Source organism: Dreissena polymorpha, unplaced genomic scaffold (assembly GCF_020536995.1).
Source record: "Dreissena polymorpha isolate Duluth1 unplaced genomic scaffold, UMN_Dpol_1.0 chrUn090, whole genome shotgun sequence".
NCBI lineage: Eukaryota > Metazoa > Mollusca > Bivalvia > Myida > Dreissenidae > Dreissena > Dreissena polymorpha.
The window spans coordinates 1-50,848 of record NW_026273404.1 but is presented as its reverse complement, the minus strand read 5'-3'; the positions used below and the strand labels follow the sequence as shown (position 1 = coordinate 50,848).

General features: G+C 35.4%; 1 long non-coding RNA gene across 6 annotated transcripts; it reads right to left on the bottom strand.

The window, feature by feature from the left end:
* Positions 1-22,343: 22,343 nt before the first annotated feature.
* On the bottom strand, positions 22,344-49,969 carry LOC127864049 (uncharacterized). Of its 6 annotated transcripts, none has more exons than XR_008041401.1 (8): positions 49,944-49,969; positions 43,036-43,129; positions 40,513-40,606; positions 37,990-38,083; positions 35,467-35,560; positions 32,944-33,037; positions 28,583-28,676; positions 22,344-22,445 (listed from the first exon to the last, which is right to left on the bottom strand). It is a non-coding gene; the product is annotated as an uncharacterized LOC127864049 (long non-coding RNA). The 6 variants fall into 6 exon arrangements; XR_008041400.1 differs by lacking the exon at positions 49,944-49,969 and adding an exon at positions 47,410-47,505; XR_008041402.1 differs by lacking the exons at positions 28,583-28,676; positions 49,944-49,969 and adding an exon at positions 47,410-47,505.
* Between the last annotated feature and the right edge of the window lie 879 nt (positions 49,970-50,848).

The following is a 50,848-nucleotide window of genomic DNA, read 5'->3' as shown; positions in this document are numbered from 1 at the left end:
TTAAAACCACACTTATTCTGCCTTTCAAGCTTACATGATTCGTAACAAATTAACAATCATAATACCAAGTAGTTTAATAGAAACATTTTGGAGTTAATACATATTTAGGGACAAATTCCAAAATATATAATATGGTGCAAGACATATATGGCGCAGTACTTTAGACATGCAAGGTAAACATCCAATTAGATCATAGTACGTATGTAAAGGCGTTTTGCGGTCAGCAAATATCGCGATAGACCTGTTTTCCCATTAATCGCGACAACCCAACTTTCCTGATTTTAAATTAGGTTATATACAACACAACAGATATATCTGCTGCTCAAACGCACCATATACTTCTGTGTTTTATTTAAAATTGAAAGATATATGTATAATGACAAATTCAAATTTAAATAAAATTATCATACGTTTATAAGTTAAATACAATCATAATGTTTCAATTCTGATGTTTTCTTTTTGCTGACCAACATTTTACCCAGTGTTTATTCAAAAATGGGGTCAGATAAGGCACCCTCAAGTGCAAGCCTTGAGATATATGCTACTGGTATAAGTGAACACTTAATGATGGGGATCATGAAGGTATTTTAGAAAGGGAAATGACAAATATTTGGTCCACAAATGACCAGATTTGTTGTACATGTATATACCATTACCACATGTTAAAATCAAAGCGCACAAGGCACATCAGTTGTTCGCTCTTTGAACGTATTTAATAGTACTTACAGTCACAGGACATGAAGTTCGACATTTGAACACCAATGAAATTTACTTTTAATTGTCTACAGTGGTGAGATTTTTTTAAAGACGAAAATGTCATTGATTTACAATCTGTCATAATTGTATACAGGATTTACACGAACTCCACTAATGATTACACATATGAAAAAAGAAATTCAACGTATATCTAAGTTTGCGCTAAGGAAAAGTATGTCAGTCTAACAAAGAATAAACCGCACCACAATGCTAATAATAAATGAATTGGTATCAACGAGCATTGAATTAATTAAATTCTCGATCGTACCACATTAAAAATATTAACTATTTTAGCATGAAATTAAATGCTTCATTTAATGTATTTCCATTTCATTTTTATTCATTTTCATGTACTGACATTAACGCGTAACTCCTCTACTCCACCGTACACCAATATTGTTATGAACGTACCATCTACTGTAATGTTTAATTCGTAAATTAACGATTTTTTTTCTATAGTTTCAATGGGTCAATACTTTCTTATCGTGTGCATTTATTCCGATTTAGATTTTTCATCCTACAATACGTAATGTACTGAATTGCACGTCTATATTAAGTTACAGCACCTGGTCTGTGTCAACACTTGCTTTTCATGGAACTTGACAGACGACAGCAACTATTCCGAACGTTTTTTAGATGCGTACGAGGGGACTTAAATCAGCAAATATTAACAAATGGCTCTAAAAAAAGCGAAATATACATGTACTGAAATTAAATTGCTACCGCGTAGATTCTTTACAGGTTGTTGTTTTCACAACTTTCTCGCCATAAGGATTCAGCTGCTCACCGTTTGCTTTTAACTTTTCACAAGTAACTATTTTTTTACAGTTATAATGTGTGAGGATGATGACCGACATTGTCTTTAATGTACTGTATTAATTACCGTTTAATATTACGTAAATGGTAAAACTGTAATTATGTGTTAAACAATCTGCGGTAAACGCTTACTTCATTGACCGACGTCAATCAAAAATAATGGTCGCCAGTTAACCCCGTCTTCATAGGCATTTTCGGAACCGATTGGACGGCGAAAAATTACAGTTTCACGCTGGTAATGCGGATACTTCGATAACAGATGGAACTTCGATTACAGAGAATTACAAAAGCCACGCGCAAGAGATAAGTTCCTCAGTTTTTTCAAAAGTTATGTCCTAAAGATTAGTATTTGGAACAAGGCACATGGTCGAGTTGATAAATGGTGTATCCCTTTATATTGGGAAGAACAACATCACGAAAAATAGTAGATCTGTGCCCCAAAAATAGAAAAGTCGGTCGAAAAACAGCATAAACGGGGTGAACAGTAAACATTTCAACACAATGAAACTACTCAGAAATATTGCACGACATTGTTTGCTATTCCAGCATGTGGAGTAATCAATGTGCTTCAAATACTGAATTTTTGTATAGTATTCAATGGAATATAAACGACGATAGAGCATTTTTTAATAGGTGGCATTCATGAAGTTTCGGATACTTTGATTCCCGTTATAGGACACTTCGGATAACAGAGACTTTCAACAAATCGGGCACTCTGATAACCGAGTTTTATTTTCTACCTGAAATGCATTTATGTATATTATGGCTATTCTTACTAAACATTTTCAAGTACGAATCAATTTGAATTGTCAAGCGCGACACATTGGGAATCTATGCATAACGTAATTACATACACATGTGAAAAATAACCAATGGCGTTGTTTGTTTTCAAAAATCTTATTACTATTAATTTATACAATTAATATTATAAGTGCAATTTTTTAATAAGATTTAAGTGCTTATTTCTGAAGAAATATATTTCAAGTGACAACCGGAAATAATTGTCTGCATAATGAACTTGAATTTGGTGGTAACTTGAGGTTCAGATATATGAAAATACACCGGATCATATGGATAAACACGATTGTGTTTAATCTTAATTTTAGCAGGCCTCTAGATAACGGGAGCAAAGGGATCCTATAGCGGCAAATACACATTTGTTCTTCATAAAATCATATGTAAAGTAACACTATACTAAGTGAATACGATGCCAATACAAAACTGCAACTTGCATAAAAACTGCGCATTAATTAATAAAGTAGACTAACAAGCATATACTGGTAAATACTGATGAGAAAAGCGATTGAGAATTAATAATGCGGTATTCATGTGTCTTTATGATTGTCACATCTTGTTTTGAAAATAAAACAAAAACATGAATAAAAGCAGAAACAATAAGAACAATCAAGCGTAATTACATTTAAACCTTATCTCAGTAAAATCATATTGAGCTGACTAAGTGAAACATCAAAACACACAGTTATTAAAAGTGCCTTTTAACGTTTTGGTAAATTGACAACATTTAAAAAGAAATGTTTCAGATTCGCATATTTTCGTTGTTGTTATGATAGTTTTTAGGAAACAGTAATACTGAACAGTTACACCACTCTAAAATATCCATTATATGCATCTTTTGACGATTAATAAACTCTTAAAATTATAAAACGTTTCAACGCGAAACGATTGAATAATTTGGAGAGATCTGTTGTTGTCGTTATATTTTGTGATACTACGAGGATTGCTTATATAAAGTTTACATTACATCACTTATTGTATAGGCACGGATCGCCGAGTGGTCTAAGCGATAGACTTTTGCTTCAGGGGTCAGTGGTTCGAGCCAAGTCGAGGGTTACTTTTTTCTTGCTTAAATTTTATTTTAGTTTTATTTTTTACTGGAGTTTTTAAAATCTAATGTTTACATTTATCAATATAAAGAAGTTAATGACAACTTCAATACATGGCAAAATCTGTTTAAAGGCCCCTTAAACGAAAATATCAGTTGTTGTTATTTAAGTGTCGCATACTAATGCTTTAAATTTAGATATTTAATTTAGATATGTTATGCAATCTTGTATGCGCCAATTGTGGAAAGAAACGAATAAAAGGTAACATTCATTAACTCCGATTCGCTCATCCTGTAATATATAATTATGTCATGTATATATGTTCATATACAGAATGTGTTTATGTTAATAACAACGACGGGTATACACAACTTTGACACCACTATCATGTGATTCAATCGACCGCCTCTTCCATTATTGCTTATGATTTAATTTACTGACATTGAGCCAAAAAGTTACACTAGAATTTCGGATCTGCATCGCTGCTGATATTTATCTCTAAGAAGCAGTTTAAGCAGAGTGATGTTTCATGACATGCTATCTAGTATATTATAAGTAAATGGCCTTAGTACCTTCATTAGAACTTTTTTATACATGCTTTAGATGCTACATGATACATGCTACAAAGAACGTAATTTAAAATTGTTTAAGCTCGTGTACTACGCGTAAATCCATCTGTTGGGTGACTCGAAAACTGGAAAATGTATGGTCATATAGACTGTACTCATCAGACATATCGCATTATTTTCACATTTATCTTTCACATTTATACAAAATCATAATCATATTCCAAAGGGATAAAAATATTTCGGTAATTCGTTTTTAATTTACGCCAGTACATACATTTTTATTTATCGCCTGCTTACTATAACAGTATTCCACAGCGATTTTGACGTGGTGGTTTTAACAGTATTTCTTTTAAATATTTTAAAGCATGGAACGAATCATAAACTTATTTTGGATTGTGTGTTTGTGTTTCATAAGTGTTAACTTCGATAGGAATAAAATAATTCGCTACGGCAGGATTACGATTTCGTAAATCGGGATTTGGGTCAGAAATGGTTAGCATTCGATACAAACGCTATCAAAAAATAGTGTGGTTTAAAATACATTTCGATAATAGAAATGGAAAAACAGAAATGGAGTTCAACAAACTTTGAAAGGGGTGGAAAAACAGAAAATGGATGTGTATATCGTTGTAAATTTATTGTTATAAGCAATGGATTAAAGTTGTCATTAAGGTAAATAAAATTTAGTTTTTGTTTTGCTGCTGCATTTTGTCTTCATTTTTTACCAAGAAAAATGTCACATTCTCGATTCGTTTTTTATTTGTTCTCATATTTTTAATAGGAAAGTATTAAAAGGAACAGTTTAATTTGGTATTATTTTTTACGTGACACAATCGGTAGTTATTCGGTCGTCAGGAATGTAGGAGGCCCGACAAGAATAATTGTATTGTTATGTCAATTAATCATTTGTATTTGATAAAATGTGTCAACGGCATGAAGCAGGATAAATCGAATTCATACATGGTTGGTGCCGAGATGGAGAAAGTTTATCCGGTTCGGCCCGAAAAAGAAAATTAGAACTCGCTAACGCTCGACCTATTTTCTTTTTCTAAGCCTCACCGGATAAACTTTCTCCATTTCGGCACCAACCATGTATTCTCTATACATCTGGTAAAAAGTGTCGAGTAATCTGGAATACAAGTGCCATTGTCATTGAGATGATCGGTAAAAGAAGTGTCCATGAAAATTGGGCATCCGACTCTTTAAACATTTGAATTTTCTTAAATACGTCAGTAAACTAAAATGTAACATGTTGTAACATTAATGGACATATTGATCTTTTATTTGGAATAGTTGACACGTTCTTGATTTATTTCCATGTATTTTTATTTTGTTGAAATTTGTACTGATCATCTAAACCATGATGATTATCGATGGAATTTTATCATTTTTTGTATAAAGTCCACCGTTTTTCCACGAATGCCTTTCTTCGCAATTTGAAGAACTATACCATTAATCGACCAAACAATGTTTCTTGTCTGAAAACCAAATGAACAGAACATAAATGCAAAAAATTTGAAGAACTCGACGCTCGCGCGTGGCTTTTGTTGTTCTCTGTTATCGAAGTGCCATCTGTTATCAAAGTATCCGCATACCCGGCGTGAGTTTGACGACTAGAAAGTAACCTGTGAATTTCTCGTGACGCATCTTTGTCAGCACAAATGACTGTAATGTGGCTTGTCAAATTTACCTCAGCTGCCCGGGTATTCGCCAACGAAATAATTTTGATACAAACAGGCCAGTCCACGGAGGAAAATGGCACCTTAATTAATACCGGTAGACAATTTAACGACAATTCATGTCCGGTTGCCCGTAAAGGACAAGGTTACTCTGCAAAGGGGGTGCTGAAAATTAAAGAAGATCTTCTTCCCGCTCCTCGCGCGCTGCTGTGCTTGTATGGCCTTTCTAGACAAGCTGCCGACCCGAACCCCAGAAAGGGTTCTAAGCACGTTGAGCGTACTGGCTACCGCCGTCAATCGACACTTCCATTATCTTCATAGGGCCACCCAATCTTATTCCTGGCCTGTATCTATGCCCAATGTCCACCACGCCCGTCCTCTACGCTGCCACCTCCGCTGTCCCCGTCCCTCTATCGGCGATGTAGTGAACCCACTATCTACCTACGGACAATTACCATTCCGCTTAGTTCTATGAGTTATCGAAGTCAGCAGGAGAAGATGTCTGGGTGGAGGAATGACGGTACCCGCTTGATTAACCCGAGGAAGTTCTCATATCTGACACTCCTCATGCGATGTAGTGAAACCACTATCCTTCTACGAACAATTCCCATTCCATTTGGCGATTCTTCGTTGTCTTCAAGACAATCTTCTGCGAGTGACTCTCCCACCAATCGTGAAGTGCATGCTCCAGCTGCTGGCCGAGCTCTTTTAAACTAATGAATACTATATCATTTATAGAGTTGCCTTGATTTTTTGGACAATCGCCGTTTTGTTCAACACTTTTCAACGTCAATCGCGAGCGGACAGATTCAATTGCCATTGGCGGTTTGCCGATCGGAAACGCTAAAACATAATATCGTGACTTTGAAATAAAGTTAGAAAAATACGCTGTAAATAATTTAATTAAACAAAAAGATTGAATTTGTTGGTGTGCTTTTTGTCACTTGTTTGTCGCATATTCACCGCTGAAATTTGTGTTATTAATTGCACGTGTATTCAAACCACACGTACAGGTTTTTGTCTTTAATTTGTTTATTATGAGTTTATTTTTTTTACCATCGAAATATATAGTGTTCAAATATTTTAGTAGCACGCAGTTTTCCTTCGACATACAGTTTTATTTCGACGCATTCAAATCATACTTTTCTTGCCGCGTCATGCGAAAATAGGTCTTATGGCGCGTTGGCTAGCGTAGCTAAAGCCTGCCTACGTAGTTGCGCAATGTTTCGCGGTCTCGTTATGTATCTCCTGACCTTCTGCGAGTTGCGCATGCTGGACCATAGCTACTCTAGCAGCATATGGCATAAGACCATTTTTCGCATGACGCGGATCTATTAAAAATATCATTGTTTCTTATAAATGAAGCATCTTAGCACAATACCTTTCGATCGAAAAATGAAGTCAAACTGTTTTATTTATAGCGAACTGGTAAATTTCGGTAGTATTTCAGTCTGTCTGAACGACTTCCATACCGACTGTAGAGTACGGCAACATTTGTGGAACATTTGAGATTAAGACACGATTTCCGTCTTATCATGACACTATATTTGGTAGAATTTGTTTTTCATCTTGAAAGCAATACTGTGTTATCAACGTTTATCGATAGTCCATTGTGTCTTCCTCGGACGATTAAGTACCAAGTGAAAATGCAAAGTATTATTTAAACATTAATCACACACACAATAATATCGAAAATGATCAACCCAAACAGTTATTTTGTGTTCTGTAGAGTTTTAGCAAAAGTTGATAAATTATTTCCGATTGTCACGAACTTTCCCAATGAACTGCGTTTTACTTATCATTATAAAACAATAATGAAATGGAATTCATATGAATATTAAAAAAAACGTTTTTCTTTAAATTTGTTTTTGCTTGATTGTTCCGTTTTTCTTCCATTCATCTGATGAAGAATCGGCCGTTATTAACGTTGGTAACTTATAGCCTCATCCGCGCACGTGCATGTGTGAATTTCAAAGTTCATTTTGAAGTCATGCTGAAGATTTCCCAGCCATATCAGATCCCCCTATCCTCGTTGTACTACCAGAAATCAGTAAACGAGGTTACGCCAAAGACGCATGATAGTGTATTGCAATCACGACAGCAGTCGTTTTATTTTTCCTGATCCATTAACAGCCTCATATTTGGAATGAACTGTGCTGCACAAAAATACCACTTGACTGACGTAGCACGTAGTGGACTATTTTAATCATTCATAAACTTACTCTTCCGCGACACGTATAGCTAAACATATTTTTTTAGACTTTTTATACATACGATCCTTTCAAAATTATTTCATTTAAAACGATATTCATATTATGCGTTAATTTGTAAATGATTGTAATTAAAGAACTGAAACAGCACCGTGAATTATTTCTCCGCGCAAGATGCGGAAGTTATCAGGTCTTGGGTCAGTAGAAAAACTGGCTTGCAAAACAACAAATAAATGTACACACCATAACCAATTTTTAAAGATTATTAACGGTATGCTTAACTTTAATATAGCAAACAATAAAACTCCAGACAAGCTATAAAGAGAGAAAAGCGTGTTTATCTACTCCTTAAATAACAGAACACTAAGTTTAAAAATAAAATCATTATAACTGGGATCGCCGCCTTGGAAAGGTCAATTAAAATTTAAAGCGAGTATATACGATCGTATTACTTTGTTTTAAAACATAAAACGTTGATGAATACAAATATAGAATACAGCTTTAAAAGAAGTACCACCAGAAAATAATCAAAAGTCCAGTTTTATTTATTTGCGAATAATGTGTTGCTGCAGAGCAGAGAACTCCTTCATGTACACAAGACACGAACACTGTTGGAAAATCTCCATTAGTCCGTGCTAATTCTTTCATACGACCCATAGACACAAGTTTCGTTAAGCAACAAATTCGAGTAAATGTATTGGTAACGGCGTAAACGTTCAAGTTAATTTTTTTTTCAACGAAGTTAACAATATTTGATTTCTAGTGCCATATAAAGATTGTTATTTGATTTTTATAAACATTTATTTTTCATACTGATATGTGAGTTTATGACTGTGAGATAAAAATATTGACATTGAAATCGCATTTACTCAATTTAAGGTGTGGATTTTATTTGCAAGTAACTCAGTTAATGTCAAATTGGTCTTGTTTTGTCTTGAGCTAGAGCTTTATTTATCCATCCTTATTTCTAATAAAATTAAAGCCTTTGAAAATACTACTACAAAAGTTGGAAGGATGCCAACGAAGTTTTCGCAAATATTAAATGATACAAATGTCTCCTTACTTAAAAAAGTATATTTACTGTGGTTCTGTTGGGATTTATATTACACAGATTTCAACTTTTATGGAAACTTTAAGTATTCAATTATAACATTAAATTACTTTTTCAAATATTTTTCATTTATTATGCATCCAGTATGTTCATAAAGAAATTGCAATAGTTATATGTCTCTAGTTTGAATGATATTTACATGGACTTGTTGAAATATGTTGCTTTTTGGATAATGTTATAAAATATATTGACTAACAATAATAAAATGTGTGCACGAATTTTATTTAATAATAATAATAATAATAATAATAAATAATAAAAAAAAAAATAAAAAAAATAATGATAATAATAATAATAATAATAATGTCAAGGAAACCTTTAACCAAACTAGCACTGGGCAACTTGGCCTTTATAATATCAGAGCGTATTTCAAATAATATGTATTGATCAGAAACTAATTTAATATGTATAGGAACTGTGACTTTTCCTTAAATGTTAATAAAAAGGTCTGGACTATCGAATACAATATAGAAATAGCATGCCATAAAAAGCTTTTATAAAATAACTGACTTGTTTTGAAATCCATTAAAAAATATGGTTCACACCATATTTAATTTAATTTAATCAAGTTTGAGTTGTGTGAATATTATTGCATCTCCATTGTTTAAAATAGATACGTTTGTGGCATGTTTTCAGTATAAACCAATTGACACTGCAAACATCTTTTAATCACGTTGTATTTATATATGAAAATACATGAAGTTGATAATTAAAAAAGCGGAAGTGTCAAATTGAGCAATATCCTGATGATTTTCTTTGTAAGTTACTTGCCTTATTGTCCTGGAAGACATTCACACACTGCGGCAAGTCAGGATTTTATTTATAATGATTTGTATCCGAAATCGAGTCCAAAAATCTCTGCTTTGTAATAATTTTAAACAATTTTCTGAACGATCTTCTTACACAGGAAGTTTAAAACATAATTCAATATAGCTAAAGAAACTTCAGCGTACAGTTTACATAGTATTGACAGACCTGTACGCCGAAGCGAACCCCGTATCGAAAGTCAATCATATATTTATGTCACGCTATAAATCAAAGAAAGCTCATTTTCTTGTATACATTTCTACATATATTGGTGAATGAATATAAATTACTGCATCGGGTAATAGTTTAAGGTTCAGATGTTTCAAATGCATCTTACAATAGATGAAAATAACTCTCATCAGTCTGAAATTCACAATTTTGACGCCATTGTCACGTGACGAGTTTTCATTTGGATACTTTCGGATCGAACTTGACATTTTTTGCTGAAATTGTAAACATTACTTTCGTTTTCTGAAATCTAGTATTTGTGATTAACAACTTACGTCTGGTGGATTATAAGACTGATTTCAGTGTGAATCAGGAAGTTTTAAATAATTTTTACTTTGAGTTTGTATTAACACTACACTTTGTTTACAAAACAAGCCAGAATAATTTAAAATACCGGGAAATGTCATTCTGAATTTGAAAACTCTTGAGCACATGGTATGTTACTAAAAATAGAAATAACGTCATATGACCGTGAAATCTCGGGAGATTTTCATTTCAAGAATGTCTGTCGCATCGCTGTTTTTCTCGATATGTTAAAAGATAAATTTCAAATGTTTAAGATAGTATTTTGTGAAAGAATATATCAGTTAAATGTGAGAGATGTCAATCTTTCCCATCAAGTGGTTAATTTGGGCCAATAACTGCATTTAAAAGCTGTTTTGGACCGGTCTTTGCTAACTGTCAACTTTTCGGGAATTTCTTGTTGACTAACCTAATGGGGTTGGCCCATAACTTTAAAGTCGCGCCAGTCAAAAATCTTAAAAAGCGACATTTAAAGTTATGGTAGTCAGAAATATATTCAATATAATAGATAGGTGTTTGCGTCTGTTATGTAGGAGCGGTTTATGTTTTATTACAGGCGTATAAGAGGCAAACTTTCTTAATCGTTACCAAAATCCTATGTTGTGAATGCTGATTAGAATCGTCTGGATATAACCATTCTAATGAGCAATAAAACATAAGATTTAAGTAACAATGTTCTTGTAGAGACACTTGTACTCCCCTTATCTAGACCCCTGGTTTACGAGGTACCCAACAAACATGCCCATATCGGCCCGATATTGGCTAAATGATGGCATATCGGCAGAGATTTGCCATGTTGGGCCGACATCGGACCGACGTTAATGTTAAACAAAAATTATTTTGTAATGTTCAATGTTAGTGAATCCATCTGGTTTAATAACGTTTGAATAGGTAGCATATTATAAAATTGATATTTATAGGACAATGTCGGCCCGATGTCGGCCCGTTGTTATAAACATACTTATAACTCGACAGTTTCAAGTATGATATCGGCCCAACATAGGCCCGATATCATAATTAACACTCAAGAGAAAAGGTTACTTTAATTATTTTCGTTTTAATTACTTGTTGCATTAAATTTAATTGTAAATATCTGTTTTAAAAAGCATGAATGATACTTTGTATAAAATAAAAATGCAATGTGTGTCCAGGAAGAGTAACAGTTGTCAAAATAAATTACCGCGGTTGTTTCCCTTGACAATTTAAATGTGCAGTGAAGATCTTTCAAAGCTCTTAATTTTTGACACGTAAAATATAGTGACTCTTAAGATTAAAAATAGTGAAACATATTAATAGGAACTCCTTTTGATAAATAACTTGTTTCTACGTGGCTGGCAACTGTAATTGTTATGCTAATCCTCTTTTGATAACAGATTTTTTGCAAGTTTCCAGCACCACCATATCATGTAAAACTAAACAACGAGTACCTGCTTTTGAACCATTCAGTGTACACCATTAAAAATTAATGCGCCCCATGATTTGACCATGGTCACGTGACTTATTACTGCAGCCGATTTGCGTAAGTTGCAAAGTTGAGAACAAAAATAAGACCATGTTTTTATAAGTTTTTGAATGAAAATCATAACATTTGTAAAAGCATTAAGGAATACTATTATTTTTACATGTTTTATTATTAATATACTTATTCTACAGTTTTTTTACGCATTTTCGTTGATCTGCCGCTACGTGCGAGTCGGAGTTAACAAATTACTTATACACAAAAAACGGTGACGAAGTGCGTGTGCCCGCATGGGTATGCAATGTAAACAAATGAAGGGTTCGAAAAGAGGTGAGGTTCGAAAAGAGGTATTTTAACGATAAAAACATTCTGTCGTGAACTTTGTTAGCTATTCAGGTTAGAAATCAATTTTAATTGTTTATCCACAAGATTTGACAATGTTTGTTAAAGCTGTTTTTCCGATATTGTTATCTGTCAATAAATGTCACATGTTTTCGCGACTTTCTAATGTTTGTTTTATTTCATTGCATGTCAAATGTAGTCGACAAGCAGTATATTAAACAGGCATGGAGAGACACGAAAGGAAGCTTTTGGAGAACCTCGATTGTCTGTTGCCGGCACAGTAAGTTGTCATAGTATGTGTACAAAGACTTGGTCACAGTTCAAAATATTTATATATACAAAATTACATACGGCAATAGTCTTCATTGTAATGTAAAAAGTGTTAAGAAATGTCACTGGTTAAACTGCCCAGTATGGTTAATTTTTGCAACTCTGTTTGAACATAGAATGAATATCCTAATAATATAAGCCTACATTGCATGACCATTTTCAGAAGCTGTCATAGGTTCCTTTAAGTGCTGCATTTGTTGAAATGGAGTGCAGAGAATGGTTTCAAACAGCCTCTGATCGTGACGGTGGCAGAAAAGCAAGGGCGGACAAGAAACGTGATGAAGCGTCGCAATTTATTATAACTCGAATGTTAAAACTGTGAATTAAGTCTTCTACTGGAATCATTTATTATGTAAAGGTCTCTTTGAACGTGTAATTGCTTATTTTACACAATCTTTATGCATACTGATGGAAGCAGTGTGTTTTTTTAATATTATGTTTAGCCTTTATTACCTAAATAGCTTAAATTGTGTGTTTGTTACTTTTCAATATCTTCGTGTTATAATCATTTTAATTTGGCTTTTTTTTTTAAAGAAAACTTAGTCGATTTGCCATTAAACAGTTTGTTTAAAAATGTTAATTTTTTAGTTGCTGCACCAGTAGAATTATATAGACTGTTTACATCATTTGTTTTACATTTGTTGGTTTTGGTATATATAAAATTTAATATGTTTTACACCATTAGAATAAAAATGTTGGAATGAGTAATACATAAGTATATTGTTTTACATTTTCAGTTATGTTAGTAGTATTAATAACAAATACTTTAACTGTTCCAGTTTGGTTGAATAGAATGTTAAAATAAAACTTTGTTTAAAGGAATTTTTTCTTTCATTTATTTTAGAAACTGGTTACTTGTTACTATTTTGTGTGTATCGTATGACTACTATGTTTTATTTTGCTGACTAGTCTTACTTGTTACTATTTTGTGTGTATCGTATGACTACTATGTTGTTTTTTGATGACTAGTCTTACTTGTTACTATTTTTTGTGTATTGCATGACTACTATGTTGTATTTCGCTGACTAGTCGTACTTGTTACTTTTTTTGTGTATCGTTATTCGTATGACTACGATGTTGAATTTTGCTGACTAGTCTTACTTGTTACTATTTTTTGTGTAACGTATGCCTATATAATATGTTGTATTTTGCTGACTAGTCTTAATTGTTACTATTTTATGTGTATCGAACGCCATCCAGTTTAAAGAAATGGTTATTTTATTAATTGCCAGGGTATATAGACCAGTTTTGATGATATGGGTGATATGAGCCTTTTATACATGTATGTTTGGTAATTTTCCATGTATACATTATGCATGTTGGATACGTTCGTTTTTTCATAATTCTCTATTTTATTAACATTTGCTGAATATTCTATAACCAAAATACATTACCTAAGACATTTTGTCATTTAACATTTTGTTTCAATATGTTTCTTTTTCAGTTTTTGTACCAGTACAATTATAGAGTCTGTTTTAATAATTTCTTTTACATTTGTTGTTAGTCAACGTATATATTAATTAATTTTACTCCATTAGAATCAAAATGTTGGAATTAGTAATAAATCAGATTGTTATTTTCAGTTTCAAGACAGTAGTATAATTAGCAAATACTGTGTTCAAGTTTGGTTAAAAATAATGTAAAAATAAAATGTTGTTTTGAGAAAACGTTCTTTCATTTATTTAAGAAAATGGTTTTAATGGTAGGCCCTTAACACTACAACAACAATTAAAAACAATTGAGGCTAGACAGGGACTGAGGAATGGCTAAATGTATGTCGGCACCATGCTGGCTCAAGAAGGTATCGCCGATATACATACCAATGTCGGGCCAACATCGAGCCGTGTTGCACTCCCGATCTCGGGCCGATGTAATTACCGATGTCGGGCCGATATACATACCGATGTCGGGCCAACATTGCGCCGTGTTGCACTCCCGGTCTCGGGCCGATGTAATAACCGATGTCGGGCCGATATTGAAATATATATCGGGCCGATATCGGACCGATTTGAAATGTTTGTTGGGAAATATAAGCAATAATATATATCTATAAACATTAAAAGGGCCTTTTCACAGATTTTGGCATGTTTTGAAGTTTGTCATTAAATGCATTATATTGATAAATGTAAACATTGGATCTAAAAAGCTCCAGTAAAAAATCAAGAATAAAATTTAAAAAAGAAAAAAAAAGTAGCCCGCAGCAGGGCTCGAACCAGCGACCCCGGAGTCCTGGAGTAAAAACCATTAGACCGCTCGACCATTCTGCCAAATATGTATTATAGACGTATTTTATACTTTATATAAGCAATCTTCGTAGTTACACAAAAATAATCGACAACAACAGAACTCTCCAAATTATGCAATCGTTTCGCGTTGCAACTCTTTATAATTTTCAGGTTTTTAAATCGTCAAAAGATGCATATAATGGCTTTATCAGACCATGGTAAATGTTCAGTATTACTGTTTCCCATCCACTGCAATATCAGCGATGCATGTACCAGCGGTATCTAGTGGTAAATTGATATGGAAGGGAATATCCGCCAGTCCATTCATGTTGCCAAATGACAGTTACATATTGCTAACTGACAATTGCATACTGCTAAATGACAATTTGCTTTATTTTATTTGTTACAAAATAACTGCGTCTTCCTTGCGTCTTTATGCTTGTTTCTATCAGTTAGTGAAATATTGCTTGCATACTTCTTTTTAATGTGTACTCGATGTATGTTAATCATGTATTCTTGCGAGTAAATGACAAATGCATTATTTCTGCAAAAATGTTCATGTGGCTATCTTCTTGTCGCTGAACTAATATCATTTCAATACTAAGTAATGCTAGAAAATGGCATATTGATTGTAAGTTCTACTAAGCGAAATGAATACGCACAGGGCAGCTGCTCACATGAAGTAAGCCGAATGCCGAATGCATTAAGCCGAATGCATTAGTAATTCTGAATTCATACACGACGGAGAACCAGAGTTTTCAGTAGTTTTCGGTAGTTTTCGTAAAAGGTTAATATTTATAACGGTGTTGTATTATATATCTACCAGATGAATTACTCTACCGCGTCGTTTCGAACGTATTTTCCACTGTTCTTATTCAAATAAAGTTTACTTGTTTATTGTACTGTTTTATTAGGTAAATTGCATACGATTAGAAGTAATCCCCATTTCGAAAGTTGAGTTGTCATTTGGTTTGTGATTACGGTCTATTTGAAGTTAATGGACGTAATATTGTTTTCAATTACTCGTCAAACGTCCCATATAGTATCATTGTAACGAAGGTGGGTTACGATGATCAAAACGTCTAACTGTTGGCTTGTTTGAATTTAACTATTTATTTCATCCTATTTTCATCGCATATCTTCGTAACACTGTCTTTATCTAATCAAATCGTACCTAGGTTGGTAAAATTGTATCTAATTCAAATTATTCATTTTAAATGTTTTTTTTACTAGTTTATCCCCAATACGGCATGGAAATTCATATATAGAGCTAATTAAAATGGAAAGCAACGTGAGAAAATAAGTATGCACAGTTACCTCATTAACGAACAAAAATAATTACGTATTTTTGAATTAAATGGTTTCTCTTTTTCATTTCAAATGATTATATTTCTCATACTGTTTTATACTATTATCAATATATGTTGACCATCTTACACCTATTTCTGTATATTGGGTAAGCGATGACTTTGGATAGGTACCAGTTGACCAAAAAACGGGTATAAGTTGACCAAAATGGGTTTGAGTTGACCACAGTACGGGTTGAACAGTTACCTAACATGTGGTTCAAACAGACACATTTAATAAAAAAAATTCTTTTATACACTTAAATGGCTGATCGATCTTGTTTTTCTTTGTGTAGCTCAGTGACTCAGTTAATGTTTACGGTTTGTAACTCAGGGGTCCTGGGTTAGATTCTCATATGCGGTGCTGATTTTTTTCATAGGAGTTTCCTCTGGCGAGACTGCAGAGCCCTAGCCTAGTACTGGTGAAACCCAGGAAGCATAATGAGATGAATCTTTGCATTAATGTAAGTTAAATACACGGGCATTAACACCATACAAACAAACACATAACGATGTTAGTACATGTGGGTAATAGTGAAGATTTCCCATAAAGATGGTACTTAGATGATCAAAGCAGATAAGATCATATTTCTGTGAAAACAGTGTAGAAACTTAGATCAGCAAGTGTAATATCTGACTACGTAACAGTTATTATCTCTCGATTATATCATTATTCTACATAATGGTTACTTGTTTTTATAAATAAAAAATGATGCACATGAATACATTTTCAGATATGAGCTAACAGCAAAGAGCAGCTGCTCTTTTAAGGCAGGCAGCAGAATTGTTGAATGTCAACACAAGTGACAGGAGTACACAATACCAGCACCTGCATCCGTAACCTCTGTCATTAGCACTTGTGTTGCATGGGCAATTTTGCACCCGACAGTAAAAGAAGGAGGCATGGACAAGCAAATACAGGAACTGTGGCAGTGCCAGCACTGAACTATTATACCCAGGTGTTATAAGGTAGGCATCACTAAAGAGGCCCTGGCCTGTGCTAGATATTTTGGAACTACAGTTTATACCACACTAATTCTATTTTAATGTAAAGATGTCTATTGTTTCATAATATTCATGCATATACATCTTATTTTACTGTGTAAACTTAAAGAAGACATTTATTATTGAATACTTCCTAATTATTGTTTACAAGACCTTCCTGTACTTTCAATTTTTTCTGGAAACCCCCTACATAAATAATGATGAGGAAAAATGCTTTTAGCAGTTGACTCTAAAAAGGTTTATGGTTTGAGTTCCATAGTTTAGGATATTTCAAACAATTTCGAATTAAAAAATAATAATTCCCAAGCGTACCCGTCCATTGCTGCAATATAGAAAATCAGATTCACCAACACGGCACTTACAAGTACTGTATACAAATAAACATGTGTATCGAGTTGAGTCAGATTCAAACTGCAAAGATTATACCGGTAACTCTGATGGTATCAGTCATAGAATTAAAATGTTTTTTTGCCCTTAAATCCAAGGCCAATAACTATAATAAGTTATCAGTTATAGAAATGCATATACTTAATGTTTCTTAATAAGGCCTAACCTCTTGCATAAGTCAAGCTAAATATTAAATGATTTCAACCTTAACAAGACAAATGTTTTGCATTCACTTCCCTACTGTAAATGCAGGTCCCTGGTTACAACTAATGACCACCTGTTGAAGGAGCTAGATGAGACCCGGGAGAGACACCAGCACAGAGGTGAATCAGATTAACTGGAGCTACAAGCAGCTCAAGAAAAACCTTCAGAGACCAGTCTAAATGTTCTGATAAGGATAATAGAGTGTGCTTTGTGTTTTATTGCTAAGAATTTGGCTGCTCTGTATCCAATATCTGAAGTGGTATTTTATTAAGATTTAGAAAAAAATAAGGCTTTATGCATGTGTGTGAAGTGTCGTCCCAGATTAGCTTATGTTGTCCTCACATGATTATCTGGGACAACACTTTCTGCCTAGACTGGATTTTTTTTTTCAAAATACTTTCTTTAAACGAAAAATCTCATAAAACCAGAAAGTGTCTTCCCTGATTAGCCTGTGCGAACCGTACAAGTTAATCTGCGACGACACTTTAGGAACATGCATTAAACCCCATTTTCCCAGAGCAAGATCACTTGTATTTATTTCCTTTCACATACCCTTTATTTTAGTATCATACAGATTCTAAATGCCTATTTATTGTAAGCTGAATATTCAGTCATAACCAAAAAGTGTCATAAGATCGTTGTTAAGACAGGACCCTGAATTCTAGCATTTAATGAGGTTATGTGATTTTCCGCACTTATTCAATGTCTTTTATAAGTAAAAGGTGAACACTAGCAACAATATAATTTGCTACCAAAAATGTTTTCCATATATTATTTTTTTATATGAAAGAAGTTAACATGTGTAAAAAAAGTTTGGCAAACAAACTGACAGGTTTATTCATTGTGCATCCAGGTATTTACATATAACCAGACAGTAGTGCAATCTCGCATGTATATGTAGGTTTTTAACTTCTATTGCACCAGTTTATAGATGGTTTTGAAAACAATTGTATGATCATGGTAAAGTTACATACGTCTAGTCATAAGCAGTATGTGTGGGATACACTAGCAACAGGACCGGAGGGATCATTTTGTTTTCAGATGATGTTTATGTATTGTGCGTTTCATCCTAATATTTATATAACCAGTATGCCATGTAATACATATATTTTCTAATAAAATTGTAAAAAAAAGGTAATTTAGTATTTAGATTATTTTGACACGCTATTTCATGATGGATGGTTTCATCCACAGTCATTACACGACGCACAACAACAACATAATTGAGCATCGGTCTGGGAAAATGGGTCTTAATGCATGTGTGTCAAGTAATACTCAGGGCAAATCAGTGATGAATTTTTTGCTAAATGGAATTTTTCGATAAATAAAGTCTCTGCCGGAAAGTGTTGTCCCTGGTAAGCCTGTGCTGACGGTACAGGCTAATCTGAGACAAAATTTTGAGCACATGCATTGGGTCCAATTCTCCCAGAGCCAGACTCAAATGTAAAAGCAATGCCCGTTAAATTAAGAAATATAGCCAATGACAAAATAGTTGTTTGCTATTTATTGAAAATCTCATAATTGTTCAAATAAAAAAGATTTATTCATTATTTACAACAAGATGCAATTATCTTTCAAAAAAACACAACAACAACAACACAATTGGCATTTCATGTAAAAGCTATTCACACTAGATGATAAATTAAACTGGTATTTATGATAAACAATACCATACTAAAGAAGCACAGTTCTCACTATTCCATTCATAGCAATTCATATTGAATTCAACAACAACTAGAAATTGCGCGGCAGAGGCCGACGCGTATCCCCACGCCGCATGTTTGACCCAGGGGGCACCCCAACGTTGGTAATGGGGGTCATACATAGTTGAGATTGACCGTATTGTCATAAGAGATATTCAGTATCAATTGGAAGTGAATCGGTGTAGAAATGAAGAAGTTAATGTCTTCGTTTGAACATGGCATATCTTTTTTATTGCATAAATCGATTCCGCTTAGAATGGCCTTTAAGAAAAGGTATGGTTATGGGGGTCTCTATGTGCAAAATGCTGCATTTATTTTCGCTTAAAGTTGTTATTATAAAGGGAAACTATTTAGTATATTATGACCTCCAAGCAAAACAATACACATTATGTAGACGGGTATGTGTTTTACCTTATCACCGCTTTTTACGGAGGTTTCCAGAGATAGTCGATGTATCACGGTTGATACCGGAGATTTTGATTTTGATGCTTAGAGTGTTCTCCCGGCAATAGTAATTTACGCTGCAATTTGCGCTGGAATTAGGTTTTATAGTACTGGTTTCCATTTTCGCATTGTGAACTATTTATAATGGCGGTGTATGCAAAACCGAAGACTAATTCTAAATCAGAGACGCACTAGCAATCGACTTAAGAAGTAATATAGATCCACAAAGATATTATCAGCTTGTTAAATTCAGTAGCAACATAGCCAAATGCACACAGTTAAACAAAGAACGCCGTTAGAATAAGCATTTATACAAATTCCAAAAGTTTAACTGCAGTTGTCAATAACACACACGAAGTAAAGATATATATGAAGTAATTATAAACTTATCAACATGTGACAATGAGATGAAGTGTTTGCATCGCAAATGTAACTAGGCAAAATGCAACTGTCGTGTATAAGAAAGCATATGCTAGTAGGTAAAATGAGAATGTCATTTAACATTATGCATGGACTGGCGGATATTCCCTTCCATAAATTGACAGATTCTCGAATACCCTGTATGCAGTCACGCGTTCACTATAGATGGATGAACGGGATTAAATATGCGGGTGCGGGTGTCCAATTACATGATAACAAAGAGGAAGTTAATATGGAGTAATCTGATTGGCTGAAAGTCGGGTACCTGCATGTAGGTACATTTTTGACGATGCTACTTTAGCGATGCAGCTCTTCTTAGTTATCATACCATTAAAAATTCTTCACAATGGCGACCTATGTAAAAGACCGAGCCAGTCCGATTGAGTTAGCTAAATTTTCTCAATCGGCATACCTCGCTGATTAACATTGATAAATGTAAAGGCAGCTTGGTTCCCGTCCTCTTTCAAATTTATCGAGAGGTTCGGGACAGGAACCAGACACGAAACAGCCAGGTGCCACTTCAAACGCTGTGACGCTGGAAAAACCCAAAATATAGTTTAATTTAGATTTGATCGAGAATGCAAACCGATTCCCAGTTTCACTGGGCCAAGTTTCCCACGGGTACTACTTCCCCGTACCTCAAATTTTTTTCGTACCCACATTTTTTTACGTAACCAATTTTTTTTGGCATAATGTTTTCGTACCCAAAATTTTCGTACCCATTTTTTTTCGTACCCAAATTTTCGTACCCACATACACAAATGTCGTGATGTAGATAAACTTAAATTGATGCTTTTATATCCATCCTCTTCAAAAGCATCGTCACCAGTACTGTCATCTCTTCGATTTGTCACCGCCAGTGGATGACTTTGATCTTTTTCCGATATTACTTTTCAAACCGATAGAAGGCAAACAAAGTTTTGGTATTAAGTTTTTTAGGGAAAGACCACCATTTATTTTTTCAACGCTAACCCGTAATAGTCAAATACTTTCTCACGCGGATTACAACGTAGAGGATATGAACTATACGAATTGTGTTTCAACAGTTACATCTACTTGTGTGTTTCAAATTGTCTATAAATAGTATACGCTCGATTGCATAGATTTCGTGTTTATTGTGCATGGGTTAATTTTATGTTGAACTACTTTGCTGTCTTCTTTAAACCTGTTTGGTAATTTATGGTCGGTGATCGATTTTTTGACAGTTTCTTTCGGAACACAAACATGCCTATTTAAGAAAAATGAGCACTTAAATAGCTTCTTATTTAGTCATTTTTTTTGCATCAAATTAACACAATGAAAACAGACATACAATATTCGGTAAAAAGTACTGGAAATTGTACTATTTGAACATGTTTCATTTTATCATAAATTGAATTCAATGTAGCGTGATTTTATGCCACTTCTATCAGAGTTCCTATTCTTCGTGCTGAAAGAGATATGTTCACAGATTTGAGTGTGTTGTTTTAATACTATTAACTTGATTTATCTACAAACTTGTAATATTTGGATGAGTTAGCATCAGAAGAAAATGTTCCTATCCTGGGTTTCGAACTCTGAAGCTTCATGAAGCAAAGTTGCACTCTTCCTCTAGACCCCGAAGTCTTTGGCATATGGACGCTAGCTAAAAAAGCTATCTAGGTTATACACGTTTATTCTATTCCAATTCCGATGGATGATAGCACAAGTTTTGTCAGGAGAGTTATTGTGCTTGCGTGCTTTCAAGATCACCGCTTCTCTAGATGAACGCACAGCCATAACATTTCATCCGAGATACTGTGTGTATCTACCATAAACTAAAAACTAGAAACGGTAAAAGTTACAAGTATTTAAATACCAAAACGTTCATCAATAGGCATGCCACACACTCATTCTTATACGAGAGATTTGACATTTGAGAATGGGTTAGTTATCTTCATCTACCGGTAGTTATGACTCGAAGTCCTAATCAAGTAGGATATTCATAGTCATCCGCATTGCATACACATTAAATATCTGGGGTTTAAAAAACAAAATGGATTTAGCTATTGAGTGATAGTAAAAATGTTAAGTGTCTGAAAAATATTTAGAAATAGCTGTACCGATGTTAGTCTGGGTTCCTTCCCCTTTCACTACGTATCCGCAGTAAAAGAGGAAGGGGACCAGACTATACCAATGTATTCATCATTTAGGTAGCAGACCACGGTAGACACACACTCTCTCGGAGCCGCGGGCGCCTTCTTGATCTCCACCACGCTCAATTCAGAAAACAATGAACCTGCAATCATAAAAACACATTCACTGCACACAAGTAGTCTGAAACTTTCATTTAAGATAAAAAAAGAGCATATGGAACCTGTACAGGTGATACTATTGACAAAAGTGAAAGAATGACAAGGCCGCAAAAAGGGGCTTCAAAATCAACTTTTTACCATGTACGAAAGTGGCTGGGGACGAATGAAACGTAATGATAGCCTGCTTTTGGAATGATATTTTTACACGCAAAACATAGCACAACCCATCAAACCATGAATAAATACCAGGTATCCAGGTGGTTTTCGCGCAATAATTCACAGCGTGACCCTACTAGCGATTCCAGCTTAAAAAGAACCCAAAATACAATATGCCTACCGCAGTTTTCCTTCCTGAGTAACAAAGAACACAACAACAACAAGAGGTCATGACCCCACAGTTTCGCATTTGAAAATGGTCATATTCTCAGGATTTAATGCAATTTGGGGATACAATAAGACCTATTACCCTCAAATTTGACATGGAAACCTACCCTTTCCCAATATTTCACTTTTTGACCGGGGCCAATTCGCATATTTCTGCTTCCTACCGTGCACTGCTACCTTAAGGACACCAGTTATTCTTTTTCATTACTGCAAAAGCAGCTTTTTCAAGTATTGTAGACTATTCCTGACAAAAACACACTGTTTTCACTAAACTGTACTGCGAAATAGACTGTCTTTCTTCATATCAAACACTTAAACCAAAGTGCACACTTTACTCCTATTTCACGGAGAATTCATGCATTCAGAGTTCTGAGAGAGACACTCTTTAAATCTCTCCTGGAACCTTTTAGACACCTTTCAAACATGTTTCCTTTTTATAAACACTCTACTCATGCTTTTATACATCTTACTTGCACAGCAGATACCTTTTCCAACATGTCTGGACCTAATTTTTGAGAAAAAATGTTGATTTTTCAGCCCGCGAAGTGCCAATTTCCTTGACTTTTGTCTATTTTGCTCCTTCTCCTACATTAATACAACTGTTTTAGCATACATAAGACACTAAGAACATGAGAAACACTCAAATAACATGAAACAGTAAGAATAACCTGATAAAATAATAACAAGCTCGATGTCGGACAGCCATATCACTGTTACGAGCTTTTTTTCTGATTCCAGCTGAAACAAGATGTGTTTGTGAAACACTATGTACACCCACCACATATATATGACCTTTGTACTTGACCTTTGACCTTGACGGATGACCTTGACCTTTCACCACTCAAAATGTGCAGCTCCATGAGGTACACATGCATGCCAAATATCAAGTTTCTATCTTCAGTATTGCAAAATTTGACCTTTGACCTTGAACTTTGACCTTGAAGGATGACTTTGACCTTGACCTTTTACCACTCAAAATGTGCAGCTCCATGAGATACACATGCATGCCAAATATCTAGTTGCTATCTTTAATATTTGCATAAGTTATGGTTAATGTAAAAGTTTGACGCTAACAAACAAACCAACGAACAAACCAACAGCCAGGGCAAACACAATATGTCCCCCAGTATAGTCTGGGGAACATAAATAGCCATTTTTCAATATTTGAATCATCTCCCTTATTTAGATCAGTTATTTACATCCAAATTATGAAAACTAAGCTCATCCAAGCCCATTTTTTGACTGGACGGTGGTGAAAAATCTTTAAAAAATACATTTCACAGGCCGACTGTGTACATTATTTTTGTCATTTACCAATTAAGGACACCAAGTACTCTTTTTTCATAACTGTTTAAGCATCTATTTCTAGTATTTTAGACAATTCCTAACAAAAACAGACTGTTTTCAATCAACTGTTTTGCAAAAAAACTGTCTTTCTTCACACCAAACACTTAACCCAAAGTGACACTTTACTCCTATTTCACTGATAATTCATGCTTTCAGAGTTCCAAGAGAGACACACTTTAAATGTCTCCTGGAACCTTTTGGAAACCATTTAAACACTCTGCTCATGCTTATATACATCTTACTTGCACCGCCGATACCTTTCCCAACATGTCTGGACCTAGTTTTTGAGAAAAATAGTTGATTTTTCAGCCTTCGGGGTGCTAATTTTCTTGATTGTTGTCTATTTGGCTCCTTTTCTTACATTAATACAACTGTTCAAGTATACATAAGACAATAAGAACATGAGAAACACTCAAATAACATGTTACAGTAAGAGTAACGTGATAAAATAATAACAAACTGGAGGTCGGACAGCGAAATCACTGTAAAAGCTTTTTTCGGATTCCAGCTGAAAATAGCCATTTTTTAATATTTGAATTACCTCCCTTTTTCAGATCAGTAATTTACATCCAAATTGTGAAAACTAAGCTCACCAAAGCCCATTTTCACACTGCACGTATAGCAAAAGCTTAAAAAAATACATTTCACAGGCAGCTGTGTAAACAAAAATTTGTCATTTACCACTTAAGGACACCAATTATTCTTTTTCATTACTGCAAAAGCAGCTTTTTCAAGTATTGTAGACTATTCCTGACAAAAACACACTGTTTTCACTCAACTGTACTGCGAAATAGACTGTCTTTCTTCATATCAAACACTTAAACCAAAGTGCACACTTTACTCCTATTTCACGGAGAATTCATGCATTCAGAGTTCTGAGAGAGACACTCTTTAAATCTCTCCTGGAACCTTTTAGACACCTTTCAAACATGTTTCCTTTTTATAAACACTCTACTCATGCTTTTATACATCTTACTTGCACAGCAGATACCTTTTCCAACATGTCTGGACCTAATTTTTGAGAACAATTGTTGATTTTTCAGCCCGCGAAGTGCCAATTTCCTTGACTTTTGTCTATTTTGCTCCTTCTCCTACATTAATACAACTGTTTTAGCATACATAAGACACTAAGAACATGAGAAACACTCAAATAACATGAAACAGTAAGAATAACCTGATAAAATAATAACAAGCTCGATGTCGGACAGCCATATCACTGTTACGAGCTTTTTTTCTGATTCCAGCTGAAACAAGATGTGTTTGTGAAACACTATGTACACCCACCACATATATATGACCTTTGTACTTGACCTTTGACCTTGACGGATGACCTTGACCTTTCACCACTCAAAATGTGCAGCTCCATGAGGTACACATGCATGCCAAATATCAAGTTTCTAACTTCAATATTGCAAAATTTGACCTTTGACCTTGAACTTTGACCTTGAAGGATGACTTTGACCTTGACCTTTTACCACTCAAAATGTGCAGCTCCATGAGATACACATGCATGCCAAATATCAAGTTGCTATCTTTAATATTTACATAAGTTATGGTTAATGTAAAAGTTTGACGCTAACAAACAAACCAACAAACAAACCAACAGCCAGGGCAAACACAATATGTCCCCCAGTATAGTCTGGGGAACATAAATAGCCATTTTTCAATATTTGAATCATCTCCCTTATTTAGATCAGTTATTTACATCCAAATTATGAAAACTAAGCTCATCCAAGCCCATTTTTTGACTGGACGGTGGTGAAAAATCTTTAAAAAATACATTTCACAGGCCGACTGTGTACATTTTTTTTGTAATTTACCAATTAAGGACACCAAGTACTCTTTTTTCATAACTGTTTAAGCATCTATTTCTAGTATTTAAGACAATTCCTAACAAAAACAGACTGTTTTCAATCAACTGTTTTGCAAAAAAACTGTCTTTTTTCACACCAAACACTTAACCCAAAGTGACACTTTACTCCTATTTCACTGATAATTCATGCTTTCAGAGTTCCAAGAGAGACACACTTTAAATGTCTCCTGGAACCTTTTGGAAACCATTTAAACACTCTGCTCATGCTTATATACATCTTACTTGCACCGCCGATACCTTTCCCAACATGTCTGGACCTAGTTTTTGAGAAAAATAGTTGATTTTTCAGCCTTCGGGGTGCTAATTTTCTTGATTGTTGTCTATTTGGCTCCTTTTCTTACATTAATACAACTGTTCAAGTATACATAAGACAATAAGAACATGAGAAACACTCAAATAACATGTTACAGTAAGAGTAACGTGATAAAATAATAACAAACTGGAGGTCGGACAGCGAAATCACTGTAAGAGCTTTTTTCGGATTCCAGCTGAAAATAGCCATTTTTTAATATTTGAATTACCTCCCTTTTTCAGATCAGTAATTTACATCCAAATTGTGAAAACTAAGCTCACCAAAGCCCATTTTCACACTACACGTTAGTGCAAAAGCTTAAAAAAATACATTTCACAGGCAGGCTGTGTAAACAAAAATTTGTCATTTACCACTTAAGGACACCAATTATTCTTTTTCATTACTGCAAAAGCAGCTTTTTCAAGTATTGTAGACTATTCCTGACAAAAACACACTGTTTTCACTCAACTGTACTGCGAAATAGACTGTCTTTCTTCATATCAAACACTTAAACCAAAGTGCACACTTTACTCCTATTTCACGGAGAATTCATGCATTCAGAGTTCTGAGAGAGACACTCTTTAAATCTCTCCTGGAACCTTTTAGACACCTTTCAAACATGTTTCCTTTTTATAAACACTCTACTCATGCTTTTATACATCTTACTTGCACAGCAGATACCTTTTCCAACATGTCTGGACCTAATTTTTGAGAACAATTGTTGATTTTTCAGCCCGCGAAGTGCCAATTTCCTTGACTTTTGTCTATTTTGCTCCTTCTCCTACATTAATACAACTGTTTAGCATACATAAGACACTAAGAACATGAGAAACACTCAAATAACATGAAACAGTAAGAATAACCTGATAAAATAATAACAAGCTCGATGTCGGACAGCCATATCACTGTTACGAGCGTTTTTTCTGATTCCAGCTGAAACAAGATGTGTTTGTGAAACACTATGTACACCCACCACATATATATGACCTTTGTACTTGACCTTTGACCTTGACGGATGACCTTGACCTTTCACCACTCAAAATGTGCAGCTCCATGAGGTACACATGCATGCCAAATATCAAGTTTCTATCTTCAATATTGCAAAATTTGACCTTTGACCTTGAACTTTGACCTTGAAGGATGACTTTGACCTTGACCTTTTACCACTCAAAATGTGCAGCTCCATGAGATACACATGCATGCCAAATATCAAGTTGCTATCTTTAATATTTGCATAAGTTATGGTTAATGTAAAAGTTTGACGCTAACAAACAAACCAACAAACAAACCAACAGCCAGGGCAAACACAATATGTCCCCCAGTATAGTCTGGGGAACATAAATAGCCATTTTTCAATATTTGAATCATCTCCCTTATTTAGATCAGTTATTTACATCCAAATTATGAAAACTAAGCTCATCCAAGCCCATTTTTTGACTGGACGGTGGTGAAAAATCTTTAAAAAATACATTTCACAGGCCGACTGTGTACATTTTTTTTGTCATTTACCAATTAAGGACACCAAGTACTCTTTTTTCATAACTGTTTAAGCATCTATTTCTAGTATTTAAGACAATTCCTAACAAAAACCGACTGTTTTCAATCAACTGTTTTGCAAAAAAACTGTCTTTCTTCACACCAAACACTTAACCCAAAGTGACACTTTACTCCTATTTCACTGATAATTCATGCTTTCAGAGTTCCAAGAGAGACACACTTTAAATGTCTCCTGGAACCTTTTGGAAACCATTTAAACACTCTGCTCATGCTTATATACATCTTACTTGCACCGCCGATACCTTTCCCAACATGTCTGGACCTAGTTTTTGAGAAAAATAGTTGATTTTTCAGCCTTCGGGGTGCTAATTTCCTTGATTTTTGTCTATTTGGCTCCTTTTCTTACATTAATACAACTGTTCAAGTATACATAAGACACTAAGAACATGAGAAACACTCAAATAACATGTTACAGTAAGAGTAACGTGATAAAATAATAACAAACTGGAGGTCGTACAGTGAAATCACTGTAAGAGCTTTTTTCGGATTCCAGCTGAAAATAGCCATTTTTTAATATTTGAATTACCTCCCTTTTTTAGATCAGTTATTTACATCCAAATTGTGAAAACTAAGCTCACCAAAACCCATTTTCACACTGCACGTTAGTGCAAAAGCTTAAAAAAATACATTTCACAGGCAGGCTGTGTAAACAAAAATTTGTCATTTACCACTTAAGGTAGCAGACCACGGTAGACACACACTCTCTCGGAGCCGCGGGCGCCTTCTTGATCTCCACCACGCTCAATTCAGAAAACAATGAACCTGCAATCATAAAAACACATTCACTGCACACAAGTAGTCTGAAACTTACATTTAAGATAAAAAAAGAGCATATGGAACCTGTACAGGTGATACTATTGACAAGGCCGCAAAAAGGGGCTTCAAAATCAACTTTTTACCATGTACGAAAGTGGCTGGGGACGAATGAAACGTAATGATAGCCTGCTTTTGGAATGATATTTTTACACGCAAAACATAGCACAACCCATCAAACCATGAATAAATACCAGGTATCCAGGAGGTTTTCGCGCAATAATTCACAGCGTGACCCTACTAGCGATTCCAGCTTAAAAAGAACCCAAAATACAATATGCCTACCGCAGTTTTCCTTCCTGAGTAACAAAGAACACAACAACAACAAGAGGTCATGACCCCACAGTTTCGCATTTGAAAATGGTCATATTCTCAGGATTTAATGCAATTTGGGGATACAATAAGACCTATTACCCTCAAGTTTGACAAGGAAACCTACCCTTTCCCAATATTTCACTTTTTGACCGGGGCCAATTCGCATATTTCTGCTTCCTACCGTGTACTGCTACCTTAAGGACACCAATTATTCTTTTTCATTACTGCAAAAGCAGCTTTTTCAAGTATTGTAGACTATTCCTGACAAAAACACACTGTTTTCACTCAACTGTACTGCGAAATAGACTATCTTTCTTCATATCAAACACTTAAACCAAAGTGCACACTTTACTCCTATTTCACGGAGAATTCATGCATTCAGAGTTCTGAGAGAGACACTCTTTAAATCTCTCCTGGAACCTTTAAGACACCTTTCAAACATGTTTCCTTTTTATAAACACTCTACTCATGCTTTTATACATCTTACTTGCACAGCAGATACCTTTTCCAACATGTCTGGACCTAATTTTTTAGAACAATTGTTGATTTTTCAGCCCGCGAAGTGCCAATTTCCTTGACTTTTGTCTATTTTGCTCCTTCTCCTACATTAATACAACTGTTTTAGCATACATAAGACACTAAGAACATGAGAAACACTCAAATAACATGAAACAGTAAGAATAACCTGATAAAATAATAACAAGCTCGATGTCGGACAGCCATATCACTGTAACGAGCTTTTTTTCTGATTCCAGCTGAAACAAGATGTGTTTGTGAAACACTATGTACACCCACCACATATATATGACCTTTGTACTTGACCTTTGACCTTGACGGATGACCTTGACCTTTCACCACTCAAAATGTGCAGCTCCATGAGGTACACATGCATGCCAAATATCAAGTTTCTATCTTCAATATTGCAAAATTTGACCTTTGACCTTGAACTTTGACCTTGAAGGATGACTTTGACCTTGACCTTTTACCACTCAAAATGTGCAGCTCCATGAGATACACATGCATGCCAAATATCAAGTTGCTATCTTTAATATTTGCATAAGTTTTGGTTAATGTAAAAGTTTGACGCTAACAAACAAACCAACGAACAAACCAACAGCCAGGGCAAACACAATATGTCCCCCAGTATAGTCTGGGAAACATAAATAGCCATTTTTCAATATTTGAATCATCTCCCTTATTAGATCAGTTATTTACATCCAAATTATGAAAACTAAGCTCATCCAAGCCCATTTTTGACTGGACGGTGGTGAAAAATCTTTTAAAAATACATTTCACAGGCCGACTGTGTACATTTTTTTTGTCATTTACCAATTAAGGACACCAAGTACTCTTTTTTCATAACTGTTTAAGCATCTATTTCTAGTATTTTAGACAATTCCTAACAAAAACAGACTGTTTTCAATCAACTGTTTTGCAAAAAAACTGTCTTTCTTCACACCAAACACTTAACCCAAAGTGACACTTTACTCCTATTTCACTGATAATTCATGCTTTCAGAGTTCCAAGAGAGACACACTTTAAATGTCTCCTGGAACCTTTTGGAAACCATTTAAACACTCTGCTCATGCTTATATACATCTTACTTGCACCGCCGATACCTTTCCCAACATGTCTGGACCTAGTTTTTGAGAAAAATAGTTGATTTTTCAGCCTTCGGGGTGCTAATTTCCTTGATGTTTGTCTATTTGGCTCCTTTTCTTACATTAATACAACTGTTCAAGTATACATAAGACAATAAGAACATGAGAGACACTTAAATAACATGTTACAGTAAGAGTAACGTGATAAAATAATAACAAACTGGAGGTCGGACAGCGAAATCACTGTAAGAGCTTTTTTCGGATTCCAGCTGAAAATAGCCATTTTCTAATAGTTTAATTACCTCCCTTTTTCAGATCAGTTATTTACATCCAAATTGTGAAAACTAAGCTCACCAAAGCCCATTTTCACACTGCACGTTAGTGCAAAAGCTTAAAAAAAATACATTTCACAGGCAGGCTGTGTAAACAAAAATTTGTCATTTACCACTTAAGGACACCAATTATTCTTTTTCATTACTGCAAAAGCAGCTTTTTCAAGTATTGTAGACTATTCCTGACAAAAACACACTGTTTTCACTCAACTGTACTGCGAAATAGACTGTCTTTCTTCATATCAAACACTTAAACCGAAAGTGCACACTTTACTCCTATTTCACGGAGAATTCATGCATTCAGAGTTCTGAGAGAGACACTCTTTAAATCTCTCCTGGAACCTTTTAGACACCTTTCAAACATGTTTCCTTTTTATAAACACTCTACTCATGCTTTTATACATCTTACTTGCACAGCAGATACCTTTTCCAACATGTCTGGACCTAATTTTTGAGAAAAATTGTTGATTTTTCAGCCCGCGAAGTGCCAATTTCCTTGACTTTTGTCTATTTTGCTCCTTCTCCTACATTAATACAACTGTTTTAGCATACATAAGACACTAAGAACATGAGAAACACTCAAATAACATGAAACAGTAAGAATAACCTGATAAAATAATAACAAGCTCGATGTCGGACAGCCATATCACTGTTACGAGCTTTTTTTCTGATTCCAGCTGAAACAAGATGTGTTTGTGAAACACTATGTACACCCACCACATATATATGACCTTTGTACTTGACCTTTGACCTTGACGGATGACCTTGACCTTTCACCACTCAAAATGTGCAGCTCCATGAGGTACACATGCATGCCAAATATCAAGTTTCTATCTTCAATATTGCAAAATTTGACCTTTGACCTTGAACTTTGACCTTGAAGGATGACTTTGACCTTGACCTTTTACCACTCAAAATGTGCAGCTCCATGAGATACACATGCATGCCAAATATCAAGTTGCTATCTTTAATATTTGCATAAGTTATGGTAATGTAAAAGTTTGACGCTAACAAACAAACCAACGAACAAACCAACAGACAGGGCAAACACAATATGTCCCCCAGTATAGTCTGGGGAACATAAATAGCCATTTTTCAATATTTGAATCATCTCCCTTATTTAGATCAGTTATTTACATCCAAATTATGAAAACTAAGCTCATCCAAGCCCATTTTTTGACTGGACGGTGGTGAAAAATCTGTAAAAAATACATTTCACAGGCCGACTGTGTACATTTTTTTTGTCATTTACCAATTAAGGACACCAAGTACTCTTTTTCATAACTGTTTAAGCATCTATTTCTAGTATTTTAGACAATTCCTAACAAAAACAGACTGTTTTCAATCAACTGTTTTGCAAAAAAACTGTCTTTCTTCACACCAAACACTTAACCCAAAGTGACACTTTACTCCTATTTCACTGACAATTCATGCTTTCAGAGTTCCAAGAGAGACACACTTTAAATGTCTCCTGGAACCTTTTGGAAACCATTTAAAACACTCTGCTCATGCTTATATACATCTTACGTGCACCGCCGATACCTTTCCCAACATGTCTGGACCTAGTTTTGAGAAAAATAGTTGATTTTTCAGCCTTCGGGGTGCTAATTTTCTTGATTTTTGTCTATTTGGCTCATTTTCTTACATTAATACAACTGTTCAAGTATACATAAGACAATAAGAACATGAGAAACACTCAAATAACATGTTACAGTAAGAGTAACGTGATAAAATAATAACAAACTGGAGGTCGGACAGCGAAATCACTGTAAGAGCTTTTTTCGGATTCCAGCTGAAAATAGCCATTTTTTAATATTTGAATTACCTCCCTTTTTCAGATCAGTTATTTACATCCAAATTGTGAAAACTAAGCTCTCCAAAGCCCATTTTCACACTGCACGTTAGTACAAAAGCTTAAAAAAAATACATTTCACAGGCAGGCTGTGTAAACAAAAATTTGTCATTTACCACTTAAGGTAGCAGACCACGGTAGACACACACTCTCTCGGAGCCGCGGACGCCTTCTTGATCTCCACCACGCTCAATTCAGAAAACAATGAACCTGCAATCATAAAAACACATTCACTGCACACAAGTAGTCTGAAACTTACATTTAAGATAAAAAAAGAGCATATGGAACCTGTACAGGTGATACTATTGACAAAAGTGAAAGAATGACAAGGCCGCAAAAAGGGGCTTCAAAATCAACTTTTTACCATGTACGAAAGTGGCTGGGGACGAATGAAACGTAATGATAGCCTGCTTTTGGAATGATATTTTTACACGCAAAACATAGCACAACCCATCAAACCATGAATAAATACCAGGTATCCAGGTGGTTTTCGCGCAATAATTCACAGCGTGACCCTACTAGCGATTCCAGCTTAAAAAGAACCCAAAATACAATATGCCTACCGCAGTTTTCCTTCCTGAGTAACAAAGAACACAACAACAACAAGAGGTCATGACCCCACAGTTTCGCATTTGAAAATGGTCATATTCTCAGGATTTAATGCAATTTGGGGATACAATAAGACCTATTACCCTCAAATTTGACATGGAAACCTACCCTTTCCCAATATTTCACTTTTTGACCGGGGCCAATTCGCATATTTCTGCTTCCTACCGTGTACTGCTACCTTAAGGACACCAATTATTCTTTTTCATTACTGCAAAAGCAGCTTTTTCAAGTATTGTAGACTATTCCTGACAAAAACACACTGTTTTCACTCAACTGTACTGCGAAATAGACTGTCTTTCTTCATATCAAACACTTAAACCAAAGTGCACACTTTACTCCTATTTCACGGAGAATTCATGCATTCAGAGTTCTGAGTGAGACACTCTTTAAATCTCTCCTGGAACCTTTTAGACACCTTTCAAACATGTTTCCTTTTTATAAACACTCTACTCATGCTTTTATACATCTTACTTGAACAGCAGATACCTTTTCCAACATGTCTGGACCTAATTTTTGAGAAAAATTGTTGATTTTTCAGCCCGCGAAGTGCCAATTTCCTTGACTTTTGTCTATTTTGCTCCTTCTCCTACATTAATACAACTGTTTTAGCATACATAAGACACTAAGAACATGAGAAACACTCAAATAACATGAAACAGTAAGAATAACCTGATAAAATAATAACAAGCTCGATGTCGGACAGCCATATCACTGTTACGAGCTTTTTTTCTGATTCCAGCTGAAACAAGATGTGTTTGTGAAACACTATGTACACCCACCACATATATATGACCTTTGTACTTGACCTTTGACCTTGACGGATGACCTTGACCTTTCACCACTCAAAATGTGCAGCTCCATGAGGTACACATGCATGCCAAATATCAAGTTTCTATCTTCAATATTGCAAAATTTGACCTTTGACCTTGAACTTTGACCTTGAAGGATGACTTTGACCTTGACCTTTTACCACTCAAAATGTGCAGCTCCATGAGATACACATGCATGCCAAATATCAAGTTGCTATCTTCAATATTTGCATAAGTTATGGTAAATGTAAAAGTTTGACGCTAACAAACAAACCAACGAACAAACCAACAGACAGGGCAAACACAATATGTCCCCCAGTATAGTCTGGGGAACATAAATAGCCATTTTTCAATATTTGAATCATCTCCCTTATTTAGATCAGTTATTTACATCCAAATTATGAAAACTAAGCTCATCCAAGCCCATTTTTTGACTGGACGGTGGTGAAAAATCTGTAAAAAATACATTTCACAGGCCGACTGTGTACATTTTTTTTGTCATTTACCAATTAAGGACACCAAGTACTCTTTTTCATAACTGTTTAAGCATCTATTTCTAGTATTTTAGACAATTCCTAACAAAAACAGACTGTTTTCAATCAACTGTTTTGCAAAAAAACTGTCTTTCTTCACACCAAACACTTAACCCAAAGTGACACTTTACTCCTATTTCACTGACAATTCATGCTTTCAGAGTTCCAAGAGAGACACACTTTAAATGTCTCCTGGAACCTTTTGGAAACCATTTAAACACTCTGCTCATGCTTATATACATCTTACGTGCACCGCCGATACCTTTCCCAACATGTCTGGACCTAATTTTTGAGAAAAATAGTTGATTTTTCAGCCTTCGGGGTGCTAATTTTCTTGATTTTTGTCTATTTGGCTCATTTTCTTACATTAATACAACTGTTCAAGTATACATAAGACAATAAGAACATGAGAAACACTCAAATAACATGTTACAGTAAGAGTAACGTGATAAAATAATAACAAACTGGAGGTCGGACAGCGAAATCACTGTAAGAGCTTTTTTCGGATTCCAGCTGAAAATAGCCATTTTTTAATATTTGAATTACCTCCCTTTTTCAGATCAGTTATTTACATCCAAATTGTGAAAACTAAGCTCTCCAAAGCCCATTTTCACACTGCACGTTAGTACAAAAACTTAAAAAAATACATTTCACAGGCAGGCTGTGTAAACAAAAATTTGTCATTTACCACTTAAGGTAGCAGACCACGGTAGACACACACTCTCTCGGAGCCGCGGACGCCTTCTTGATCTCCACCACGCTCAATTCAGAAAACAATGAACCTGCAATCATAAAAACACATTCACTGCACACAAGTAGTCTGAAACTTACATTTAAGATAAAAAAAGAGCATATGGAACCTGTACAGGTGATACTATTGACAAAAGTGAAAGAATGACAAGGCCGCAAAAAGGGGCTTCAAAATCAACTTTTTACCATGTACGAAAGTGGCTGGGGACGAATGAAACGTAATGATAGCCTGCTTTTGGAATGATATTTTTACACGCAAAACATAGCACAACCCATCAAACCATGAATAAATACCAGGTATCCAGGTGGTTTTCGCGCAATAATTCACAGCGTGACCCTACTAGCGATTCCAGCTTAAAAAGAACCCAAAATACAATATGCCTACCGCAGTTTTCCTTCCTGAGTAACAAAGAACACAACAACAACAAGAGGTCATGACCCCACAGTTTCGCATTTGAAAATGGTCATATTCTCAGGATTTAATGCAATTTGGGGATACAATAAGACCTATTACCCTCAAATTTGACATGGAAACCTACCCTTTCCCAATATTTCACTTTTTGACCGGGGCCAATTCGCATATTTCTGCTTCCTACCGTGTACTGCTACCTTAAGGACACCAATTATTCTTTTTCATTACTGCAAAAGCAGCTTTTTCAAGTATTGTAGACTATTCCTGACAAAAACACACTGTTTTCACTCAACTGTACTGCGAAATAGACTGTCTTTCTTCATATCAAACACTTAAACCAAAGTGCACACTTTACTCCTATTTCACGGAGAATTCATGCATTCAGAGTTCTGAGTGAGACACTCTTTAAATCTCTCCTGGAACCTTTTAGACACCTTTCAAACATGTTTCCTTTTTATAAACACTCTACTCATGCTTTTATACATCTTACTTGAACAGCAGATACCTTTTCCAACATGTCTGGACCTAATTTTTGAGAAAAATTGTTGATTTTTCAGCCCGCGAAGTGCCAATTTCCTTGACTTTTGTCTATTTTGCTCCTTCTCCTACATTAATACAACTGTTTTAGCATACATAAGACACTAAGAACATGAGAAACACTCAAATAACATGAAACAGTAAGAATAACCTGATAAAATAATAACAAGCTCGATGTCGGACAGCCATATCACTGTTACGAGCTTTTTTTCTGATTCCAGCTGAAACAAGATGTGTTTGTGAAACACTATGTACACCCACCACATATATATGACCTTTGTACTTGACCTTTGACCTTGACGGATGACCTTGACCTTTCACCACTCAAAATGTGCAGCTCCATGAGGTACACATGCATGCCAAATATCAAGTTTCTATCTTCAATATTGCAAAATTTGACCTTTGACCTTGAACTTTGACCTTGAAGGATGACTTTGACCTTGACCTTTTACCACTCAAAATGTGCAGCTCCATGAGATACACATGCATGCCAAATATCAAGTTGCTATCTTTAATATTTGCATAAGTTATGGTAAATGTAAAAGTTTGACGCTAACAAACAAACCAACGAACAAACCAACAGACAGGGCAAACACAATATGTCCCCCAGTATAGTCTGGGGAACATAAATAGCCATTTTTCAATATTTGAATCATCTCCCTTATTTAGATCAGTTATTTACATCCAAATTATGAAAACTAAGCTCATCCAAGCCCATTTTTTGACTGGACGGTGGTGAAAAATCTGTAAAAAATACATTTCACAGGCCGACTGTGTACATTTTTTTTGTCATTTACCAATTAAGGACACCAAGTACTCTTTTTCATAACTGTTTAAGCATCTATTTCTAGTATTTTAGACAATTCCTAACAAAAACAGACTGTTTTCAATCAACTGTTTTGCAAAAAAACTGTCTTTCTTCACACCAAACACTTAACCCAAAGTGACACTTTACTCCTATTTCACTGACAATTCATGCTTTCAGAGTTCCAAGAGAGACACACTTTAAATGTCTCCTGGAACCTTTTGGAAACCATTTAAACACTCTGCTCATGCTTATATACATCTTACGTGCACCGCCGATACCTTTCCCAACATGTCTGGACCTAATTTTTGAGAAAAATAGTTGATTTTTCAGCCTTCGGGGTGCTAATTTTCTTGATTTTTGTCTATTTGGCTCATTTTCTTACATTAATACAACTGTTCAAGTATACATAAGACAATAAGAACATGAGAAACACTCAAATAACATGTTACAGTAAGAGTAACGTGATAAAATAATAACAAACTGGAGGTCGGACAGCGAAATCACTGTAAGAGCTTTTTTCGGATTCCAGCTGAAAATAGCCATTTTTTAATATTTGAATTACCTCCCTTTTTCAGATCAGTTATTTACATCCAAATTGTGAAAACTAAGCTCTCCAAAGCCCATTTTCACACTGCACGTTAGTACAAAAGCTTAAAAAAATACATTTCACAGGCAGGCTGTGTAAACAAAAATTTGTCATTTACCACTTAAGGTAGCAGACCACGGTAGACACACACTCTCTCGGAGCCGCGGACGCCTTCTTGATCTCCACCACGCTCAATTCAGAAAACAATGAACCTGCAATCATAAAAACACATTCACTGCACACAAGTAGTCTGAAACTTACATTTAAGATAAAAAAAGAGCATATGGAACCTGTACAGGTGATACTATTGACAAAAGTGAAAGAATGACAAGGCCGCAAAAAGGGGCTTCAAAATCAACTTTTTACCATGTACGAAAGTGGCTGGGGACGAATGAAACGTAATGATAGCCTGCTTTTGGAATGATATTTTTACACGCAAAACATAGCACAACCCATCAAACCATGAATAAATACCAGGTATCCAGGTGGTTTTCGCGCAATAATTCACAGCGTGACCCTACTAGCGATTCCAGCTTAAAAAGAACCCAAAATACAATATGCCTACCGCAGTTTTCCTTCCTGAGTAACAAAGAACACAACAACAACAAGAGGTCATGACCCCACAGTTTCGCATTTGAAAATGGTCATATTCTCAGGATTTAATGCAATTTGGGGATACAATAAGACCTATTACCCTCAAATTTGACATGGAAACCTACCCTTTCCCAATATTTCACTTTTTGACCGGGGCCAATTCGCATATTTCTGCTTCCTACCGTGTACTGCTACCTTAAGGACACCAATTATTCTTTTTCATTACTGCAAAAGCAGCTTTTTCAAGTATTGTAGACTATTCCTGACAAAAACACACTGTTTTCACTCAACTGTACTGCGAAATAGACTGTCTTTCTTCATATCAAACACTTAAACCAAAGTGCACACTTTACTCCTATTTCACGGAGAATTCATGCATTCAGAGTTCTGAGTGAGACACTCTTTAAATCTCTCCTGGAACCTTTTAGACACCTTTCAAACATGTTTCCTTTTTATAAACACTCTACTCATGCTTTTATACATCTTACTTGAACAGCAGATACCTTTTCCAACATGTCTGGACCTAATTTTTGAGAAAAATTGTTGATTTTTCAGCCCGCGAAGTGCCAATTTCCTTGACTTTTGTCTATTTTGCTCCTTCTCCTACATTAATACAACTGTTTTAGCATACATAAGACACTAAGAACATGAGAAACACTCAAATAACATGAAACAGTAAGAATAACCTGATAAAATAATAACAAGCTCGATGTCGGACAGCCATATCACTGTTACGAGCTTTTTTTCTGATTCCAGCTGAAACAAGATGTGTTTGTGAAACACTATGTACACCCACCACATATATATGACCTTTGTACTTGACCTTTGACCTTGACGGATGACCTTGACCTTTCACCACTCAAAATGTGCAGCTCCATGAGGTACACATGCATGCCAAATATCAAGTTTCTATCTTCAATATTGCAAAATTTGACCTTTGACCTTGAACTTTGACCTTGAAGGATGACTTTGACCTTGACCTTTTACCACTCAAAATGTGCAGCTCCATGAGATACACATGCATGCCAAATATCAAGTTGCTATCTTTAATATTTGCATAAGTTATGGTAAATGTAAAAGTTTGACGCTAACAAACAAACCAACGAACAAACCAACAGACAGGGCAAACACAATATGTCCCCCAGTATAGTCTGGGGAACATAAATAGCCATTTTTCAATATTTGAATCATCTCCCTTATTTAGATCAGTTATTTACATCCAAATTATGAAAACTAAGCTCATCCAAGCCCATTTTTTGACTGGACGGTGGTGAAAAATCTGTAAAAAATACATTTCACAGGCCGACTGTGTACATTTTTTTTGTCATTTACCAATTAAGGACACCAAGTACTCTTTTTCATAACTGTTTAAGCATCTATTTCTAGTATTTTAGACAATTCCTAACAAAAACAGACTGTTTTCAATCAACTGTTTTGCAAAAAAACTGTCTTTCTTCACACCAAACACTTAACCCAAAGTGACACTTTACTCCTATTTCACTGACAATTCATGCTTTCAGAGTTCCAAGAGAGACACACTTTAAATGTCTCCTGGAACCTTTTGGAAACCATTTAAACACTCTGCTCATGCTTATATACATCTTACTTGCACCGCCGATACCTTTCCCAACATGTCTGGACCTAGTTTTTGAGAAAAATAGTTGATTTTTCAGCCTTCGGGGTGCTAATTTTCTTGATTTTTGTCTATTTGGCTCATTTTCTTACATTAATACAACTGTTCAAGTATACATAAGACAATAAGAACATGAGAAACACTCAAATAACATGTTACAGTAAGAGTAACGTGATAAAATAATAACAAACTGGAGGTCGGACAGCGAAATCACTGTAAGAGCTTTTTTCGGATTCCAGCTGAAAATAGCCATTTTTTAATATTTGAATTACCTCCCTTTTTCAGATCAGTTATTTACATCCAAATTGTGAAAACTAAGCTCTCCAAAGCCCATTTTCACACTGCACGTTAGTACAAAAGCTTAAAAAAATACATTTCACAGGCAGGCTGTGTAAACAAAAATTTGTCATTTACCACTTAAGGTAGCAGACCACGGTAGACACACACTCTCTCGGAGCCGCGGACGCCTTCTTGATCTCCACCACGCTCAATTCAGAAAACAATGAACCTGCAATCATAAAAACACATTCACTGCACACAAGTAGTCTGAAACTTACATTTAAGATAAAAAAAGAGCATATGGAACCTGTACAGGTGATACTATTGACAAAAGTGAAAGAATGACAAGGCCGCAAAAAGGGGCTTCAAAATCAACTTTTTACCATGTACGAAAGTGGCTGGGGACGAATGAAACGTAATGATAGCCTGCTTTTGGAATGATATTTTTACACGCAAAACATAGCACAACCCATCAAACCATGAATAAATACCAGGTATCCAGGTGGTTTTCGCGCAATAATTCACAGCGTGACCCTACTAGCGATTCCAGCTTAAAAAGAACCCAAAATACAATATGCCTACCGCAGTTTTCCTTCCTGAGTAACAAAGAACACAACAACAACAAGAGGTCATGACCCCACAGTTTCGCATTTGAAAATGGTCATATTCTCAGGATTTAATGCAATTTGGGGATACAATAAGACCTATTACCCTCAAATTTGACATGGAAACCTACCCTTTCCCAATATTTCACTTTTTGACCGGGGCCAATTCGCATATTTCTGCTTCCTACCGTGTACTGCTACCTTAAGGACACCAATTATTCTTTTTCATTACTGCAAAAGCAGCTTTTTCAAGTATTGTAGACTATTCCTGACAAAAACACACTGTTTTCACTCAACTGTACTGCGAAATAGACTGTCTTTCTTCATATCAAACACTTAAACCAAAGTGCACACTTTACTCCTATTTCACGGAGAATTCATGCATTCAGAGTTCTGAGTGAGACACTCTTTAAATCTCTCCTGGAACCTTTTAGACACCTTTCAAACATGTTTCCTTTTTATAAACACTCTACTCATGCTTTTATACATCTTACTTGAACAGCAGATACCTTTTCCAACATGTCTGGACCTAATTTTTGAGAAAAATTGTTGATTTTTCAGCCCGCGAAGTGCCAATTTCCTTGACTTTTGTCTATTTTGCTCCTTCTCCTACATTAATACAACTGTTTTAGCATACATAAGACACTAAGAACATGAGAAACACTCAAATAACATGAAACAGTAAGAATAACCTGATAAAATAATAACAAGCTCGATGTCGGACAGCCATATCACTGTTACGAGCTTTTTTTCTGATTCCAGCTGAAACAAGATGTGTTTGTGAAACACTATGTACACCCACCACATATATATGACCTTTGTACTTGACCTTTGACCTTGACGGATGACCTTGACCTTTCACCACTCAAAATGTGCAGCTCCATGAGGTACACATGCATGCCAAATATCAAGTTTCTATCTTCAATATTGCAAAATTTGACCTTTGACCTTGAACTTTGACCTTGAAGGATGACTTTGACCTTGACCTTTTACCACTCAAAATGTGCAGCTCCATGAGATACACATGCATGCCAAATATCAAGTTGCTATCTTTAATATTTGCATAAGTTATGGTAAATGTAAAAGTTTGACGCTAACAAACAAACCAACGAACAAACCAACAGACAGGGCAAACACAATATGTCCCCCAGTATAGTCTGGGGAACATAAATAGCCATTTTTCAATATTTGAATCATCTCCCTTATTTAGATCAGTTATTTACATCCAAATTATGAAAACTAAGCTCATCCAAGCCCATTTTTTGACTGGACGGTGGTGAAAAATCTGTAAAAAATACATTTCACAGGCCGACTGTGTACATTTTTTTTGTCATTTACCAATTAAGGACACCAAGTACTCTTTTTCATAACTGTTTAAGCATCTATTTCTAGTATTTTAGACAATTCCTAACAAAAACAGACTGTTTTCAATCAACTGTTTTGCAAAAAAACTGTCTTTCTTCACACCAAACACTTAACCCAAAGTGACACTTTACTCCTATTTCACTGACAATTCATGCTTTCAGAGTTCCAAGAGAGACACACTTTAAATGTCTCCTGGAACCTTTTGGAAACCATTTAAACACTCTGCTCATGCTTATATACATCTTACTTGCACCGCCGATACCTTTCCCAACATGTCTGGACCTAGTTTTTGAGAAAAATAGTTGATTTTTCAGCCTTCGGGGTGCTAATTTTCTTGATTTTTGTCTATTTGGCTCATTTTCTTACATTAATACAACTGTTCAAGTATACATAAGACAATAAGAACATGAGAAACACTCAAATAACATGTTACAGTAAGAGTAACGTGATAAAATAATAACAAACTGGAGGTCGGACAGCGAAATCACTGTAAGAGCTTTTTTCGGATTCCAGCTGAAAATAGCCATTTTTTAATATTTGAATTACCTCCCTTTTTCAGATCAGTTATTTACATCCAAATTGTGAAAACTAAGCTCTCCAAAGCCCATTTTCACACTGCACGTTAGTACAAAAGCTTAAAAAAATACATTTCACAGGCAGGCTGTGTAAACAAAAATTTGTCATTTACCACTTAAGGTAGCAGACCACGGTAGACACACACTCTCTCGGAGCCGCGGACGCCTTCTTGATCTCCACCACGCTCAATTCAGAAAACAATGAACCTGCAATCATAAAAACACATTCACTGCACACAAGTAGTCTGAAACTTACATTTAAGATAAAAAAAGAGCATATGGAACCTGTACAGGTGATACTATTGACAAAAGTGAAAGAATGACAAGGCCGCAAAAAGGGGCTTCAAAATCAACTTTTTACCATGTACGAAAGTGGCTGGGGACGAATGAAACGTAATGATAGCCTGCTTTTGGAATGATATTTTTACACGCAAAACATAGCACAACCCATCAAACCATGAATAAATACCAGGTATCCAGGTGGTTTTCGCGCAATAATTCACAGCGTGACCCTACTAGCGATTCCAGCTTAAAAAGAACCCAAAATACAATATGCCTACCGCAGTTTTCCTTCCTGAGTAACAAAGAACACAACAACAACAAGAGGTCATGACCCCACAGTTTCGCATTTGAAAATGGTCATATTCTCAGGATTTAATGCAATTTGGGGATACAATAAGACCTATTACCCTCAAATTTGACATGGAAACCTACCCTTTCCCAATATTTCACTTTTTGACCGGGGCCAATTCGCATATTTCTGCTTCCTACCGTGTACTGCTACCTTAAGGACACCAATTATTCTTTTTCATTACTGCAAAAGCAGCTTTTTCAAGTATTGTAGACTATTCCTGACAAAAACACACTGTTTTCACTCAACTGTACTGCGAAATAGACTGTCTTTCTTCATATCAAACACTTAAACCAAAGTGCACACTTTACTCCTATTTCACGGAGAATTCATGCATTCAGAGTTCTGAGTGAGACACTCTTTAAATCTCTCCTGGAACCTTTTAGACACCTTTCAAACATGTTTCCTTTTTATAAACACTCTACTCATGCTTTTATACATCTTACTTGAACAGCAGATACCTTTTCCAACATGTCTGGACCTAATTTTTGAGAAAAATTGTTGATTTTTCAGCCCGCGAAGTGCCAATTTCCTTGACTTTTGTCTATTTTGCTCCTTCTCCTACATTAATACAACTGTTTTAGCATACATAAGACACTAAGAACATGAGAAACACTCAAATAACATGAAACAGTAAGAATAACCTGATAAAATAATAACAAGCTCGATGTCGGACAGCCATATCACTGTTACGAGCTTTTTTTCTGATTCCAGCTGAAACAAGATGTGTTTGTGAAACACTATGTACACCCACCACATATATATGACCTTTGTACTTGACCTTTGACCTTGACGGATGACCTTGACCTTTCACCACTCAAAATGTGCAGCTCCATGAGGTACACATGCATGCCAAATATCAAGTTTCTATCTTCAATATTGCAAAATTTGACCTTTGACCTTGAACTTTGACCTTGAAGGATGACTTTGACCTTGACCTTTTACCACTCAAAATGTGCATCTCCATGAGATACACATGCATGCCAAATATCAAGTTGCTATCTTTAATATTTGCATAAGTTATGGTAAATGTAAAAGTTTGACGCTAACAAACAAACCAACGAACAAACCAACAGACAGGGCAAACACAATATGTCCCCCAGTATAGTCTGGGGAACATAAATAGCCATTTTTCAATATTTGAATCATCTCCCTTATTTAGATCAGTTATTTACATCCAAATTATGAAAACTAAGCTCATCCAAGCCCATTTTTTGACTGGACGGTGGTGAAAAATCTGTAAAAAATACATTTCACAGGCCGACTGTGTACATTTTTTTTGTCATTTACCAATTAAGGACACCAAGTACTCTTTTTCATAACTGTTTAAGCATCTATTTCTAGTATTTTAGACAATTCCTAACAAAAACAGACTGTTTTCAATCAACTGTTTTGCAAAAAAACTGTCTTTCTTCACACCAAACACTTAACCCAAAGTGACACTTTACTCCTATTTCACTGACAATTCATGCTTTCAGAGTTCCAAGAGAGACACACTTTAAATGTCTCCTGGAACCTTTTGGAAACCATTTAAACACTCTGCTCATGCTTATATACATCTTACTTGCACCGCCGATACCTTTCCCAACATGTCTGGACCTAGTTTTTGAGAAAAATAGTTGATTTTTCAGCCTTCGGGGTGCTAATTTTCTTGATTTTTGTCTATTTGGCTCATTTTCTTACATTAATACAACTGTTCAAGTATACATAAGACAATAAGAACATGAGAAACACTCAAATAACATGTTACAGTAAGAGTAACGTGATAAAATAATAACAAACTGGAGGTCGGACAGCGAAATCACTGTAAGAGCTTTTTTCGGATTCCAGCTGAAAATAGCCATTTTTTAATATTTGAATTACCTCCCTTTTTCAGATCAGTTATTTACATCCAAATTGTGAAAACTAAGCTCTCCAAAGCCCATTTTCACACTGCACGTTAGTACAAAAGCTTAAAAAAATACATTTCACAGGCAGGCTGTGTAAACAAAAATTTGTCATTTACCACTTAAGGACACCAATTATTCTTTTTCATTACTGCAAAAGCAGCTTTTTCAAGTATTGTAGACTATTCCTGACAAAAACACACTGTTTTCACTCAACTGTACTGCGAAATAGACTGTCTTTCTTCATATCAAACATTTAAACCAAAGTGCACACTTTACTCCTATTTCACGGAGAATTCATGCATTCAGAGTTCTGAGTGAGACACTCTTTAAATCTCTCCTGGAACCTTTTAGACACCTTTCAAACATGTTTCCTTTTTATAAACACTCTACTCATGCTTTTATACATCTTACTTGAACAGCAGATACCTTTTCCAACATGTCTGGACCTAATTTTTGAGAAAAATTGTTGATTTTTCAGCCCGCGAAGTGCCAATTTCCTTGACTTTTGTCTATTTTGCTCCTTCTCCTACATTAATACAACTGTTTTAGCATACATAAGACACTAAGAACATGAGAAACACTCAAATAACATGAAACAGTAAGAATAACCTGATAAAATAATAACAAGCTCGATGTCGGACAGCCATATCACTGTTACGAGCTTTTTTTCTGATTCCAGCTGAAACAAGATGTGTTTGTGAAACACTATGTACACCCACCACATATATATGACCTTTGTACTTGACCTTTGACCTTGACGGATGACCTTGACCTTTCACCACTCAAAATGTGCAGCTCCATGAGGTACACATGCATGCCAAATATCAAGTTTCTATCTTCAATATTGCAAAATTTGACCTTTGACCTTGAACTTTGACCTTGAAGGATGACTTTGACCTTGACCTTTTACCACTCAAAATGTGCAGCTCCATGAGATACACATGCATGCCAAATATCAAGTTGCTATCTTTAATATTTGCATAAGTTATGGTAAATGTAAAAGTTTGACGCTAACAAACAAACCAACGAACAAACCAACAGACAGGGCAAACACAATATGTCCCCCAGTATAGTCTGGGGAACATAAATAGCCATTTTTCAATATTTGAATCATCTCCCTTATTTAGATCAGTTATTTACATCCAAATTATGAAAACTAAGCTCATCCAAGCCCATTTTTTGACTGGACGGTGGTGAAAAATCTGTAAAAAATACATTTCACAGGCCGACTGTGTACATTTTTTTTGTCATTTACCAATTAAGGACACCAAGTACTCTTTTTCATAACTGTTTAAGCATCTATTTCTAGTATTTTAGACAATTCCTAACAAAAACAGACTGTTTTCAATCAACTGTTTTGCAAAAAAAACTGTCTTTCTTCACACCAAACACTTAACCCAAAGTGACACTTTACTCCTATTTCACTGACAATTCATGCTTTCAGAGTTCCAAGAGAGACACACTTTAAATGTCTCCTGGAACCTTTTGGAAACCATTTAAACACTCTGCTCATGCTTATATACATCTTACTTGCACCGCCGATACCTTTCCCAACATGTCTGGACCTAATTTTTGAGAAAAATAGTTGATTTTTCAGCCTTCGGGGTGCTAATTTTCTTGATTTTTGTCTATTTGGCTCATTTTCTTACATTAATACAACTGTTCAAGTATACATAAGACAATAAGAACATGAGAAACACTCAAATAACATGTTACAGTAAGAGTAACGTGATAAATAATAACAAACTGGAGGTCGGACAGCGAAATCACTGTAAGAGCTTTTTTCGGATTCCAGCTGAAAATAGCCATTTTTAATATTGAATTACCTCCCTTTTTCAGATCAGTTATTTACATCCAAATTGTGAAAACTAAGCTCTCCAAAGCCCATTTTCACACTGCACGTTAGTACAAAACTTAAAAAAATACATTTCACAGGCAGGCTGTGTAAACAAAAATTTGTCATTTACCACTTAAGGTAGCAGACCACGGTAGACACACACTCTCTCGGAGCCGCGGACGCCTTCTTGATCTCCACCACGCCTCAATTCAGAAAACAATGAACCTGCAATCATAAAAAACACATTCACTGCACACAAGTAGTCTGAAACTTACATTAAGATAAAAAAAGAGCATATGGAACCTGTACAGTGATACTATTGACAAAAGTGAAAGAATGACAAGGCCGCAAAAAGGGGCTTCAAAATCAACTTTTTACCATGTACGAAAGTGGCTGGGGACGAATGAAACGTAATGATAGCCTGCTTTTGGAATGATATTTTTACACGCAAAAACATAGCACAACCCATCAAACCAGTGAATAAATACCAGGTATCCAGGTGGTTTTCGCGCAATAATTCACAGCGTGACCCTACTAGCGATTCCAGCTTAAAAGAACCCAAAATACAATATTGCCTACCGCAGTTTTCCTTCCTGTAAGTAACAAAGAACACAACAACAACAAGAGGTCATGACCCCCCACAGTTTCGCATTTGAAAATGGTCATATTCTCAGGATTTAATGCAATTTGGGGATACAATAAGACCTATTACCCTCAAATTTGACATGGAAACCTACCCTTTCCCAATATTTCACTTTGATTGACCGGGGCCAATTTCGCATATTTTCTGTTCCTACCGTGTACTGCTACCTTAAGGACACCAATTATTCTTTTTCATTACTGCAAAAGCAGCTTTTTCAAGTATTGTAGACTATTCCTGACAAAAACACACTGTTTTCACTCAACTGTACTGCGAAATAGACTGTCTTTCTTCATATCAAACACTTAAACCAAAGTGCACACTTTACTCCTATTTCACGGAGAATTCATGCATTCAGAGTTCTGAGTGAGACACTCTTTAAATCTCTCCTGGAACCTTTTAGACACCTTTCAAACATGTTTCCTTTTTATAAACACTCTACTCATGCTTTTATACATCTTACTTGAACAGCAGATACCTTTTCCAACATGTCTGGACCTAATTTTTGAGAAAAATTGTTGATTTTTCAGCCCGCGAAGTGCCAATTTCCTTGACTTTTGTCTATTTTGCTCCTTCTCCTACATTAATACAACTGTTTTAGCATACATAAGACACTAAGAACATGAGAAACACTCAAATAACATGAAACAGTAAGAATAACCTGATAAAATAATAACAAGCTCGATGTCGGACAGCCATATCACTGTTACGAGCTTTTTTTCTGATTCCAGCTGAAACAAGATGTGTTTGTGAAACACTATGTACACCCACCACATATATATGACCTTTGTACTTGACCTTTGACCTTGACGGATGACCTTGACCTTTCACCCACTCAAAATGTGCAGCTCCATGAGGTACACATGCATGCCAAATATCAAGTTTTCTATCTTCAATATTGCAAAATTTGACCTTTGACCTTGAACTTTGACCTTGAAGGATGACTTTGACCTTGACCTTTTACCACTCAAAATGTGCAGCTCCATGAGATACACATGCATGCCAAATATCAAGTTGCTATCTTTAATATTTGCATAAGTTATGGTAAATGTAAAAGTTTGACGCTAACAAACAAACCAACGAACAAACCAACGACAGGGCAAACACAATATGTCCCCCAGTATAGTCTGGGGAACATAAATAGCCATTTTTCAATATATTGAATCATCTCCCTTATTTAGATCAGTTATTTACATCCAAATTATGAAAACTAAGCTCATCCAAGCCCATTTTTTGACTGGACGGTGGTGAAAATCTGTAAAAAATACATTTCACAGGCCGACTGTGTACATTTTTTTGTCATTTACCATTAAGGACACCAAGTACTCTTTTTCATAACTGTTTAAGCATCTATTTCTAGTATTTTAGACAATTCCTAACAAAAACAGACTGTTTTCAATCAACTGTTTTGCAAAAAAAACTGTCTTTCTTCACACCAAACACTTAACCCAAAGTGACACTTTACTCCTATTTCACTTGACAATTCATGCTTTCAGAGTTCCAAGAGAGACAACACTTTAAATGTCTCCGGAACCTTTTGGAAAACCATTTAAACACTCTGCTCATGGCTTATATACATCTTACTACTTGCACCGCCGATAACCTTTCCCAACATGTCTGGACCTAGTGTTTGAGAAAAATAGTTGATTTTTCAGCCTTCGGGGTGCTAATTTCTTGATTTTTGTCTATTTGGCTCATTTTCTTACATTACTACAACTGTTCAAGTATACATAAGACAATAAGAACATGAGAAACACTCAAATAACATGTTACAGTAAGAGAGTGATAAAATAATAACAAACTGGAGGTCGGACAGCGAAATCACTGTAAGAGCTTTTTTCGGATTCCAGCTGAAAATAGCCATTTTTTAATATTTGAATTACCTCCTTTTTCAGATCAGTTATTTACATCCAAATTGTGAAAACTAAGCTCTCCAAAGCCCATTTCACACTGCACGTTAGTACAAAAACTTAAAAAAAATACATTTCACAGGCAGGCTGTGTAAACAAAAATTTGTCATTTACCACTTAAGGTAGCAGACCACGGTGACACACACTCTCTCGGAGCCGCGGACGCCTTCTTGATCTCCACCACGCTCAATCAGAAAACAATGAACCTGCAATCATAAAAACACATTCACTGCACACAAGTAGTCTGAAACTTACATTAAGATAAAAAAAGAGCATATGGAACCTGTACAGGTGATACTATTGACAAAAGTGAAAGAATGACAAGGCCGCAAAAAGGGGCTTCAAAATCAACTTTTTACCATGTACGAAAGTGGCTGGGGACGAATGAAACGTAATGATAGCCTGCTTTTGGAATGATATTTTTACACGCAAAACATAGCACAACCCATCAAACCATGAATAAATACCAGGTATCCAGGTGGTTTTCGCGCAATAATTCACAGCGTGACCCTACTAGCGATTCCAGCTTAAAAAGAACCAAAAATACAATATGCCTACCGCAGTTTTCCTCCTGAGTAACAAAGAACACAACAACAACAAGAGGTCATGACCCCACAGTTTCGCATTTGAAAATGGTCATATTCTCAGGATTTAATGCAATTGGGGATACAATAAGACCTATTACCCTCAAATTGACATGGAAACCTACCCTTCCCAATATTTCACTTTTGACCGGGGGCCATTCGCATATTTCTGCTTCCTACCGTGTACTGCTACCTTAAGGACACCAATTATTCTTTTTCATTACTGCAAAAGCAGCTTTTTCAAGTATGTAGACTTATCCTGACAAAAACACACTGTTTTCACTCAACTGTACTGCGAAATAGACTGTCTTTCTTCATATCACAACACTTAAACCAAGTGCACCCTTTACTCCTTTTCACGGAGAATTCATGCATTCAGAGTTCTGAGTGAGACACTCTTAAATCTCTCCTGGAACCTTTTAGCCACCTTTCAAC